The 72,089-nt window shown below is 41.1% G+C and overlaps 1 protein-coding gene across 2 annotated transcripts; it reads right to left on the bottom strand.

Moving 5' to 3' along the window:
* Positions 1-22,791: 22,791 nt before the first annotated feature.
* On the bottom strand, positions 22,792-54,281 carry BMS1 (BMS1 ribosome biogenesis factor). 2 transcript variants are annotated; one of them, XM_007420747.4, is made up of 23 exons: positions 54,189-54,281; positions 51,077-51,309; positions 49,932-50,122; positions 49,140-49,219; positions 48,107-48,295; positions 47,602-47,744; positions 45,176-45,297; positions 42,220-42,416; positions 41,659-41,798; positions 40,422-41,197; positions 39,866-39,967; positions 37,331-37,485; positions 35,991-36,072; positions 35,652-35,728; positions 35,112-35,294; positions 33,928-34,116; positions 33,396-33,576; positions 32,422-32,480; positions 31,930-32,052; positions 27,652-27,799; positions 25,707-25,882; positions 24,709-24,870; positions 22,792-23,794 (listed from the first exon to the last, which is right to left on the bottom strand). In XM_007420747.4, the coding sequence occupies exons 2-23, from the start codon at positions 51,250-51,252 to the stop codon at positions 23,567-23,569; spliced, it is 3,879 nt and encodes a 1,292-aa protein (XP_007420809.2). In that variant the 5' UTR covers positions 51,253-51,309; positions 54,189-54,281; the 3' UTR covers positions 22,792-23,566. The 2 variants fall into 2 exon arrangements, with proteins under 2 accessions (XP_007420809.2, XP_025023057.2); XM_025167289.2 differs by having other exon boundaries at positions 35,652-35,725.
* Positions 54,282-72,089: the final 17,808 nt, after the last annotated feature.

Raw genomic sequence — 72,089 nt, 5'->3', positions numbered from 1 at the left:
ACGATGAGCACAGCATTGCAGTTGAAGCCCTGCCTAGCAAGTCAGTGAAATAAAGTCTGTGAAGAATATGTGATCTGAGAGGCAGTAAACAAATCTACAGTTGTGCATATTTGTTTATATTTAAAATTTCTATCCCATCCTTCTTTTCATAGGCGGCGGAACCATTTTTTAAAAAAGCATAAATGTTTAAAATACAAACACAATTAAAATGGCTGTCATTTAGCTAAAATTGAAAACACGTTGGGAGAGATGCAGTACATACTGTAAATATCACATATAATTGATATGAGGTCTAATGCTATTTGAGACTGCATTTTACTGTTTGGGATGTTAGAATAATTTTAATAGAATTCTTAATACCCATCCAAATATAGTTACTTATTAGTTAGGCTGCTTATTACATCCTTACATGAATATTTTGTTGTCATGTATAATACAGATCTACCTGCTTAACTTGCATTGTTCTCAGAAATATGTTAACATCTGTTTAAAATTCGCCCTCTCCAAGCAGTAAAGTCCAGGAATTATAATCTCTTTTAGAATATTAAATTGGGATGCAACACTTTGGGAAAGATTTTCAGATGCTTGGATGCGGCTATCACTACAAAGATCAAAATTGTGCAGGCAACAGGGTTTTCCACGTGACGCTTTATGGAAGCAAAAGCTGGACTCTGAAGAAGCAGGATAGAAAGAATATTGACACTTCTGGAGTTGGAGAAGACTGCTAAGAATACCACAGATAGTCAAGAAAATGAACGAATGGATCATCAAACAAATCAACTCGGTTCTCACTCAAACGACAAATGATCAGACTCAAATTATCATATTTTGGACACATTGCACAAAGACCAAGCTCTTTAGAGAAGTCTATAACTCCAGGAAATGTGGAAGGAGAGAGAAAATGAGAATGATCAGCAGCAAGGGGGAGGGACTCAATTACAACAGTGCAGCACTGGAAGACCTGAAGGACCAGGTTGAGGACAGATTGTCCTGGAGATTCTCTATGTAGTCACTAAGAGTCGACACTGACTTGATGGCATGTAATCTGTCGAACAACACACTAGAGAAATTATTCTCAACTTTTGTATCCTACTTTCCACCAATAACTTTATCAAAGAACCTGGACTCCAATGAAGTAGGAAAAAAAATGTCCAGCTTTTCACAAGGAGAACATTTATAGGTTTATGTACTTTCTATTGTTATATTCATATTGAACTAATTTGGTGTAGTGTTAAAGTGCTGGACTAGACACTGGAAGACCTTGAATTCTATTCCTCTTTTAGGCAGGGAAGCTGGCTAGAAACTTTGGACCAGCTACTCTCTCTCTCAGCCCAACCCACCACATGTTGTTGTCATGGAAAATAGGAGGAGGGAGCATAATGTCCATGTCAGCCTTCCCAGGTAGACCAGACAGGAAACATGACCAGATGAGCTAATTCTACTTTATTGTAAGGCTACATTAACAGAATCTTACAAGTCTGAAAGTACAAGTCTCCTGCCATCTCCTTTACAGCCTGAGAAATTAAGGGAGGTCCTTTCTCCACCCATTATGCAGCTGTGGGCTGTGCTCTCTCTTATCTGACCATTTCCCAGGCACCATCTCTTCAACCCATTTCCCAGGGTCTTTCTCACACACCATTACACTCCACCACCTTGAGTGGGATGAAATAAAGGCAGAATATAAAACAAATAAACAAATAATAGATATTTATCACTTACAGTAAGCTTCAAGGACACACAGAACTGCAAGAAAATAAGTCTTCCATTCATACATTGACACTGAATTTGAACTAAAAGAAGCTCTTGCCAGTGGGGCTAGCAGAGGGAGATGAAAAAGAATGGCAAACTACCTATGGCTGATAGTGGTAATAAATTGAAATTGAATAGAATTGGGTGGGAAACAGAACAAAATTCTTGCTAGTTGTAATGTTCAGTTTCCAAAAGAGAACAATGGAAAGAGAAACAACGTGAAGCTGGCCCTGCTGGGTCCTGGATTGCCAACATCTGGATGACTACTAGAAGGCAAGAAGCAGCTGGATTTCTGTGTCTCTTTGCTGCCCTCTAGTGGCAGCCCAGACCTGGCAACCCTACACAAGGCATCCAGGATAGCAAAATCCACTCTTTCACTGACTGTTCATTGATTTCCTCCTGAGTGTTGAAAAGAAGGATGGCTTATTTCCGAGCGTAATTTAGGTTTGGAGCATAGGTCTCTCCAGCGGAATGGCATGAAGTTGATAGCATTCAATTACGTTCGGAGTTAATGTTGCCTGACAGCACTGCCTCACGGTGAAAACAGCATGAAATCAAAGGAACAATTGCTTGGTCATATTTTATATTTGATGGCATAGCATGTAATGCCTTCTGTTTTCTTCGAGGAATAGGTTCCTTGGAATCCCCACCAAGGAAGGATGAAAGGATGAAGCTGAGTCTGCCCACAAGGCTGACCAAGGAGACTTTCCTTCCCAAGAAATCATGGCGGAAAACCAAATTATTTGGCACACAGGGCAGAAAAAAAAAATTCACATCTTTCTCCCTCTCCTTGGTAAGAAACTCATAGGAAAGAGGCATTTTTATAACTGCTCATTTGCTATCTCTTGTAACACTGCAAATTACTGGCCTGAGGCATTCTCTGATTTCATAAAATGTTAAAGCTACAGATTGAATGGATTTGTATCCAACACACTTAAAATGGGTTCAATCCTAGTTCTTCTCCTGAAAAATTTGGCTAGTTGTGTGCAAATCTAGCCACTCTGTTACTAGCTTTGAAATAAGCGTTAACCGCCAGCGCCTTGGCTATTCTCCATGAAAAAGTCTCATTCATTTTGTCCTTCACTTCAGAAAACAAAGTGTTTAGCAATGGCCTTCCCTTAAGCTAAAAGTGAAGAACAACAAAGATTTGGGTAGAATTCTTCCCTTCTTTAGATAGCCCCGTACAGATAAAGAGTTATTCCATCTTCTTCTTTCGGCATGATTTACTAAAGCGTGACTTAATCCTGCTTTAAGCCTAGCTGTTAGAAGGCTAGTCTGTTGCATTAGGATTACAAAACAGGACACAATGCGAAAACTTAGCACAGGCCACTTTCTATTCAGTAGATCCTGGGACAGGCACGCTACCATCCCCCAGATTCCAACTCACAGGAGTCCTACTAGCTGAGAAAGGATCGCATCTTTCCAGCAACAATGCACTACATTTTGAGATCCTTCTGATGAATGAAGAATTGACTTTATAAAACAAACAAGAAAATGCTCATCTTTTGTTTTGTAATACTGAAGGAGGACATTTCCTCATGCACTTGGCACAAAGGAAGCACCTTTTGAAAACAGTTTCATACTGTTTGAGAAACTGTCCTGTGGAATGGATTTCTGGAACAATGTTGGTCATAACAATGAAAAGTAAGTTCCTAAAGAGCCTTCTATTTAGTAGCAACTTGCATACAACCTTAATTGTAAAAAAAATGCTTATTCAACATAGTTCCTGCTGGTGTGGAATATGGGCAGAATTTCTATTATTTCTTTTTCTAATGCACAGCTTCCGCCAAACGACTTGGTCAATAGAAATAGGCCACAACACATTGTCCAGAATTGCAACGATCATGAAATGATAGAAATTAATTTAGGCTCAAATCTATGACATAGTTGAAACCAACGTCCTTGTTCCTCAGTCACACAAACCTTTACTGTGGTGGGAGATAATCTGTAAAGGACAGGTAAGGACATCCTCTAGCCAAGAGCAATTTTTGGTGACTTCACACAAACGTCCATGTAGTTTTCCTGGCAACAACGCTTGCATGTAAACATTCCCAAGATTTCGACATTTTTGGCCATTTATTTTAGGGAGCCTTGGTGCAAATGGTAGGAGCAACAGAGGGTCTGATTTCCATCAGTGCCATGTTGCCAACCCCTCCCTGAGGCACTCTTATCAATCTGTATAAACGGCATGTCCTCTTTTAATTCTGAAGACCATTCACTTTTATGCTCTGTTTAACTCTGAAATTTTTAGGTTGGTAGCACACAAGCTGCCTCTTGCTGCAGCCTGAACAACAACCTGCAGGAGGTTATAAGCCAGAAGAAACGAAACAGCTTTAAAATGGCCAGAAAACCACAGAGCGAGACAGGTCTCCAACTTGATTGTTTATTCGCAGGGGGACTGATTCATATTCAATGGAGCTAAACAGCATGTTTTCCACAGCAGGCCCCATGACTCATTCTTCTCTTTCAAAAGGTTTTTCCCCAACGTTTCACATCACATGTTTTTTACAGCCTCAGAAGTCTATACTAGAGTCATCCATGACCAGAGTGGCCTGTAGTTCAGTAAATAAATAAAAGTAAAATAAAAATTCTAAACGATATGTATGACTCCCTCCCTGACTTCATTCCCCACTGCAGAGTTTTGCAATTTCTGAAACCTCTTTAAATGGAGGAATGGGCAAACTGTTGTTCATGTCTCTTTTTGTCCTTTAGAAGCTCTTTCTGAAAAATGTGAGCTATCTCTCTGGCCCAGCAAGGAAGAGTGCCTTAATGAGTTGATTTTAACTGGGTTTGAAAAGGACAGGAAAAGGAAATGCAGTCAATTGAGACAATATGATTTGCCCAGTTTCTTCAGGCAGTGAACCTAAACCTAGTTCTTAATCTTCTCAGATCAGCACTTCTCTTCACAGAACTTGCTGCCTGTAAGTTTTCCTATTCATTATTAGGCACCCAAGGGTCATCATTCCTCTTCTTTAAAAAATGTGGGGCCAAGATAAGAATCCATATTCAGAGGTTCCCACATAGCAAAGCCACCTCACACAACATACGAAGTCTATGCACTGGAAAGGATGCCTGCCCATTTCTCACCCCCCAAGGAGGATCCATAGACCAGAAACAATCTGAGGGCTTTTCTGCACAAGGGTTTTGCACCACTGCCTGATCTTGTAGCATCAGCTGTGCTTGGAAGCTAAGCAGATTTATTTCTGGCCAAACCACTGTTTTTTTCTAATTACAGCAATCATGGACCTTTTGTTTGCACAGTTACAACTCTGCCTCACTCTTGGCTTGCTCTATCTCCACAGGGTCTTTTCAGTGCAGCAAAGGAATGGTGGCTTAAGGATTTAGCAGCTCCCCTTCATAACAATCACACAACATATATTAACACAGATGGGATGGTGATATCAATGTTTTTGCTTTTTTGTGTGGAGTGGGGTGAGGGGATTTTTGTTATTGTGGGACTAACAGTAGCAGAAGTACAGACTGAATGACATTTTTTGTACTCACTAATTAATCTGGTGGAGAGAGCCCTAGCTGATTTGTGGGTTTTCAGTGACTCAGGATCAATAGAAGACAATTCCTTCCAAATTCTAAGCGACTGGGAAAAGGACTTTAGTGGTTCAGTAATAACCTGAGCTGGACCTTCTTTTTTTTCACTGAAAATGGGGGAATGAATGGATTGCTCACAGCATATTTTATACTACAGTAGATTGACAACTTTGTATGACATTATTCACTTCTTTTTCTTGCCTAATTAGCATCTAACTATGACTCAAGGAGCATATTCACAGAGACTTTAAAATACTGAATTAAAGAAAGATGTGTGCATCTGCCCTTGTAGATCTGAGGAAGCAGAGATGATCATTTGTCTTCTATGATTCTGTAAACTTTATGATGATCTAAGGTAACATATTACCAAGAGAGTGGAACATTTATGAACAACTTCATTGTTTTGGGAACGAAGAGACTGCCTACAAGAACACACACTACTATATTTGTAGAAGCAGGTAACAGTGCTGAAGAAAAAATGGGCTGGAACCTATAAACTTTGAAAGAGAGGTGTTTTATCTTGAGTCGCTGGCCTGTACAAGTTTTACGCATATTATTTTGGCAATTAGGGTATTATTATTGATTAAGAATGAATGGGTTGGATTTCTTTTGTTTGTAATGGCCTATGGCAAAACAAATTAAAGTGCCACACTTCAGAAGATTGCTTTGAACAGTTTTTTCATGTCTAACCTTTAACAGTTTGCCTATTTTTATGCAGGGGTAAAACCACAAAAAATATTGCTGCACTCAATATGCCAGCAAGTCTGGAAAGCGCAACAGTGGCCACGGGATTGGAAAAGGTCAGTTTACATTCCAGTTCCAAAGAAGGGCAATGCCAAAGAATGCTCAAACTATCGCACAATTGCACTCATTTCACATGCTAGCAAGGTTATGCTCAAAATCCTACAAGCTAGGCTTCAGCAATACATGAACCGAGAACTACCGGATGTACAAGCTGGGTTTCGAAGAGGCAGAGGAACTAGAGATCAAATCGCCAACATTCGCTGGATCATGGAGAAAGCACAAGAGTTCCAGAAAAATATCTACTTCTGCTTCATTGACTATGCAAAAGCCTTCGATTGTGTGGATCACAACAAACTCTGGCAAGTTCTTAAAGAGATGGGGGTACCAGACCATCTTACCTGTCTCCTGAGAAATCTGTATGCGGGCCAAGAAGCAACAGTTAGAACCGGTCATGGAACAACCGACTGGTTCAAAATAGGGAAAGGTGTACGACAAGGCTGTATACTGTCACCCTGCTTATTTAACCTATATGCAGAATACATCATGAGAAATGCCAGGCTGGAAGAATCACAAGCCGGAATTAAGATTGCAGGGAGAATCATCAACAACCTCAGATATGCGGACGATACCACCCGAATGGCAGAAAGCGAAGAAGAACTAAAGAGCCTCTTGATGAGGGTGAAAGAGGAGAGTGCGAAAGCTGGCTTGAAACTCAACATTAAAAAAACTAAGATCATGGCATCTGGACCCATCAATTCCTGGCAAATAGAAGGGGTAGAAATGGAAGCAGTAACAGACTTCATTTATTTGGGCTCCAAGATCACCGCAGACGGAGACTGCAGCCATGAAATTAAAAGACGCTTGCTCCCTGGGAGGAAAGCTATGGCAAGCCTAGACAGCATATTAAAAAGCAGAGACGTCACCTTGCCGACAAAGATCCGCATAGTCAAAGCGATGGTTTTTCCAGTAGTAATGTATGGCTGTGAGAGCTGGACCATAAAAAAGGCCGAGTGCCGAAGAATTGATGCCTTTGAACTGTGGTGCTGGAGAAGACTCTTGAGAGTCCCCTGGACTGCTAGAAGGTCAAACCAGTCAATCTTAAAGGAAATCAACCCTGATTGCTCATTGGAAGGATCGATAATGAAGCTCAAGCTCAGATATTTTGGCCACCTAATGCGAAGAGAGATCTCTTTGGAGAAGACCCTGATGCTGGGAAAGATTGAAGGCAAAAGGAGAAGAGGACGGCAGAGGATGAGATGGTTAGATAGCATCACTGAAGCAATGAGCATGAAACTGAGCAAACTCAGGGAGGCAGTGAAGGACAGGAAGGCCTGGCGCAATATGGTTCATGGGGTCACGAAGAGTTGGACACGACTTAACGACTAAACAACAACAAAACCACAAAGAGATGGCTGAGAATATTTGGTGTTAGTGACGTCACAGACGTCTCTCTCCTGTTCAAGGACTACACTCGGCCATACATCTGCCCTATATCAGTCTGATGACCAGCTGCCAAAATGTTCTCTTTTATATCCCTAAACCATACAGGACTGCCATATGAAAGGTCGTTTCTTCCTTTTTTTTCATTTTCAGCTTCACATCTACTGCAGCATAGAATCATTTTACGCAACTCTGCCAAAAGCTAAATTAACAGCTCCAAGCAATACTTTCTATTACATGGAACCGTTTATTTTCCCCGCTTCATAGGGCTTGCAGATTTCCTCTGCTCTTAAGGGGAAGGACCCTGCTTTACAAATGCCTTCGGAAAAGGTCACAGAACTTCTGCTGTGTATTTTACAAAAGATATAGGAAGCGGCTCTTTAGAATACATCCAGTGCCTCTGCAAAAGTAAACAGAGGTGGACGTAATGAGAAAGGAGATTAATAACCAGATGGCGAGAACATGCTGAACTTGGATTAACTGATCCTTCATAAATTATAGAGAAATATTTAATCTTGCCCCATAAATCCCGTTACAAATGACCAGAATTCTGTAGATGTAAGTGCTAGGAATTACCTACTTTGGCTTCCCTATTAAAATTTTAAGATGCCAAAGAAGTAATAAAGCATATGGAAACTTATGTAGCTTTACCTTTACAGTTCTAATTGGTTTTCTGTTATACATATACTATATTTATATGCATAGGAGCATACAAGATCCATAAGCAATATACATAATGCACTCAAAACAAATTCAGCACTGGTTTTTAGGACAGTTAAAAAACCTAAAATGTATTCACCTCCATTTTAAAAGGTCCAGTCTTCATGGTTTATGTAGGTGGTCACACCCAGCTGGCTTTGGATGATCTCAAAAAGTTAAGCAAGATCAGACCCCATTTGTGCTTGGATGGATCACCGCCCAAAGAATTGCAGAACTTTGGGCCAGGCCGGAAAGTAAAAAAAATGGAACTCCTGTAGAAGACAAACCATGTCTACATTATTGCCAAGGAAACTACATGGACATGGCTATGAAGTCATCAGAAGATGAGCTGAACTTCAAGAGGACTCATGTTTTCATATAGGAAATATTACAAGACCATAGATTTTCAAAAATCTTTTTTGTTTCCATATATCATTACATAAAGATGGAGATGTTGCTATCAAGTCTAAGCGTCAAGTCTTATCAAAACAGTGATCCTAGCTCATGTGCTAACTAGAAAGTGCTATTCTGGTTTATTTCTCCTGCCCCACATCAACCAACAGTTCTGTTGTTAATGGTTCTGAACAACCACTAGGTGGCAGCAAAGCCATATAGAAAACTCTAGCCCTTTGCTGCCATCTAGTGGGCTACCTGTATATTTACAGCCCAGATTTGATAGCACTATCAAATAGTACCCCAAAGAATATTAATCATTTAACAAATAAATATATTTTCCTTAAACAACGTATTACATGAGAATAAAGTTAACCTCTGCCTTAAGGGGGATATCACTCCTTTTGTCTCTGTCTGTGTCTCTCTCTCTACACACACACACAGCTTGTTTCTCTCCCAGGAATTTATATGAATCTTGGCTAATCTTTGATGGTGTCAGATATTAACAATATTTTTCATCCTGATTTAGGGCCTAATAATTTTTATGATGATTTAGGCTAACACAAGGCAATTTAACAAGTTCTTTTGTAATTGCTGCGCAGCTATATATTTCCAAACATGTTATTACAAAGGTATTAATTCATAATTTTATTCATCTCAGTCTCAAGGGGTAATTGATAGATCTAAGGAACTTATTTTGCCACCTGAGATTATTGTCACAAAATGAATCATTACAGATTCCCTTCTTTCTTAGATTTCATTTAACACCTCTGCAGTTTGTGACATTGAAAAAATGATAAAACCTGTGTCAACCTTTGAAGTGTAGCATCACTGTTAAAATTCTGTGCATTTGGTTACAAACAAATAAGATCTGCAGTGGGGAGAATTCAAATTCCATATTTCCAAAGCTATTTCCCATTTATTAAAAGTATCATGAAAGATTGAAGTGTTATTCAGTAACAACATTCTTTGGAGAAAGTTGTGAACTGTAAAACAGGCATAAACTCAAAACAACTTTGGTAGTAAAAATGAAAAATGAAGGTAAAGTGTCATTTGAATGAAGACTGACTTCTGGACACTGATCACTTATAAGTAGTTTTCTATAAATAAATAACAGCTTGCCATTGGTTTCTTCTGAGATTTCAATTTTCTAATCTAGATTTTAGCCATGGGATTGGGGGGGGGGGCAGGTGTGTCTCCCTTCCAAGGGCTAACTGTATCCAACTAGGTTTAACTTTTTGAGAAGAGCCACAATTGGCTATGTGGCTACCTGGACAGTGTAGAAGTAGATCATTCAGAATGAATAAACTTCCCTTTCTGGGATGCACAGCTAAAACAATTACTTTAGAGTGTTGTTAAACTGGTAGAACCTATTGATTTTATTTTTAAAAGAAGGCTTTGCCTTACTTCTAGGACTAAGTATGAACACATAGTTCTCTCCTTTTAGCACTGATTCTTGTTCTCCTTTTTGAAAAATACCCGGAATCCAATTTCCATCAGGCACTTAAAAATGAGTCACCCCAATACTATATTTCCATTACTATTCTCTTGATCCATGAGTTCACAGCCAGCCATTTTTTAAAACTAGGAAAACATAAATCCTAGTTACTATGATAGAACAAAGTTTACTACTGTACCTGACTCCATTTTCCCTTCTGCATTCAGGGACAAGGCAATCCAAGATAAATAACAAAGGTGTTACTAGTGTAGAAGCAGATCCTGGGTTAATTTTCTTCCTGTATGCTTGATGTTCAGATTTTCTGTCTACTATCAGTTAGTAAGCAAGCCTCCTTCTGCCCTACAGCAGTACTCCCAATTCTTAATTCCTTTAAATAGTTCTGTTAAAACAATAACCTCCCACATTTCGTATGAAGTGAGCCCTTCCTGAAGACTGTAGACAGAGCTAATCTTTCCAGAATCGCCTTTTCACAAACTACTTGGATTCCTAGGAACTCAGAATTGGATAACACAAAGAAAATGCATATAAGTAGGATCTTTAATCAGCCTATCTTGCAGCTTCAACAAAACAAACAAGCAAACAAGAAGCCTGTACGTTCTCTCTCTCTTTTAAGTATTATATGTTGGCTTTAAGAAAAAGACTTAACCCCAATTGTCTAACTTCCATGGATGAAATTCAGATCTCAGGGAAAGGAGCCAAATGCAAGGGAGAAGCTCTTTTCTAAGGTTCCATCTGCACCTCCAAGCATCCTTTTTCATTCCAAAGTTTCAGTCCTTCCTGGACTTTCAGGAACTGATGAATTTCAGTCTGTAAAGATGATATTGAATACATTACCTCATGGGTAAGAGATGGCTCCTGCATATTTCTGATTGTGGCCAATCTGAAAGTGGCTTATCTTCCAAACCAAACAGCTGAACAAATATGGGACAAAAGGGATGGTTTTAAGCAGTTAAACCACCGGCAGTCCTGTTGCTCTTTGCCACCACTTGTCGCTTTTTCGACTTGCCTGTGGGGTCCCCTTTCATCATCAGGCATGTCACTGGGCTTCGCCTCCTGTGCTAAATTATATATTGACCAGGTGTGCCACCTTCAAGGTCTGAAGTTGTGGCAAGAGCAAAATGAATTTAAGGCTGTGGACTTGCCTTACTCCACCTGCATCGCATGAGCTGACTATCAACTACATAAATAGGAGCTTCAAACCCAGCTGCGTCTCAGTTCCAGGCTGGCATTAACCCACACCGATAAGGATTAAGATGTTATTCGCAGGAGAAAGGGATTGTTTAAGCACTAAACAGAGTAAGCTACAAAACAGAGCATTTGCTAGACAAAGAGGTTCTTGAAATAGCATTGGAATCCAAAGTTTGGTTGATAGCAGAATTTTTTAACCTTCACCTTTCAACTCCCAGAATTCTCAGCAATGGTCATTCTAGCTGGGGAATTCTGGGAATTGACATCCAGACTTATGGGAGATTGGGAAACCTCGTCTAGCCTATGTATCAGTATTAAGGGAAATGCTGAGGATGAACTTATAACATGAAGTTAAATCTCCAATAATTCAGTCAAATTTGAAGGCTCTCTGGCCTTATAGACGTAATTGAAATACAACCACTCAGCAACCTTAGTCGGTTTGGGCAATGATACTTTTATTCTATTTTAAACTTTATTGTGCTGAACTAATTAGCAGAAGGAAGGTACATATTAATAGAATAATGTAACCACAGTTAATCATGATTGTAATTTCCAAAAAAGGGTCTGAAAAATGATCTCATAAACCGAACACACGCACCCTCCCAAAACTGACCATGTTGCTCAAGAGTCTTCTTCCTCTTCCTTCGTGGGGAAAATATTCAATTTCATCAACTTATTTCAGCTTCCTATAAAAAAAGGGGTGACTCATTTGGGAGCCACAAGTAATTCCTCCAGAACCTCTGACCACTGGAACTTCAGAAGCAGAGATAGCATATGGACCCCAATGAATGAATGAATGAATGAATGAATGAATGTGTAGCCCAGTGTTGTCCAAACTTGGCCACTTTAAGATGAGTGGACTTCAACTCCCCATGCTGGCTGGGGAATTCTGGGAGTTGAAGTCCACTCATCTTAAAGTGGCCAAGTTTGGACAACACTGGTGTAGCCCATGCTTTTTTGTCATTGCTGCTGTTATTAATATGATGAGGATTGCTGGGAGTTGTAGTCTGGCAACATGGGGCAGGTTAGTGGCTCCTGCCGTGTATTGGTTCAGGAAGATCTTTCCGCATGACAGCAACAATGAGGGCGCTGGTGGGATGGCACAAAAATGTTTCTAAGTGTTTTGGGGAGAATGAAGTGCTGGCTGCTTTCATTCAAATAACAGTAATGTCATTTTGATGATAGGATAATGGCTTAAATCTCCAATCACTTTTAACCCTGGGTTATCTACCTTCCCTATTGCTCACATTCTTGCCCCCCCTCCCACCTCCCCAAAAAACACTTCATGGCTAGCAATGGGGCATTTACCCAAAAGTGATGTGGTTTTCACTTTACATGGAATACCCAAACTGTTTAGAGAGAGAATGAGGGATGGAGTTGTCTGTTTGTATACACTGCTTTTTCCAAATAAAGGAGCTCTACAGAGGATGCAGAAGACCATCTTGGAATCAGAGATGTGGAGGGCTTCCAGATAACCACTACTGGGATCCTGGAATGCCATACTTACCCATCATTTATTGGAGATGGTGCCTACAGCATTCAATAGCCATCCCAGTATTTCTGTGCCCTGCTCTTGTCCCCTTCCCTGAGACTTGCCTTAAAATCGCTTCTCACTTCATAGTCCTTCTAAGAAGTTACACACAGAGAGCTTGTTCTCTCAATTCTTCTTTGATCATACTTTTCTTCCCATTCCCTTGTGTACTCATTCAGAATCTTACTTCTAAGCAACTTGTGTTTACAAGCGACACACAGAATGGAAGGGAGGAACAAACAAATAGCTAGATTACATTCTTCTCTTTCTCGGAGGAGTTATCATTAGCTCTGGGACCCATCCATACTTAGGTGCCATGGGGGAGGGACCAGAGGACGAGTAGAACAGCAAAGGATTGGTCAACATAGAGCAGTGTTTCTCAATGTCGGCAACTTTAAGGACTTCAACTCACAGAATTCCCCAGCCAACATGCTGGCTGGGCAATTCTGGGAGTTGAAGTCCACCCATCTTAAAGTGGCCAAGGTTGAGAAATACTGATACAGAGGATAGCAAGGCCCATCCCTGATTTTTCAGTTTAGTCATTTGGTCACTTATTCAACTGGATAGATAAGTTGAGTCAGTAATTCAACTGGATGGAACACGTCATAGCAGCAATAAGAGACAGGCATCCAGAAACTAATCTCTACATTTTTAACACCCTATTCTCTAGGCTTAGATAGAGGAGTGAGTCTGTTATCTGAAAGTATCAGTCAAGTCTCTGAATCACTGAAACCCTGGCAACTGATATGGCCAAACTGCCCTCTTCAGGAGAAAGCTGCTTCAGCTATTTATCTCTCACAAAATAAAGAGAACTGTGGTAAGGGAAGATACAGATATATGGAATTTTGATAAGGAAAGATACAGATTATGCATCTGAGTAATTATCGGAACATGTTAATGGATATATTTTAATTGATCACTGAATAATGGTTCTGACACTTCAGTGAGTTTAAGTGTGTGTGTGTGTTTATTAACAATTTCAAAATAGGCACCCTTTTTGAAATACGGGTGGCACTGTTAGATAACCATCCCTTTAATAAATGAAAATTATCACTTCAGTATTCTCTTCTCTTGCTGTAAGACGGGCAGCCAATAACTTCAGAACAAGCACGTGCAAGACTCTAAAACCCGCTAATTAAAATTAAAATTTAGGCAGTAATTCATTCATTTACATTCCAACAGTTTATGTTTCCATTCAGTTCTTTTGTCAGCTGGTATCTCTTGGTGGAAAACACTGCCTCTGTTTTATCTCTGTACTGACTTTAAGTCAGATGCTGGAGACATTTAATTGTTCAAATGTTATTAGTGAGAGTCACTGCTACAGTTGATCTTTTTCAGGCACCAGCCCTCTCTCCCAAGTCTCTAAATTAAATCTTTGGTGGTGGCAGAGGAGCAAATATAAATGTTGATTATGGTTATGTGTGCAAACATCCATCGCGGTGGTAGCATCTAGCTAACCTTGGCTGTTCTCCAAAAGTTAAGTGGGATGGCCATGTTAGTGCATAGATGGGAGACCATCAAAAAATACCAGGGCTGTAAGCAGACAAGGAAGTAAAAACTCCATCTGAGAAGATGGCACTGACAAACTTCTTCCATGCTGTCTCCAATAAAATGACATGGATTACATCAATAAGGTCACTACTAATTCAAAGAGGATTTTGCCTGGAGTTAGGGAATTCCACAGCTGTAGCCTCAAAATGGGGTGTATGACCAGATGAGCAAAGCCATGCCACTTTTTGCCCACATGCAATGCATACACGGCATATTAAAAAGGGAGGTCTGTGCTTTGTCACACCTAGCGTTTTGAAGCCAGTGACCGTCACTGTGGATGACCCTGCCTTGATCACCAGGTCAGCTGGTCTGGGCTAATCTTGAAAGAAACTAAGCAGAGCCACACCTGTTTAAATCTTGGGGTGGTAGACTACAAGGACATCTCAGGGCTGTAGGTTAAACTGGGAAGCTGAAAAAATTGCCCAGAAAGAGGACACAATGGGAAACCACCTTTGTATTCTGCCAAGAAAACTCCATAGGTATCTCCAAGACTTTGGAGGTAAGAATTCCACGGAATTAAAAATATGTGAAAACCAGGGTCATCCTTGTCCCATAATGAACAGGCTAGACATCCTGCTTCCTCATCTCCCAGATAGCTTTTGCTCTTTGCAAAATCAGTTTCATTTGCCTGTAAAATTTGCCTGGCTGATGCCCATTGAAGTTTTTATGGCATGCCTGTACTGCTTCCCTCCCCAGCATCTTGCAGCCTTCTACACCAACAGACCGTCAAATTAGGGCCAAGTCCTGACAGTTTTGTGACATGTCATTTTGTGCTCAAAGAAAATGGCGTGAAGCCCCCACTCTCCAGGCCCGTCTGTTACGGCTGTCAGAATTTTTTTCACATATCTCTGAAATATTTACACCCTTGCATGGGAGAAAATACATCTGCCATTCCCAAAAACAGAACAGCAGTTCATGTGGGCCATAGGCCATCTTCCTTCACAACTTTACTTGTGACTTATTGTTGCTTAATAGGAGTGAAGGTTACTTGTTTAGACTGAAGGTGGAAACAACAGGTTGGTCCAAACTGTTAAAGGATATTGGCTTGATAAATGTCCAGCCCACTTCCCTGGCACAGCATTTTGGCCTTTATGGAGCACTGAATTGATACCAGTAATGCTTACAACAATCTTAGAAGGCAGGCCTGGGCTAGAATCCTCTGACTTCAGGTCTCCATTGATACCTGTACCAGGTGCTATTTATTTAACTTTTTCTGGGTGAATTGCTAAGACCTTTGAGAGCAAGTGATCATTGGCCTGGGCCCAAGAGTCCAATTCTCTTTCTCCAAGTCTTTGGGCATGTGCAGGGAACTCAGGAGAGAGAGTTGCTTTCTCACCTGAACCTGGAATTGGGCAATGATGGCAACAGCAAGAAAGAACCTTGCCTTTCCCTGTCTGCTCGGACCTCTCCCGTCGTATATTTCCATGGCTTTTGACCCAAACATAGAGGACTTACCTGCTGCAGTAGCAAGAACAGATCCCTTTCCTGTCTTTTACACAATGTTGCAGAAAGGGAGAAGCCTGTTCTAGGGAATCAGCTGCTCCTTCAGTTCAAGCTGCATGTGATGTGGAAATTCCATAAATGGAACACTCCACATTTTCTTTTTTCCAAAAAAGCAATACTTTGGATCAGCGCCCACTACAAAAACCTTTTTCCTCCAGTCTTAGGGCTTAGCAGCATTTTCAGCATCTCACTGCAGAAGACAGAATCCTTCATTCATGGAACAAAGAGAACCAGAATATAAGGGCTACTGTAAAAGATCGATGCTCTCAAGGTTATCTTGCACTGCAGTGTTTTGTGATTACCGTGCTCTTTGTCCAATAAATAATTAATAAACAAAAAAACAAACCCTTTCTATTGCCTTGTAACTTATGATACTGTGTTTGACTAGCAGAAAAAGATGCTTGAATGTGGCAGATAAGTAAGTGCCTCCAAATACTGAAGCCAGCCACCCTCAATAGTCTGTAAAACCTGAGAAATACTGAACAGAGGCCAGGACCCAGGATAATGGCATTCACCATCACTTAAGGAAGGCAGATTCTAACTGAAAGTTAGGAAAAGCTTCCTAAAAGTAAGAGCATTTTGACAGTGGATCCAGTGACCCTGAGAGGTGACGGACTCCCCTTTGTTGGAAGTGTTCAAGCAGATTGCCAGAATGCTTTAATTTGGACTTCTGCATGAACAGACCATTGGACTTGATGACCTCAACCAAACCACCTAAATTCAGTTGTCTGAGAATCGGACTTAAATGGTTTGAAGAGCAGATGAAAGTTCCATCCTTTATCATTAATACATTATATCCTGGGTTCACATTATTCATTTTAAAACTAGGATAGGGTTCCTGCAACAAAATTCTACCAGTAATTCCAGGAAGTCCTGGCCCCCTTGAACCATCTGAGGCCTAAGCACTACTAGCTGGATACAACAGTTTGGAGAAGTTGTAGCAGCTTAACTTATTTGGGTTTTAATTTTGAACCTCTGCTCATTTTTCTCCACTGATTGCTTAATCAATGAATATTTATTCATAATTGTTGCTCTGAACCATCTTGAACATGGTTCCCATGGAAAATGGCATTAAAGACATGATGAAGTAGAAGAAAAGAGGAGGAGAATGGCCAAAATTATACATGATAATCAAATCTGAAAAGATATCTGTGTTCTCCCATGAAATCTCATGAGATCTCAGCCATTTTTAAAGTTATTATCATTGGGTGTAAATATATAACAGTGCCTGCACCCCAGAACAGTTGGAGACCCTTGTTTAAGTATCAGCCACTGGTAGAAAAGCTTGGGGGGGGGGGGTTAGTATGAGAAGTATGCCTCCAAATGGTAGCACTCTTCTCCAGTGATAGAAGAGGACTATCGCCACCCAGAGTCACCTTCATGAGACGGGCAACTGTATAAATAGATTGCATAAATAAATCAATCTCCATCTCCTGCTGGTTAGCACCAAGGTTGCATCTGCTCGGCCACAGTGAGAAGCAAAATCCAGGACTAAATTGGGCATTGATCTAATCCAGACTTAACCATAATTTCAACTGGGAAACTGTCAGCATCTTAGACCAAGCTAAATCCAAAAACTCAAGGAAAGTCCTGGAAGCTTGGCATTCAGACAAGTCGGCCATCAACAGGCAGACAGAGATAAGCAACATTTACATATTATTCAAAAGAGATAATAAAAAGGAAACAAAAAGACCAGAACACCTCCTCGCCAGCAATCAACACCCAGATAAGCAGGGATTAACACCAGGATTAACACCAGACAAACAACCAAGCAGTAAACAATACCCTAATCAAGGAATGACCAACTCAGACAAACAATTAAGCAGTAAACAACAGCCTAATCTAGGAACTACCAAGGAAAAAACAACTCCCCCACCAACACTGACAGGGCAAGTTACTGTATATAAACAGAGAGCAAACCCACTCCCTTCTAGCACTGAAGATGTTACCTAGTTGGGTAACAAAACGTCTGCAAGAAAACAACCAAGCTCAGAGAACCCCAAAGACTCCAGAGTTCAATCCTGGGCCATATATTCTCTTCTGTTAACCTAATCCAGCAAGGATGTTCTTAGGTTCTTACATTTTCATGTGCTTCTCATGCATAAGATGGGTGTGTGAACTACTATGAGTATAATGCAGATTGGAATCTGGGAAGAAACACAGGCTGAAAACCAACATCAGCCACAGAGCTTAGAGCCCGAAGCCACTCTGTCACTCAGCTCAACCCAATCTCACAGGATCGTTGTGAAGTTAACATTGGAGAGGAGACTCCCTTCTTCCCATATGAGCCAACTTGAGCTCTCAGAGACCAAGCAGATTATGTATGTAACAATAAATTAAAGAAAAATAAACTCCAGAACTTATGAACAGAAATTGTAGGAGGGCTTTGATTTCCATCATTCTCCTCACCCAGTTTAATCTGCTCCATTCACTGGAAAATCATTACTTAACTACGGTGATGAGTCTACTGCTCACCTATTTTATTCTTAAGTAATTTTTATACTTGCTAACTTCATCCAATGCAGCCAAATATTTATTTTCTTCTAAACAATATGATAGGCTGCTATGATAAACAAGATGATTTTTACAAGAACCAAGCAGGGGTTTTTTCTCTTGGAAAACTTCCAGACAGTGAAATCATAGTCAAGAAATTCCAATTCACCAGAATACAATTTGCTAGTTATTTCTGGACTACTTCAGGTCAATGTGATTGTGATCCTCTAAAGAAAAGGATCACAATCACATTGTGAAAATGTGCTAGTAGGTAAGGGTGAAACAATGGCAGAAAAGCTTTTGCAGTTCCGCTTTACATTTATGGAGAAACAGGCCTACCAAACTCAGCAGAATTTACTTCTCAGTAAACTTATATAGAAATGCATTAGGCCTTTTTCATTAACATAGTACGCCATCTTGAATGCATTGCCTAGACTTGCCTTAAGCCATAATTTGTTTAACCATAGTTCATAACCCAAAATAGTTGGGTTCATGCACATTAAGCTAAAATTAAACACTGTGTTAAGAACTAACATACTGAGTTCCAGATCATTTCCATACTTGTCAACTGTGAAATCTTGAAGGAGAAGCAATCACGATGTTCATTTTAAAATGTTGGCTGGGGAATTCTGGGAGTTGAAGTCCACATACCTTAAAGTTGCTAAGGTTGAGAAACACTATTTCATTCATCTGAAGGCCATTCCAGTTTCAGGAGTTTTGAAAACTCCCTCAGTGGCTTATAAAATGTAACAAGTGCGATCAGATTCCAGTGGGGTCACATCATCCCTCCCAAGTTTTCATGCCAAGAACACTTAAAACTAACTTTTATTTTGCCCTTGCTATTGACTTCATTTGGCAAGATGAAAGGGGCAAAAATAATTAGTTCACCCAGAAATTCTATTAGTGGAAGGGATGTTGACATTTTGATCAATACTCAAAGGGTCATAGTCTCATCTGGAAAAGAAGGATGAATCTTCTAGGATGATGAATGGCATTAATCCCAGAAGAGGATTCTACTGAACCAGCCTTTCACTACTTTGGAACTGAAGCATTCAATTTAGTCTTCTCAGGCGACGGGCTAAAATGATCACCTTTAAACCTCTTTCATCAACATATCATAGATAGTGTGGACATCTTAGAACAAAGAGTACTTCATTCGGTTGGAAGATTGTGTACACGATACCTATTCTCTTGACCCTTCATCCTTTCTTTCTTCTGCTGGACATCAGAACAGGGTACATTTGCTTCTCCAAATGTTGCTGAACTACATCCCCTAACAGGTTCTACAGGATCCTATGATTAATTAGGCTGAGAACCTATAGGGAGGCTGAGGAGCTAGGAATATTTTAAAAGACTTCATAGTTTGGAAAGCAAAAGAAAAGTTGCATATTACTTGAGCTCAGTTCCTTATGACTTCATGGACACACCAATGTAATTTTCTTGGCAACAACACGGAAATTGTGGCCATGACCCAGAACCTCCACATATTGCAATATGAGCAACAGCTGTTCCTTAGCAGGGACCAAACATACCCAAAACAGAGGCGTCTTGCCAGCAATATGAATTGGCCTGACTCAGCAGGCACGAAATAAGGAGTGTGGTACAGGGGGCTTCAAACTTTTCAGGGCATGGAATTTTGGAATCCCTGATCAAGAGACAAAGCTCTAGTGATAGAAAACTGGCTGGGTTTAGTGACTCTCATGGAGCCCCATTAAGTTCTCATAAAGTTCCAAAGAACAGTTCAAAAAACCCTGGTGTGGTGGACTAGAATAAGAATTCAGGTTGAATCCAGTTTACTTACAAAAGTATAGTATTGCTCTACATTTTTTTAAGTTCATAGATGTCCTCCTTTGTACTTCTCATGGAACATTGTTAAGAATGGAATTGTTATTATTGTAGTAATCTGTGTCTGCTAATGACTAATTGGTAACAGAATTCACGTCAGGAGAGAGCTTAACCATGTATGTTGCTGTATCTCTTATCTCTTCAAGCTGTAAACCCAGGGTCAGTTTGTAAGAACAACATTTAAGGCCTTGGCCCAACTTGCATATCAAAGCTGCTGTTTCCTTTCTTGGAATGTGTCGCTATCATCTCATATCATGACGGATGCCCCCTGCTTGTGCTTGTTTCCCTATCAGTTGTAAAGTAATTCTTTCTCCATTTACTGTCTTTAGCTACGTTGCACATATGCTCAAACTGTCTTTGACCAACTTTCTGCATAAAATCTATGTAGTCTTGGCACTTCTGTGTACAAGAGACCAGTGGCTCCCTGTATCCCATTAGTTTTGGGCTAATAAAACAATCATTTGGACCCTTTCCAGTTTGTTGGTTTCTTGGTGGGTGATTTTTGACACAAGAGTGGAAAGTAGCAATCCCTTACAAGAAGGATCTAGTCAAGGGTTTGTTCATTACCTGAGGGCATGTAAAAGCTTTGTAAACTTGCTTTTTTATTCACAACATGAACAGAAAGTAGCAGATATACCCAACTTTGGACTTTAAGTTACCTTTTTCTGACCACAGGCTGGGCTCAATCTGGAAGTGGAAAAATCTACATCCGTCTTTCGAGAGACAACATACTCTTATTTCTGCTTTGTTTTGCACCAAGTTGATTTCAGTGAAGAACAGAAGCAGCTTTGCTTCTGGGCCATGTTTTTCAAGAAGTTACTGTAAACCTTGGTTTCAGCATTTAATAATCACATAGATCTTAATGCATTATCTTTTTATAGGTTTAGGGAATATTTGACACACACTACAGAAAAGGTGATCATAGACCAATGCTTTGCTTGGAAATATGCTTACTTGCTCTTGCAAAACAAAACAACAAAAAACAAAACAGAAAAGCAAGCTGAAACAATAGAGGGTAGAGAATGAAGCAATCTGACCAGTTTGGCATCTGATCAGTGGTGTTTTGCACCACCCCTCGCAGCCTTTTGGGGAGAACACTGAAGACTTAAAAACTGTTTACCCTTGGGTTGAAATAAGGACAAAAAATGGAGTTTACCTCTTAATCTTGTATGAGGCAAGGATGAGCAAACATTTGCAGACTCAAAGCCTCTCAGAAATGGGCAGAGTTAAAATTTTCACCCATGGGGGGCTATTGGTGAGAGGACTAAAAGGCCAAAAGAGGGGTTTTAAGTCTTATAGGGCCTTAAGGAACACATTTCACTCCAAAATACTGGAATACTGGGCCATATAGAAGGTTGAGGAGCAACCACTTCTTCCACTTCTACCATGGCCTAGTCTCTTCATTTTCTCTCTTAAACACAAGCCCACAAAGGACCTTTCAGCTGAAATGACATCGACACCCATGTTTTCTGTAGCCCCTTATTTGCCAGAGCTGGGCAAAAGATGAAGAAGCCTGCTAGTCCTTAATGTAAGGAAATAATTTATATGTTATAACGGCACCTCTGATCTACCAGGGTACTTCAGAATGTCTGTTATGGGGGATAAGACAATAATACTATTCCATCTACCACTGGTGTATCATATTCAGGATTACATTATTACTCATTATGATTTAGAAATATCCTTGTGTAATACAACATTCTCTGAATTTAAATAGGGGTCCTTTGGCATTACACTGCCATGAACTGACACTTCACATTTTGCAACTAGGACAAGGGACTCAAAAAGCAGCTCTGCAACTTCTATCTGCCAGCTCAAGAGCGTTGCATCCACTTTAAAGAGTGGATCCTTTAAGGCAGCCACAACTTCAAAAACTTTTTAGATAAACTTTATCTACTCATTACAGCGGATGAGTTGATCTGCATTAACGAGTGGATTCTGCTAAACGAATAGCAGAAAAATGATAGGATTATGTGAGGTGTGAAACACTTTTCCCAAATTTTCTTTGAAGCACAGACAGTCCTATTATCTATTAGGGCAAGATATACCCATCCATCATCTGGAGGCCAGGGCGATTTGCACAGAGGAAGCAGTGATATCAAGCATCTACAATAACTATTTTACAGATTACATGAATGACAAAAATACAGGATGCACTTTTACCTCCAGAGGATGAGGATCTTTCACAACTTAAGAGGGACATTATATTTCTCCAATTATCACATAAACATTACATCACTCAGCTTGCACTACCTTAAATTGCTCTTTAGCTTTAATTATAGCAAATCAAATCATGCTTCTTTATTTCTGCTCTCTACTAATTCAGGAGTCCATGAGTTTTGCCATGGACAGACAGAATAGAGCCTAATGGCAGAGTTGATTTCAACTTTAGTGCCAGAAAAAAATCAGTCGCCAACAGTTACCTATCAGCTGATTCCTGTATTCAGTCTCTCATCTCCATCCTGACACTGATTCTGAATGGATCTCATTGTTGAGACATCTGGCCTTGCTTTTTGATTCTGCAGCTTTTCTTCCCCATTCCCTGATTTTGCAATAAGTAACCTGATGAACACTCCTAGGGAACTCAAAAACTTACACACTTTTGTGCCATTTTGGCTGGATCCCTAGAGATGCAATACCCTGCTGGAGATGTTGGGTTTTGGTTCAAGGGGCAACATGTCATAATAAGGACTGTCTAACTTCGGCATATGAGACGTAGTCTAAAACTACTCTGTAACATTTGCGAGGTTCGGATTAGACATTTAAAAAAAAAAAATCTACATGCAGTAGTCGCTGTTTTCTCCACCCCACACTCTGCTGTTGAACTTACATTTTAATTTGTCAACAGATTCAACTTTCAATGAATTGAGTTTTTCAAGCAACGGTATTAAGATCACACTGTGCGCTAAGCATTTCATATTCAACAGAAACAAGTAAAACCGCTTGGGACTGAACACAAAATCATAAATTAGTCACATTCAGAACTAAAATGTAAAATATATTTATGATTCTTTCAATATAACACTAGATAAACATTACAAAAGACAATTTACATTGGACATCTATTTTCAAATACAATCACTTGCCTTTCCAAGGCACAGTCATGAAAGTCCAAAGCCAAGTTGGAGTATTTTTAGATCTTGTTCATTCGTCACTCAAGAATAAAGTGTCTCAATTCCTGCTTGACAGGTGTTAGAAAGGCATTGGCAGATATGAGCAAAACTCTCTGTGCTGGTAGCAGAACGTTCCAGACATCTCTGGAGGCTCCGTTCCTCCTCCGGACTAGGCCAACCTAGCAACAATGGCAGTGATCCACCAGTTTTCCAGAATGTAATCCTCCAAACCATAACTGGTTTCGTGTCTTAGAAGCATTTCTTTGGAAACTACCAACTCATTTGGAGGTAGGTTCTGCACATGGCTACTTGTTACTCTTTTTCAGCAGATCCCTTCAGGCTTGACTTTTGCCTCTTCTTCTCCCTTTGTCCAATAATACGAAAAAGTTTCTTCCTTGCTTCCTTTTGCCTCTTCAGCTTTGCTTCTTCCTCTTTCTGTTTCTCTTTCAGATGCTCTTTAACCTGCTGGCGATGTTTCACTTTGTCCTTCTGCAACTTATAGTTGTGTACCGTGCCCAAAGCGGAGAGAAGTGCTGCAACCTTAACACAAGAAGGAAGTGTGTGACTGGAAGCTGACCAACCCAATCCCAAGTTTTAATCACAACCCAAAAGGAACGCAGGACACAATACTATTACACACTGGGGCTTAAATTGCAGCAGTTATCAGCTCCATACGCACTGCTTATTGGTCTTAGCATCTGGCCAGCATTAGCAAGAGGCTTCCTATGGCACCACTTTAAAGGTCTCAGAAAGGTTGGCTCAATTTCTTTTATTGTACCCACCTCCACCAAGGTAATTGCTATGATTAACTCAGGTGTTAAATACTCTTTTTCTTGATCCTTGGAGCAGGAAACTATTAAAAGGTAACACGATCAATGCCTGTTGGCAGCTGGTAAGTCTATAACTACCTATCATTCTGTTCAATAAAAATCATTTAATCTAACACTGGAAATCTACTCAAAGCAATAAATCTGTCACTTTATTTGCTACCTGTAGACGTTGATAAGAGTTAATCAGAGCTGGCAGGGCAACCATGTTGTATTGCATGGATTTTTAAAAAAAGCATTACAACTAGAGCAGAGTTTACAAGTCGAGCAGAATACAACTTAAGCGTTTATGCTTTTCCATAACAGTTGCAATTTCAAATCTAGGAAAAGTGAGGAAGCTTCTAAGAAATCATCCAATAAAGACTAAGAGGTTATGTAAGTACATAACACAGGCATTCTTCCAATCATATTTAGTGGAATTGGAACAAGGATACTGAATCAAAATGAACCTGTTTAGGATCAAATCCACATCCAAATGAAGTTCATGGCAAATCTTCAATTGATTTCACTGGGAAGGCATCTTGCACGTTCAAGAGAAACCCATATTATAAACTGTGATGCTTACAGCTACTCTGGATGACAATTATGGGAGGTGGAGAGCTGCTATGAAGCCCACAAAGATCTTACCTTTCTTTCATGCGGTTCCCTGATAACAGCTGGTCTCCACTTATCCTTTGTAACTTTCTTTTTTCTTTCTTGGAACTTGGGCTTGTTCTTAAATGGCAAGGCCTTCTGAAGAGCTTTTGGAATATGCAGCTTATTGAAATGTTTTTTCTCCCGCACTATGAGCTAAGGAGGGGGAAAAGGAAAGGAATGGTCATCATCTTCTTCAGGAGCATGCCAAAGCTTTCACTCTGAATCATTTCGAGCACATTTGGTGGAATGTCCTACTCTGACCAAAAAGTCACCCACCTTGTTTGTTTCAAGTTTCAAATGCTTCCAGGAATGATGTAAATGGAATATTTCACATTTGAAATGCAAAATTTCACACAAAAAACAGTTTAGAACATAGCAGTTTGCATTCCCCTGTTTCTTTGTTATGTCCTACTTTCAGTGGACCTTCAATTTGCATTATAACAGATCACTGCAAAACCATACAAATACCAATTTCTTTATTTAATCCACCAGTGGGCAATCTGCAGCCTACATACAATCTCCAAAATAATTTCTATGGCCTCTACCCAACTCAAATCATACCGCCAAAAATCAGTAGCAAACTCCCAGAAAGCCAGAAAACAAAATAACTGTTATTTAAGTCTTGGAATAGGCTTAAAACTTTAAAGCAAACTGCTAACAGCCCCTGTAACAACAGCAACAGCAAAAGACCTGGGAAAATTCTGCCCCTTCCTCTTTATTATTATGCCATCCAGCACCCTTCCCAGTATGTGTGTGAGTTGTGTGTGTGTATTTCCTTATTTCCTTCAATAAAAGGGGGGGGAAATCCCAAATCCCTCAGCGAATGGTTGCCCACAACTAAATTAGACCTCCCAACTCCTAGTCTTCCTACGCACATGGGAGGAACCTCCCCGAGTCTCGGAAGCAGGCAGAATCTAAACCACTGCATTAGAAAATAAGTAAGTAACATCTCCCCTGCAAACACAAACACATCACACAGACAATCCTACCTTATAAAGGGAATCCTTGTTTTGCTTCAGTCTGATACCCTTCTCATGTCTTAACTGCCCCGTTGTCTTCATTCCTACCCAGGACGTTTTTTCACCCAGAGGCTTCAGTAAAGAGGTTACTGGATTATAGAAGGCAGGGGCAGATACGGGATACCATGTTCGCATGAATACAATATCTGAAGAGGGAGAAATTGGTTGGGAAATGGTTCTAAATGGTTGCCCACAGTTTGGAGATCACTGGATTTTATAGCTGTGATCGATGGATACCACCTTTCTACCTGGGCCTTGTTTCTTCTTGGAAATTAGCTGCACTGGATTTTAAATTTGATTTAAAACTGTACTGAGCTAAATAATGCCTCCACATTGCTGATTTAGGTATGAATGTTTCAATGAGCATTGATTCTTAGCTTCCTGTGGATCAGCCCCCTGACAGGCTTCCACTCCCAAAAGAAAGCATCAAAACATTTTAAACAGAATAATCTAAGAAGGGAAGCTGTGCATGACTGGAAAACGACCCATCTCTTAAACTATATATCTATATATCTTAAAGTACACAGACTGTAAGACAAAGGGCTGGAGAACATCAGCACTCCTAACTTTTTCTTCCAGTAAGGTGAATGAAATGTTAAGGCCCTGAAACAGTGGGCCTAAAAGGGCAAGGCCTGCCATTTTGAATGCTCCTTTTTCTAATTCTCAGTCACTTTCTCTTTTTTTAAACATCACACCAGGAAGAAGGATCATTATTGTTGTTAATAATGTTCTACTTGAATAGTTTTTTTTAAACATGGCTTGCATTCCAGAGGCACATTTCATTCCACCCATTATTCTGCACGTACAGAACAAGACTCAGTTACCGTGCAAAATAGCAACAGCAGGTTCAACACAGTTATGTACAAAGGTGAACCTCTCCACTTTATCCTTGAAAGAAAAAGCAGGCTTTATTCTTCAATGTAGTTACCATAAGTTTCCACAAGAGGGCAGTTGCAGCCAGAGAAGAGGTAAGTTTCTTTCTAATTGAGTTCAACCTTTTTTTTATTAGATTTTCTTTTTATCCCGCCTTTATGATTTTTTATAAATAACTCGAGGTGGTGAAACTTCTGGTGACTTTATGTGGTTTTCTTAGCAACAGTATGGAAGTGGCTTACCACTGCTTTCTTCAGGAGGTGGTCTCAGTTTCCTGAATTTGATTACAGTTATGTGATCTCATGGTGGTCTCTTAACCGCTAAGGTGATCCCTATTCTTTTTGAGATCAGTCAAGGTCAGCTGCGTGCTACAAAACCAACTCTACTTTAACAAAAAAAGAGATGCGTGGCACTTTTAAAAGTAATGCATTTGATTATATTATCCACTTTTGTGAATCAAGCCCATTTTGTCAGGTGAAAGAAGAAAATTACTGGTCAAATCCTCTGTCTCTGGACTCCTTTCATTCCTCCCCAGCCTCTCCACAATCTCTTACAATTATTTTGAGATGTATTTTTAAATACATTCAGTTAGAAAGATGGGAGAAAGAATGGGGAGAAATAAAAGGTGGAACAGTGAAAACAGACAAAACAAAAGGTTCGAAAAAGCTTATAAAAACTAACGATAATAATAAAATGCAATCTTAAGATGCCATGAATCCGACGGTCAATCTCTTTCCCTCTCTCCCTCTCTGCTACAGATGACGAATTCAGCTCCCTCTCTGGGGATCTGCATGAAATTGGGTGAGCTTCACAGCCGTGCAGTCTCACAGTGATTATGGATGCATAATCAGAGCCATTGACCCTGTCTCTTCCCAATCTATAAGCAATTCCCCAAAGGAACATTTGCCAGAAGCATCATCGGAGGCGTTCCAACCCCAGAACTGATCTTCCTGGCCTTGAAGTGGGCTTCCCCAAATAACCCTTGACAAAAGGCCACCCTCCCAAGTCAGTTTAAGACGTGCCACTTGAAAACGCAGCTTACCACTCATCAGCAGCTTGTCTTCAAAGGTTGCCCGGAAGGCCCCCTCTGGGGTTCGAAGGGCCTTCTTGATCTGTCCCCGGATGCCGCTCACCGTACGAATGGCTGCGCCTTCAAACTTGGCCACTTCCAGCACCGAGTTAAACATGCCCTGCACGGCACGGAACAAAGACGCTGCCCTGAAGAGAACTTTTCCATTGATGGTGCACCACGATTAACAACAAAGGAATCAACATTTCTTGTAGTTCACCTCCCTTATAAGCAGCACGCTTTTTTTAACAGAGGAGCCTTTGAGAGAGCCAGCTCTGCCATAAATGAAGGCAGGCATGCCCTTAATAAATCACAGCTTTCCTAAAGTATGCCCGAATCTATTTTATTTATTTATTTATTTATTTATTTTAACTTCGTTGCATTAAGTACCACACCAAGAGAAATTGAACTTGAACTCATCCCCAGAGCCTTCTGGAGCCTTCTGGAGTGGGCAGCCATAATAAATTTAAATAACTAAATAAATCTGAACAAGTTTCTGGTGCCCACCCAAGTGGGAGCACCACCCAGAGCTCATCCAGGTAACCAGGGTCACTGCTGGCCAACATCCAACAGACCATGGCAATGACAAATGGGCCTCCATGAATTCAACATTATCCGTGACAGATTTATGGCAAAGCAGCCTATTTCTGTGTCCACAGTGCTGCTAAGTGCAGAAACATTCCATCCTGGGGTACATGAGTTAGAGGTTAATTTATTTCTCCTTAACTGGATGGGTGCAGAGAAGGAAGTTCCAAGAAAAGGCAATTAGAGCTGAAGGTTGAAGGCAGAAAGGGAGACAGGAACAGGGACTGCTTTCTGTCAACCAAGAACAGGGACTATGATTAAGTAGTTACACTGCACGGTAATTTGGGTTGTTCTCTGGGTCCAAATTTGTTTCTAGGAACGTTCTCCAATTGTTAATTTGGCCAAATGTCAACATTTCATGGGCAATTAAAACAGTATTTCTGTTAGGGCGGTGCAGTGATTTGGAGCACATGGGGTAGCACTGTCTGCAACTCCTTTAAAGCCTCTTTTCCTTGGATCATGCAGCCGCTAGGTAAGCACCTCTGAATCACTGCACGTCCTAACAGCCCACTGTGCTCTGAAGCCACTTGAAACTGAAGCCCTTGAAACTTAAAAATGTAGTCCAGCCCTATTTTAAATTAACTGCCTTTACAGGTAGTCCTTGTTTAACGACAGCAATTGGGACCAGCAACTCTGTCTAGAGTCAGGTTCACTAAGCAACACATCGCTAAGCGACAAGGTCGTAAAGCGCAATGTCACATGACTGCGCCAACTTATGACAGCGGTTGCAGCAGTTCTGGTTGCGGTTGTTAAGCGCAGTGTCACATGATCGCCATTTGTGACCTCCTGCCGGCTTCCCCGTTGACTTTGCTTGTTAGAAGCCATCAGTGAAGGTCGCAAATGGTGACCATGTGACTATGGGACACTGCAACTATTGTAATTGCGAGCCAGTTGCCAGCACCCAAATTGTGATCACGTGACCGTGGGGACACTGCAACAGCCACAACTATGAGGACTGGTCATTAGTCTCCTTTTAATTTCAAATGGTCACCGAATGAATGGTCGTTAAGCAAGGACTACCTGTATTGTTGAAGAGTTAAAATACAAAAACACATTTCAAATAGTGTCTTTTATTGGATTATGGCTGGAATACGCAATCCATGTTTACAGAGAGAAAATTCTCTGCAGCTAAAAATCAGACTGACATTGTAAAAAAGACTCCTACATCAAAGAAGCTTATTTCTCAATATTCTACATTTAGATTTTTGAACCTGACTCTAGGATTGGCCTCTTAAGAAATGAGCGTGCAGCTTATAAATCATAGGGGGTTCCTGTTTTACTGCAGAACATTTCATATGGCACATACTTAAATAAAAGTGTGGGTGAAAATGATACTAGGATGAACAATTACAAAACTGGTTCTACAAGAAATAAAAAGTTATAATTACAGGAGTCTGCAGTTGTGGAATACTATGACAAAAATGCTACCTTGGGTCATTACATTTACACCTAACAGGAAGGCATATGGAATCACTCAGTTTAAATGTTTCAATGTAACAGAAAAAAAGCACTTCTGATTTCATTTAATAATGGGAAATATTTCATAACACAATGCTCTGTTGTGCAAGGACATACAGCCAACCTGGCCAAAAGACAGAGAGAATAATTGTTGGGAAAGTTTCAAAACCGTCTTTTTCACTCTGTATCAGGCGCTTCTTGGTTTTGTACAGAACTGACCAAGGCCTGCAAACATTCTAAGTTTGGCTCTTAAGTGCAGAACTGCCACTGAAATTTGTTCAGCCACTTCCTTATATTTTCTGCTGTCATCCTTCAAATGTTTTCCTCCCCTTTCCCAGATTCATAAATTAGTTCACTTAAAAAAAAACAAATAAATGGTCCACTGCATTGTTGAAGGCTTTCACGGCCGGCATACGATGTCTGGTATGGGTCTTCCGGGCTGTGTGGCCGTGTTCTTGAAGTTCTGTTTCCTAACGTTTCGCCAGCACTGTGACCGGCATCTTCAGAGTGCAGAGTGCTTCACCCTGGGCACAGAGAGAACTGCTCCTGTCTGTGCTCCTGCACTCTGAAGATGCCAGTCACAGTGCTGGCGAAACGTTAGGAAACAAAACTTCAAGAACACGGCCACACAGCCCAGAAGACCCACACCAGCCATCAAATGGTCCACTATTTTTTTTATTATTGCTTTTCCTTGGACTGCCAACTGATTGCATGTCATCATCACTGTTGTCAACTCTTAGCAACCACACAGATAGGTTTTCTGCATGGCGATCTGTCTCTAACCTGGTCTTCCAACTGCCAAAGGATAATTTTAATGATTTTTTTTAAAAAAAGATAAAAAGATAATGAAAGATAATAGACAAATGCATCAAATAATATTGTGGCAGTCTAAATTCCCCAAAGGGAAATGGAGTTCGGTTATACCTTGGCCTGGAGTTTTCTGATGGGTTCTGAGAGAACCACACTTCTGATAGCCAAAGCAATCTGGATCTATTTGCTTCCCCACTGGAGCACAAACCTGGTCTGGTTCTTCCTATCTGAGCTGACTCTACACAGGCAAACATAAATTCAAGTCATTTGCTGACCTCATTTACAACAAAATTGTTTTATGTGCAACCCTGTGCCCTTGCCAAATTAAGAAGGGCCACTTTTCCTGATATCTAAGGAATTATCATACCTTTCTCACCATTACTATTTAGCATTATCCTAAGGCTTTCCACAGGATTCCACAGAATTCTTCCTCTTAGATGTTAAAAAACCCTTCTAACTTCTAGGGTTGGTATTCCAGAATCTGGCAGAACTCTAGAATCTAAAGAAATCTTTAAAAGAAGGGACTTCTCAGAAGACACCTAAGACTAGATTGTAGGAATCACAGCAGGTTCCTTCAAACTTTCAAAGCCCTTTAGAGATACGGTATACTGCCAATATTTCATCTGTAACTACAATGGTACCTCGGGTTACGAACGCCTCTACTAACGAACCGGATCCGCGGCCATTTTCCCTGCTGCCACGCGGTCGCGGCTTCCTGTGGGTGAGGTTGCGGTAGCAAGGAGATGTTCGGTGAGGCTTGTGGTGTGTTTTGTGGTGTTTTGCGAAGGTTTTTGGTGTGCGTGTTAGCATGGCTCCAAAGAAAATGCAGAGCAGGCTTGGCGGGAGTAAGGCTCTGAAGAGAAAATTGCCTCGGGTTGCGACCAAATTCGGGCGGAGGGCGGAACGGATTAACGGGATTTACATTGAACCCTATGGGGAAATTTGCCTCGGGTTGCGACCAAATTCGGAGGGTGGAACGGATTAACCGGATTTACATTGAACCCTATGGGAAACTTTACCTCGACTTGAGACCAACTTGAGTTGCAACCAGAGTCACGGAACGGATTAAGTTCGTATCCCGAGGTACCACTGAATAGAAAACAAGGATATGCAAAGCCTACTGTTCTGGAGCACTCTGGGATGTTCTGTTTCTCCTTCATATGGTTTTTGGGGGGGTTTTGGGAGGGGGGGGATCGATCATTCTGGGAACAGAGCATTGTGGGAAACTGCAATCCAGAGAAGAAATAGAACCCAGCAGGAATATCCTGACCATTTTGTTCGCGGATGGCAGGTCCTTGCATGTATCTACCAGAAACATTTTTCTAAAATAGCCAATCTGCAGATTTTAAGACACATGACTACAAACACCAAATTGCAAAATATTGTTCAAACCCATACCTTAATAAAAGCTGTATTCTTGAAAATTTTGAAAGGAAAACCAACCAACTTTAATTTCTTCACAATTCTTAAAGACTTATCCAAGTCAAGCACAACTCCAGTAGCAGCTATCCGAAAATCAGCCTGAAATAAAACAATGAACATCCATTTATGATGTATAAAGTTCTTTTTATGGGAAGAGCACTTGTCTCAATTTCTGACTGGTTCAGGGCAAAGTCCATAGCCTCTGATTTAGTTTACCTTTCCTGTGTGGTCCAAAGAAACTTTGAGAGAAAAAATAGCTTTAAAGGCATAAGAAATCAGTTTGTACCAGAGTTTAGCAAAACAACCTCAACTCCTCAATCTCCTCAATTGAGAATCTCCTCCATGAATCTTTTATTAGAACTTCAACTGCCAAGTGGATCTACATTCGTGCTATTCGGTTTCAACAGCCCACTTTGCAAATAAAGCTATCACTGCAGGGTGACTGGAAACTGCCCATAACATACTTACCATTGTAGTACTCACAGACTGGACTGCCAAACATCCTGTCCCTTGTGGAGTGATGGGGCCTATAAAGTAACGTTGAATGAAATCATCAATAAATAACTTAACAGTGTGTCTTCCCTTAAGATATGATAAGTGTGTCTTCCCTTAAGATATGATAAAAATAAATCTTAAACATTAAGAACACCTACAGAATTCAATGAAGTCTCTTCTAAGATGAGCTCAAATCCTAGCAACTTTTCCTTGTAATTTTCTTGGCAACAGGCTAGATGACGTTTGCTACTGCCTTTTTCCAGAATGATTTTTGATTTTTCAATCTAGCCTAGAGACCTGGAAGTTCTGAGGGGCCTCCCCTCCAAGTCCGAATCACTGACCTCACTTAGCCTTTTAAGATCACCTAGCCAAGTATGGAGGAAGACCACATTTCAAAAAGATAAGATAAATGGTCCAATTTATCAACCACCAAAGAATGAACACATAATCAAGATTTACAAACTCTTAACAGTGTAGTAAGTCAAAGCATCATTTTTCTCCAAGCTTTTTTTTTTTTTATTTTGGTGGAATGGCTGTGATTGTCTGCCTTTCATGTAGCTCATTAGGGTGTGCTACAGATATTTCATTTGTCAGTCAATACTCACTTTGAAAGTATGTCTTTAATGCTAGTGACATCTCTTATTTTGGGGGGCCATCTGCTTGTTATTCTCATCTAAATATGTATCAGCAAACTGTCTAAACCAATGTTCTTATATCTTATGTCACTAGGGTGATGTCTTAAGAATGAGCCATCTTGTGTCTTTTGCAGAGAGGTAGCAGACTTTAGAACTTCCTAGCCCTACCAACATTGAAAGCATCACAATGTTTGACAAAGTCCCTTTTTAAACTAACCATAACAATAAATTATTATTACTGCTACTATAATAAAACAGCTTGCCAAGTGATTCCTACTGTCTCCTCCAAAGCCTGAAAGTTGTGGCTCTTACCCCAGAAAGTTCCTCCACAGTGCATGTGTTGTGGTGTATACTTAAGCAGCCTGTGACGACCGTTGTGGTCTTCTACGTAATACATAGGTATCGTCTGGAACCGCCTCCAGCCTAGAGACAGAATCAGAGGGTCGCGGGTTTTGAGGATTTTCTTGTACCAGCGATGCTTCTTCAACCGCATCTGAAGAAAACCAAGGAACAGCTTCATCTCAAAAGCCATTTCAACCATTCCTACCTCACCTTTGTTGAGTACAAAGTTTTCAATTGCATAATAAAGTATGGAAGACACAGCTGGCCCTGATTCAGATTAATGTGTGGTGTGTGACTGAGCTTTCAAACTAAGTCCCTAGGAAACAGACACAACTCTTGGCAATAACTTAACAGTAACCAATTTCCTTCTTGCAGAGAAGGTCAAGAGGAAACAAAAATACACATACGGGAATAAAAAAATATCTACCCACAGAGAGAGCTACATTGAGAGCATATGAGAACCTCTATCATGGTTAAAAAGCATGAAAGAACATAATGATACCTGCACGTAGCCCACATTTCCTTCAGTGTTTCCCAGGCCACCCAGGACAATTGGATAATGTGGATCAAAATGCAGCACCAGTTCACACGGGACGTTCTCAAGTTCTATCCGGATATACATGCCCGGTCGAAACCCCTCGTACTGAATTCTGGTTTCATCATCTTGATCTTCAAACTCAAGCCTGTTAAGCTGCAAGACAAAAATAAGAAGATATGCAATACTTAAATCTCTTTCAACCCTGAGGTCCGTTAAGACAATTCTGCAGCTAACCTGGAGTCCATACAGAGCCAATTCTGCTGAATAGCTCAGTTACAAATTTAGAAGCTGCACCTCCACAATATGCTAAGTCTGGTTTATGGCTCACCTTGTTTAGGGTGTGTGTGTGTGTGTGTGTGTGTGTGTGTGTGTGTGTGTTACTGTACTGTTTGGTTACCTTATGATCCAATGTTTCATGACAATCCAGACAACATTAAATCAGTATATACACGTTATGTCAATCACATTTTCCTTATCCTATGCAACCTGGAGAATGACCATGCAGAATATGGTCATAGCACATCCTTGCTCTTTTCACTGAGGAATTATGGAAAAAGCAGTGTCAGTCCTTCAAGATAGTCCAGGTCAAGAAACAGATTCCACAATAAATACTGGAACTCTGCTTAACTGATACATGTTAGAATAACTCCATCCATCCATCCATCCACCCACCCACCCACCCACCCACCTACCTACCCACCTACCTACGTGTCCCTTCAAGTCAGTGTTGACTTCTGGTGACTGCCTGGACTAGTCCCGGCAGTTTTCTCAGAAGTGGTTTGCCCTTGGCTTCTTCCTGCAACTGAGACTGGTCCAAGGTCAGCTTAAGGCAGGACTAGAACTCATAATCTCCCACTTTCGAACCTGGTGCCTTAACCACTAAACCAAACTGGCTCTCATGTAATATCACTTTACACTATAGTAAACCTGACAGCATTTTCCCCTTCCTCCTTGTTATATCAAAGACAGTCAAGATAGGGCAACAGTAAGTTTCTTTCTCATGCTATCTTGTCTTCTTGGACTTCATTCATGTTTTGCTAATGGATTTGGATTCCTTTTCCACAGTTAACTCTGCAAGATCTGAACGAGAAACTTTGCTGGCTCGTTCTCTTTGCTACGGAACCACTCGATCAAGCAAATGTTTATACCTGAGCCTGCTTCTGCAGCTCCTCTTTCAGATCATCGAAGTAGGTGGCATTTCCATCATATTCAGCATCAAACATCTCTTTCAATTTACGTTTCTTAGCGATACGCTTCTTCTGTTCCTCTTCCTCCTCAGCCACTTTGCTGTTTTTTCCCTCATTATCCTCTTCTTCTTCTTCATTTTCTGCCTAATGGGAAAGGGAAAAAAAACATTTAAGTCATTCAAGGCTTTAATTTTTCTTTTTTCAAAGAAACCTGCAGCACACAAGATTTAAAAAAAAAAAAAATCCTTGACAGGAGCCACTTTTTTACACCAAGCAATGCCTCTGAGCATGATTACAAGTTGGAATAATGCACAGGGTGAAAACCTCTATCACATCATGCAGGGTTTTCTGGCGGGCACAGCTCCACTGACTTCAAGTTCAGTATTTAGATCTGAATCTTTTACACATTTCAGAACTTGTGCTTTCCTCAGGAAAAGAGACTTAATTATCACACAACATCCACCAGTTAAGTCAGACATTGGTAATCACACAGTCTCAAACCTCATCTCCTTGATTAGTTGATCTGCCTTTATACACGGTTCCCGTCTCGAGGTCTTCAAAATCACCATATATTTCTTCTTAAAAAAAGCAGAAATCAGAAGCGTCATTCATCTTTCTAAGCTCCATCTTTCTGTTAGTCATCTGCCCATCTTACTGCCAACACTCTGGGTCATGCATGCATTACTCAAAATTACTAACTATGCACCCATCCAGCCCTACCTCAGATCTTCACTAGTGCCCGCCATACTGATAGCAAGGCCGAGGAAGAATATTAAGAAACAACATTTTTTCCAGGTACCCTCTAAGAGAATAACCAGTGAAAGATGCTCTCTGATTTACCATCTTCCTTCAACAGTTTTCCTGCATCTTTGTCAGCTTCCCAGTTTCCGGTCACAAAGCAGTCTCGGATGCTGTCCATTACCTGCAGAACAAAGATGTCTGTTTTACACTACAAAGACAGATTCACAGACCCCAAAATTGTTTTTTCCAGATTAGTCACCATGACTGGAGGGAAACTCACTAAACATGTTTAAATACTTTCAATCACGAGCTGTTTGACGAATATAGCCAGTCTGCACCTTTACTTTGGAAGGAAGCTAAAATAAAATGGTCAAGCACTGAATCATCATTTGTAGTCAGTCTAAAAAATTGTTTCATGGCTTATTTTTTTTCGTTCATTGACTCCCTCATTGCCTGTCCAAACACATTTATGGACAATGGTCCTTTCTCTTTTCTTCTCAAGTAACTGCCAATCATCTTCCTTGCTACCTCCACCCACTTCCCTCCCCTTTCTCTATTATGACCCAGGCCCATTTCTACCCTTTCTAACCAACAGTGCCTTGACTTTGGAGCCTAATCAATTTCTACCTGGTCTTCTCCTTCTCCCATTTTTTTTTCTCAACACGGAGGATGAAGCTTGAACAGCATTTTCAACAAAGTGGGATTGGCTAAAATCATACTTTAAATCATTAGTCGGGAAGAGCCGATCTAATGGTTCAAATCACAATTTATTCAGCAGTCAAGAAGATGGGATCAACCTCGTTTCTAGCAAAAGTGCCTCCCAGGTATTACATATCAATACATTTTCTCAGAGGGGTGGGTTATTTGAGAAGCTGCATATTATATAAAGTAATTATTCAGCCAGGTGTTTTTTTTCCCAGATCAAAAGGGGAATGATAATTCTGCTATCAAGTAAGTAACTACTTACTGATGAAGTTACTGGGAACTGAACTGTGTTCACTTCAATTATTGCAGTTGCTGGGAGAACATTTTTGCCACATGTACCACCATCTTCTAAACTGAACTATAATCTTGTTTCTCTATTTAACGATTTTTTCTAATCTTTGCATCTTTAGAGACAAATGAGTTACCAAATCTGCAAATTTATATCTCAACAGTACGCTAGCAAGTGGAATACAATGGTTAGTCACGTCTGAGCTATCTTCATTTTTTCAAACCTATTAAGAAATGTTTTAAATTCTGACTTAAATATTAAAAATGTTATTTTTTTCAAGTGCTCTCATTTCCAGTGCATCTGCATCAGGAGATGCTTATTTTAATTATTCCTCTACATTCTTTCTTCAACACTGCAGATTTTGTGAGACTCACAAACCATGACATTAGCACCACAACCTCCAGTTGTAAGAACACAGCACCCAACCAATGTCAAGAAGCCGCACCTCATCCAAGTCCCAGTCCTGCGGGGCTTCCACAGGAAATTTGGAGCAATCGAGAGCGTCAATCTTTCCTTTTGATTCTTTGTCAGGACGGCTGACGCGAAACAACCCTCCGAGTTCTTCATTTCTTTCTTCTTCTTTTTCATCATCCTCAGCCACTGAGTAAGAATCAATGCAGCGTTTTAGCTACAGTTATGTTTTCACCAAAGCGCTACGTTAAAGGTTCCAGAGATGGTGCATCTGCAGTTACGTAATAAAAGCACGCACAGGGGCTTAGCCCTTCTTCTGTAAGCAACCTGCATCCCCTCTCCTTCGGTCTGTGATTTGAACTGTAGCATTAATGTCACGGCAAATCAAAGAAAGCTCTTTCACTGCTCAGAGGCCTTGAGGCAAAAGTAGTGAACAACCCATGAACCTTCTAGAACTGTCAGACCGCATTATCTAGACAAACTTAGCCGATTGTGCAAAGCTACGCAAGCCTGGATCTGGCTAGTTCTTGGTTAGAGGACCACCAAGCCTGTAAACCAGACTGGGAAATTGAAAAAGAATCTGGAGGAGCCGCAGCTTGGCAATGCCGAGAAAACACACATCCTTGGCCATGAGGTCAGCAAGAGTGAGCCTGCCTCCAAAGACACTTTGCCCTTAGCTTTGAAAATGCCTGACAACACAAGTTGCATCTGAACTTATACAACCTTCTTCTTTTCTAAGCACAGCCTCAACATTCTGCTTGCATCATAATCTACACAGGACATTACCATCCTGGATCTCTTGGTCTACTATGCTTATTCATTTCACTAAAATAAACACGATCTTCTATCTCATTTAGTCATCATTTGCCAAGCTTTTACATTTCTCATAATTTATTCTTTGTTGCAGGAATTCTCCAGCATTAGTAATCACCACAATGGGTACATTGGAACACTGACAGATTACTGAATTTGGCTTTAGTTCTCATGGTCTGGCTTTTGGCTTGGCTAAACATGGAGAACATTTTCCTTAGCTAAATGCTGGGAAACAAATAAACAGGGTGCTGAGGACAAGCTGATTTATTGTGTGCAGGTTTGTTTGTTTGTTTGTTTGTAACTAGAATCCTGAAATCCACAAACCTGAGCCAAATGCAAAAATTATCTGCCTAGAATTAAAGAATCCCAAACACTAAAATCTGATGCATCTTAGCTTCATTTCAACACAGCAACCAGGGGAGACAGGGGTTCGTTATTATTAGAGCAACAAAATCCTTACAGATTTGGAATTCTCAGTGGGCAAGATGTTTCTCCCAGAATCTCAAGGCAATCTTTCTAATTCCCCACTGCCGAATAAAGCAAGAATGGGAGCCACCTCAGTGCAAGAACTGAGAAGACATTTAATTCCACTTGACTCCTGTCCTCGTAGCTGCAGTCTCCATCATAAGGGCCCTAGATGATAGACAGCATCCAACGAGAAGGTCTAGATTGCTGGAAGAGAGGCTACTTCTGCTTGTCTGGGCACAGGAACAGCTCCAAAATGATGGCATCTCAAGAAGGGATGGAGTCATGGAGAGGGAACAATGTGTTTTTTTAAAAAAACTAAAGAAAGGGATTGCCCAGCTAAGTCCAAGACACTGTTAAACTTTCTTGAGGAAGTGATAATCAACCCCAGCCAGTGAAAAAGTGAGTAACTGCAAGCCAGTTACAAACATCTCCACTGTGGATAAGGTACTGGAGTTAGTGGGTGCTCACCAATATTCCTGAATGAATTTGAATGTACAGGTTTTCTAGATACGTTCCAGTCAGATTCTATAGGATGACCTATGCCAAAAGACAGACAGAGGAATGGAAACTAACTGATCCTCTGAGACCTTTCCAAGGTAGCTGTCAAAATAAGTTACACTAGAACTGCATGCACTGCAATGGGTCCACTCCTGATATTACAGGTGGCATTGGATAATTCTTCTTTTTCCTGATAATTCAGCATGTTGCGGGTCTTTCGATAAGAGTTTTTAAAATCTATTTCACAGTTGTTTCTAGGAACACTGATGCTATGCCTCATTTAATTGTTTCCTTTGTTGTTTTGCTGCAGCAAATTTAGTTTTTGTTTGCACTTCTGTGGTAGGGAGTTAAGGGTCGGGGCTTACCCTTTTAAACCCAGTAAACCTCCCAAAAGACACTCCCTAAGTGGGTGGCATGTAAGTGTTGAAAATAAATAACTACCGCAAATCTCGAAGTGCTCTACCGCCAGTTCCAGATTTACCCTCTTCCCCCTCCCTGCATTTCAGCCTAGAATGCAGGTCCCTAAGAATCCCACCAAGCCAACACAGTGAACTCAAGAGCCATTCTCCTGGTTATTAATTGCAATTAAGAATCCAAATAGACAAGTTTTTACATGCAGGGGAAATGTTGAGTTTTCTCTTGCTTGCTTTCATTGTACTGATGATGGACTGATGACAATTTTACTAAACGTTTAGCTCTGACATTTGCCTAAGGTCCTCCCTCCCTCCCTCCCTCTCATAGCCCAGTCTCTGCTGCACTCTCTAATACCGACAGCTCAATGTATTTTTACCTGGCCCATAAACGAGTTTCCGGAAGTTGGGAGCAGACTGTTGCTGCCTCAAAAAGGCTTCAGCTGCCTTCTGGGCAAGGTCTTCCTTCCATTTCAGAGCCCCTGAAAGGGGGAGGAAAAAAATTGTTCCTTTAGCTGAATCAGATTAAACAGTCAATGATTTTCCCATTTCTTTTAATGACACTTACATGAATATGTCACCTAGGAATAATAACTTCATTGCTGAATGTTTATTTGAGCATGTTTTCTTAATCTGAGCTACAGAGCAAATATGTATCTCTACTCAGAAGTCTCACTGTGTTCACCAGGCTAATGCTCAAGTAACTGTGCATAGGATCTCAACCTTACTTTCCTTGACAAGTAAAGAAAAAGGCAAAGTAACTATGGAAAAATATAAAATAGCCACCAACAGTAGTGCAACTGAAGAATGTTTTTCATAAAACATTTGACCTGGTGGTCAAAAGTGATAAAATGCTTGGATAACACCGTCAAAAGGAAACGAGTAACTGCAGTAAAACGTAATGACAAGCATTTCAAGAGATTCATGTGTACATACCAACTGTTGCTGAAGAAAAATCAAATGCTTCTTCATATCCATCTTCCTCTTTCAACAGATCTTCAACATCATCTTCGTTTTTCATAAACGCTGAGTCTTGTATCTTCCTGCCCGTTCTTTGCAGCTGGGTCTCTTCCTTATCCGACCCTTCGAGGTCAGTATCATCCGCTGATCCGCCTTCCTCTTCCAAGGATGAAGGTCCATCTAAATCTGATCCTGGTGCCCCTTCAGCAGTCCTGTTCCCAGCATCTGTGGAGCAGGCTGCGTTTTTAGCTACCTTTCTTCTGTTTCTCATCTCTTGGTCTCTTTCACAGTATACAGGTCTACTAAACTGAGCTACATTTCTGGCAGTAGGTTCAGAACGGATTGTCTCCTCTTCCTCTTCACTTTCTTGTCCACTTTCATCAGCCTCTTCAAGGTCATTTTCTTCTTCTTCTTCCTCCTCTGAACTCTTCTCAAGATCATCATCGCTGTCAGCAAACACTGGCAATTCTGTTAGCACTGCATGTTCAATTTCTTTTTTACTCTGCTTGGAAGATCTCAAAACCAGATTCTGGTGTAGAAAATTATTGTCATCTTCTCCTTCCTCATTATTGCCACTCTGCCCCATGTCCTCCTCCATAGACATTTCCTCCTCCTCTTCCTCCTCCTCCTCCTCCTCCTCCTCCTCCTCCTCCTCCTCTTCACTTTTGTCTTCATTTTCAAACACTGCTTTCCGACGCGTCCTCCCAGTTAGCGGGTCTGTTTTCTTTTCTTCTTTAGGCATTGCAAGAATCCTTATCAAATATAAACATTTAAAATCTATTAAGCATCAAGTAAAGCTTCATGAACCCTTCAGGAACAAAGACAGGATAAAGCACTTGACAATATTTTAATTGACCCTAGATAAATAATCCAATCCTACCACCTGAGAGCAACCTTTACATTGGTGGGGCAGGTTGGTGGATCTTTTCTACCCAAACAGAATAGCCAGCAGGGATATGCAAAGTACCCTGTTCCCAGAAAGGAATATTTAGTGAATCCCTAACCTCCAATACTGTTTCAGGTACAAACATCAACAGTGGATATGCAACTTGGTTATTGGTATTAAAGCTCCATGGAGTCAGACCATCAGGAAACTCCTCTGGCTATATTCCTTTCAGACCCATTATGGAAACAGAACGTCACTGAAATGTTCTCTGAACTGTTCCTTTCCATAATCAGCAACTGCCTTCTTGGCTGTGAATCTATTGCTTACCTTTCATTTTCAACATCCTCCGTCTCTAAAGGTTTGGAATCCATAAAGAGAGAGACTTTGCTAGAAGCCATCTTGGCATCGATGGTGGAATGTGCAGAGATGAGGCTCTGGACTAGTTCATGATTTGGCCTTTCTTCCTCCTGATAAATCAACAGCATTTCAGTAATTATTTTCTAACTTCTGTTTGATTAAGTTATTTGCCACAGCACTATTTTAGCAGCCTGTCAATAATCACTGAATGTTTCAGTGAATGTAAAAGGTTCGACAGAGGAACAAAAGTAAATTTAATTCTCACTTTATTTAATCTTCCCAAAGACCAATCAAACTTTTAAGGAAGAAAATAAAGCCCCTTTTCAACAACCTGACAATGTCAGATATTAGGCAAAAGCTACAGAGACCAATCCAAATTTCAGAATCCTTGCTATTACTACTTTGGTTCAAAAAACAGGTGACTGGTTAGAGCCAATTTTTCCAACACAAGATGAGGATGACAGCAATTAAGCAATTGCTTAATTAAGCAATTAATGAGCATAATATTAAGCCCAGAGCCTTAAACCGTACCTCTCTGTCTTGATGGGAGTGGCTTCCCCCAAGATCAATATACACGGCATCTTTGTCATACACCAAGCCCCCAACCCCTGAGAGTGGGGCATAAATCAGTTTCTCCTTCTCATTTAAGCATCGTTTCTTTTGATGCTCAGGAAGAGCACAAGGATCTGGCAGGAAACTGACATCGCTTACAGTGAAATCCCCGACACCTGATGGGGAAGAGATCCAAGAGAATCGCATATGCATCAAAATGGCAAGGACAGAGATTACGTCAGCAAAATCTTAAAGGGATTCAAAGATAAAATGTCTTACAATACTTAAGACTGACCACTAAGGCAAAGAAATCTATCAAATACTTATTGCTGATAAAAATTAGTTTAATTCTAATAGTTGGTTTCCTGCTACCAACATTCCTGAATCTGTTTCACAATTTAAATAATCTGTTGATATAGATATGCAGATACACACACACACACATATATATACATGCACACACACACAAACACACTTGTAGAACTGTTACCATTGTAATTTGCTTTACATTTTATATATGAATAGCTGTGAGAGCTGGATGGAGTTCTAAAAATGTAAAACAAATTATTTTGTTTGTCTGTATGTTTAAATAATTTGCATGGCCGCCCATCTCATAAGAGTGACTCTGTTACAATGGTGAAATTTCTACAAGCATAAAACAAAACTGCTTCCCTCAATGACTTCAAGGGAATAAAAAAGCTTAAACTGTAAAAAGAAATTTAGGCGTTTTGTACAACCAACTTCCTGGTCCACCAACAAAGCAGATGAAGCGATAGACTGTCTAAGAGTCTGAATGCAAATAAGAACCTGGATGCCTTAGGCAAGCCATTTGCAGATAACCCCACAGTAAAACCTTAATATTTGTCTTCTAGGGCTATACCCACATCAAAAATAATACAGAAGGACTTTGGACCTCAACTGAGCATTGACCATCTCGATCTGGGACTTGCTGGCTGGAGAATTCTGGGAGCTGAAGTCCACATGCCTTAAAGTCGCTGAGGTTGAGAAACAGGGGTTTATGCAACTCTTAAAAGTGACATCTTTTTTTTTTTTTTTCAGACTTGTATGGAAGGCTGAAAATAGTTGGGCTGCTTTAATGATCTGCAGAGAGGGGTTATGATGACATGTGATACTCAAAGCCCTTCCTCCAAATCATTTTCAAACTTTCCTATTATCTACCTTACTAGGAACCCAACAAGCTGCTTTTCAAAGCTAAGATCTTTTAAGGAGGCTTTCACGGCCGGAATACAATGGCTGGTGTGGGTCTTCCGGGCTGTGTGGCCATGTTCTGGAGGTTTTGTTTCCTAACGTTTCGCCAGCATCTGTGACCGGCATCTTCAGAGAGCAGGACCACAAACAGGAGCAGTTCTCTCTGTGCCCAGGATGATGTGACCCTTTTGTGGGTATTTATAGAGATCTGAAGGGGGGGGATTGGGTGTGGGGTGTGTGTGTGGGGTGTGGGGGGGTGTGGGGTGTGGGTTAACGAGTGGCTGCTTGTCAGAATATGTGTGTATCTTCCTGGGGATTAGGCAGGGTTTTTTCTTCTATTGAGTTGTTAACAGGTGGCTGCTGGGGGTGATTAGTATGTTCATTGTATGAACTGTTCACACGTCCTGGTGGTTGAGCTGAGTTCGTTGACCTTTTGCAGGCTGTATTTTTCAGGACTGGTAGCCAGGTTTTGTTGATTTTCAGACTCTCCTCTTTTTTATTGAAGCTGTGCTGGTGTTTGTGAATCTCAATGGCTTCCCGGTATAGCCTGGTATAGTGGCTGTTGGTGTTGTCCAGTATCTCTGTGTTTTCAAATAGGATTTTGTGTCCAGTGTGCTTGAGAGCATGTTCAGCTACTGCAGATTTTTCTGGTTGCTGTAGTCTGCAGTGTCTTTCATGTTCTTTTATCCTGGTCTGGATGCTTCGTTTTGTGGTCCCGATGTATACTTCCCCGCAGCTGCATGGTATGCGGTATACTCCTGCGGCGGTGAGGGGATCCCTTTTGTCTTTTGCTGATTTTAGCACTTCTTGTATTTTTCTGGTGGGTCTGAAGATTGTTTGGAAATTGTGTTTTTCCATCAGTTTTCCCACGCGGTCTGTGACCCCTTTGATGTAGGGCAGAAATACTTTGTTGGTGGGTGGCTGTTTTTCTTCTTCAGTCGCATGTTGTTTTCTTGGTTTGATGGCTCTTTTTATTTCATTCTTGGAGTAGCCATTCGCTTGTAGGACCCAATTAAGGTGGTTAAGTTCAGAGTTTAGGAATTGGGTTTCGCAGATCCGATTGGCCCGATCCATCAGGGTTTTGATAATGCCTCTTTTCTGACGTGGGTGGTGGTTGGAGTTTTTGTGTAGGTACCGGTCTGTGTGAGTGGGTTTTCTGTAAACTTTGTGTCCTGATTTGAGGTCTGGTTTGCGTATGACCAACGTGTCTAGAAATGGAAGTTCACCATGGAAAAAGAAATGGACGGTAATAATAGTAATGGACATACTAATCACCCCCAGCACCCACCTGTTACCAACTCAATAGAAGAAAAAACCCTGCCTAATCCCCAGGAAGATACACACATATTCTGACACCAAAACAAGCAGCCACTCGTTAACCCAAACCCCACCCCCCCCCACACACACACACCCCACACACACCCCCAATCCCCCCCCTTCAGATCTCTATAAATACCCACAAAAGGGTCACATCATCCTGGGCACAGAGAGAACTGCTCCTGTCTGTGCTCCTGCTCTCTGAAGATGCCGGTCACAGATGCTGGTGAAACATTAGGAAACAAAACTTCCAGAACACGGCCACACAGCCCGGAAGACCCATACCAGCCACCTTTTAAGGACTTTCCATATTCTCCCCAGGCAGGGAAGAAGATACTCTTAGAAGACTCTTAAATCATTCTTTGACAACAAAATATAGCAGCATGCAAAAATCTTCAATTCTACTCACCTGGCATGTGTATTTGGCTTTTGTTTTTCAAATGGGCTCCTCTTAGATAACCATAAAGTGAAACCTTCCGGTCACACTTTGGATTAACCCTAATAACCTCTGGATTTGTCAAATCTTCCATCCTGCAGAATGTAAGAATGTTAGAGTTAGAATGTTCAGAGAGGTGGTGGAAAACATTTTATGTATGCTAATCTGATACTACAAGTACCGTGCCTCCACCTAACCACCTGAAACTTTTAATAGTTTGTTTTAGAATCTATCGTTATCCTTGTTGTGAAAAGCTCATATACATTTTACTCAGACTCATATACATTTGCCCAAATCCTCTCAAGTTGCTAGACCCTAGTATGGGAATCATTTTTAACTCATCTTCATGCTATTAGCAAACATTGCCATTGTGCATTTTGAGTTTCTGTTTCAGAAAGTTTGAAACATATTTTGGGAAACAGCATACCATTTTACATAACTGAACAATACAACTAGAAATGCACATTACTTCCTGGAACATTTCACTTCCAAATTGTTTTCTGAAAATCAGGCGTAACAAATGAGGCCAACAGAACTTTGAGCTCTTTCAAAAATTTCCAGTTAAAGCAAAGATGAAAATGGGCTGTTCTCTTTCATAAGCTCTTACGCAGTTATTTCAAAATATTTCCCCCCATATATATTGTCATCTAATTTACACTTGCACTGGTCTCTTGATTTCTTTGTGTGGAATAAAAATGTACAGCCCAGTTCAATTTTTAAAGCAAGTTTAGGTGCTATGAACTCATACATGGGTGGGGCTCTTTCTGGCCAATTTATTTTGTGGCATAATTATGTAATCAATGTTTAAAAGTACAAGTACACCCATGATCCTGAATTTAGATTATATAACAACAATTATCAAATTAGGGGACACTGAAGACCCAGGAGAGAAGATAAAGATCATTTTTGAAAAATTAATCTACCATGCTGCGTACCTTCATTACATTATGTTCAAGAAGATAAAGTCCCAAGGATCATCAGATCCCTTAAAATGTCCTCGTCTAAACTCTGTAGCTAAGCAGAGTTAAGCCTAGTTCATACTTGGATGGAACCTCACAAGAAAATCCCAGAACCCTTAAAAAATCTTTCCAGAAGACAGCCGTGACCAATTAGTTCCGCATTCGTGCCTAGAAACCTACAAGGACTCAAGCTCAACTTGAGGGAGATTTTATCAGTCAAGTGGCAACACTTAGCCAACCTTGGTTCATCTCAAAAAGGGTCAGACTGAGTTCAGGAGATCATTACAAACTCCCAGAGAAAGGCAATGTCAACCCCTTCTGCAGGACACCAAGAAGGATGCTCAACCTAAAAGCACCTTTACCTTTTCAAATCAACCGAATCAAATTTCATGTTTCTCCTCGCCAATGTGTTACTTCTTGTAGCCTCCAATATTCCATTCAACAGCCAAAACAAACAAACAAGCAAACCCCAAATTGTACATCCCTATTTTAAAACACTTGGTTGACCAGGAATTTTATGTCATATGTTTTGTTTTTAAAAAATACAACAGACCTGAAGAACAAAAAAATCCATCAGCCTAAGTGAGTTGAAAGCAGCTGTACATGATTCTATTCCCAAGCCACCATCTCTCATGGACGTGGACAGACCACATGAGCACGATGGAATCTCCTGCCTCTTGCAGTCTCTGCAGGACCTTGCTAACTGCAAATATTATCTACTCACTTTTTATAAGGTAAACTGACTTTATCGGCATGCAGCTTGGGAGGATTTCTACTCTGGTCAGGATATAAACAATTTCACAACTAAGTACATTAACAGAAAATCAGCTATCTAAATTGGCAGAAATTGTGTAAAGTTTGTCATTAGGAGAATCTTCATTTACTGTTTTAGGCTCCTCATTTTTACTTATTTTTGGTTCTTTCTCCACTGTAGTATGCAAACTGATGATATTCTGGAGTTAATATGTATTAAATTTTACAGCAATCATATTGTGGCTTCCTCTCACTAACATTCACAGCAACTCCGCTTACATATTATATTATAAAACCTTTTTACAGGCAGTTCCTACTACATCTTCAAAATCTTCCCCAATGTGACAGGTACAGTGAACCACATTAGTTACTATGTTAACAAGATCCACATTTGAAATCCAAATTAAAACAATTAAATGGTATTGGTTCAAAATATTTTTAAAGAGAAAGAAGTCGAAACAACACCAAACATTATGGAGTATTGAGTGCATAGAGGTCTGCAGGGGGTCAAAAAATTGAAGGTGGGGGCCACAACCATTCGATCAAAGCCCGACCCTCCTTTTTACATGTTATGTGTGTAAATGCTCAGGGGCGGGATTTCAATTGCAGGGTTGTTGCTCTGCCATCTTGACTTTTTTGACCACCTCCCTGCAGACACATCTGACTGAGGGAGATAAAAGAAATTACCTGTCAACCAAAACATAGGGATGAGTTGTCTGCCAAGTAAGGGGACGGAATTTCATCACAGAGATAAACCGCCCCAGGTTGTGGATTTCCTGTTTTTGATATTCTCCATGCACCATCCCGGACAGATAGAACAATTTGGCACCCTAAATTTAAAAATTAAATATATTCATAGAACACATGTATTTTAATGTAACTGAAACAATATACTACAGTTAACTGCTTTTCTATCAAGAATGGGTTTTTTTCCCTGAATACAGTGTTAGTTTAATTACCTGCTACAACTCGGTTGCATAGCATGAAAATTTGTTACTAAATACAACTAAATGAATAGCAGGTAGATGACCAAAACAGTTAAAATAGCATTCAGTGCTGAATTCCAAACCTTGTTCTCTTTTATGGTAATCTGCAATTTTAAATGGAATTATGCAGTTACAACACCTCTTCGTTCTCTTTCGTTTTTGAAACATTTCCCAGTTGCTTATGCAAAGTTACCGCAATATCATACCTGATACACTTCCGTCCAGAATCGATGCTTTAATCTCTTTTTGGTCTTCTTGAGCTGTTTGTTATTTTTGAAGCTATCCAAGTGCGTAAGAACACCCATGATTTTGGGAAAACCATGTACCTGACAAATGTTCAGAAATTCAAACGTTTCCATTTCGAATCCAAAACTGGCATCAATAAGCATCAAAGCCTGAGAGAAAAATTGGGGGGAAAAAAACCTTGAAAAAAACTATTGTACTCTGCTTTTTTTTTCCTTCTTACTAAAACTTGCATAAAGACCTGTTGGCCAAAGCCACAATACCTGGTAAAGGTCAACTTTCATGGGCCTATCTGTTGAATGCATTGGTATAAAATAAAATTAGATTTCCTTTTCTTTTCTCTTCTTTCTTATCCCCTATCTTCAATTCCCTTTGCTTGCCTCACACAATTTTTCTGCACTTTGCATAACGTTGCTTATACCCAAAAGGATCAGCATAATAGATCTGTTCATAGAAGGAGGCCTGGGGGTGAAATGGGTTTTCATTGTATCTCCTTTCCCAAAGGGAAGAGTCACTTAAATAATGATCTGGCCTTAATTGATAGGACTTTTCTAATTATTAAAACAAAACAAATCATTGTGTTCCAGGTTTCACCATATATCCCACTACTAATGGAATCATGCTACTAAGAAGGTTATGGCAAATAAATTGTTCCAACTGGAAGAATCTGGAATGGAAAAAGAAGAAGAATGTCCAACATATGGATGGGGTTAGATGCCACTATTACGGACCAATAACCATATTGAATTGAAGGGTGTCTTCTTCACAGAGCAAAAAGTTCAAATGCAAACCCAAGGCTATTCTCAATGTATTTTACAACAGAGTAACTGCACCTTCTGAGAGTAAGTATGCCTAAAATCACATATAGCTTCATTAGAGTCCAGTTCCAGGGCAACTGAAAGTTAATATACTAACGTAAAAGATGTTATGCTTCTTCAATCTAGCTTTTATTTCGAGGAAACCTACCTGTGTCTCATTATATATTATCACACTTACCAGATCAGCAACTTTGGCAAGATCAATCATTACATTAATATCACATCCACATTCAATTATGGTTAGCCGACGTTTTTTACCTGTCCACCAAAGGCAAGAAACAGAACAAGGAAAATTATAATACTTCGTTAAAAATAAAAAAAAGATTGCAATCTATCTTAAATAGACAGATTATATGCAGGACAACTTTTTTTTTTTATCAGTCAAGTGATGCTTTCCTTGGCGAATGGGTTTCTGGTTCAAATCAGTTATATTAGCTGTGGCTTACAAGAAAAGTAATCTGACTCACCAAATGCCTGCCCCACTTGAGAAAGTTGATTTCTGATCGTAAACCAATTATAACCACAGCTCTACCTCCTCCGGATAAAGTACTCTAATTGAATAAGCTACAAAGCAGAGGGTAGTCTAGTTACCTACTATATCTTAGTGATTTGAACTGTGGTTAACCCCAGAGATGAGCAAAGAGTTTTGAAGTCAAAGCATTCTAACTTCCAAGTTTCCCATCCCAATCTTAACAGAAGAGTTCTGGCTTTGGAATAAAGTTTCCAAATGTGAAGCAGGTAGAAATAGTCTATTCCAAAGCCAGCCCACTTCCAGTAAAGGTAGAACACCTATGCTAACTTGGCAGCCCTTCCAGTGAAGTTGGAATAGGATGTTTTTAGGCCAGATTTTGACCCGAAAACAATCTGTAGGCCTCTACTTAGCACTAATGTTCTTTCAGAGTAGAGCTAAATTGTCAATGTCTAAACTGAGGGCAGTTATCAAAGCAAAGTACAGAGATGGATTTTTTACCTGATACAATGGTTACAGGGCCTCGGATTTCAACTAATTTCTGCCTTGTGAAATTCTTAATGAGGCATTTTATCAAGGTGCTTTTCCCAACTTTTGGAGGGCCAACCACCACCACCACCACCGGAGGTGGTTCCAAGGGAGTGCGATCAACCACTGGAATATGATGTTTTTTTGTTTTCAAATCTTGGGTCCTGTTTTAAGAATAAGGATTATGTTTGAGTTAAAATATAACCAAAATCATACAATTATGACTACATTCATATGTAACAATAGGCCCTGATTTATTACTAGAACCAAGAGAAGTTTCCAAACGTTTTCACATGCAAACCCCGCCCATCCACTCCATGCAAAGAATATACTACATACTCTAATCTGGAAGTCAGAATTTAACAATGGCTGATTCATTTTACAATGTTTTAATACTGATAATTAGATTTCATTAATTTGTGGACTTCTTTGGGAGAAACTGAAATGCAGCATATGATCAAAAACATAGACTTACAAGAGGCAACTTATTTTTATTTAAAGTATTTTTGCCCCTTTTTTTACCCCCAAAATAACCCAGAGTGGCCTACATGACATCAAAAATAATACTCTGGGGAAAAAACTGGGGCTCTCATTCTTACATTACAAAGTCTCAGAAATAACCTGCCATTCAGATGAACCTTACTCTGCAGGAACAGAGAATACAGAAATGCAGAGACAAATACAGAAAAGAAACACCTTAACTGGATTTGTTTAGCTCAATGATTAGTGTATCCTTAAGTCCCATCCTTTAGCAGGCCAGAACAGAACTTCATTCCATCTACTGAGTTTGGGGTCCAGTCACATTCCCCAAAATTATATGACGCATCCTTGGGGTCCTGCACACTGCTCCGGGGATCGGTGGGGACGCATCTCAAGCTTGGACCCAAAGCATCCTCCCCCGCAAAAGGTCTTCATCTACACAATTTAATCTCTCTCATGGGAGTATTGTGCTGTAAAGCATGGCAGATTATAAATATAACCAAACATAGGCTTTGTCTTGTGGATATACTAAACAGACCTTATCTGCTATAACCCAATTTGCCATCCCCACCATAGAACACTATTTGAAGCCAGTAACAGCAGTATTGTTAGCAGAACAAATCTAGTTGTAAAGAGACCTGTGGAATGTTCTGGCCATGCGGACTGCGGACTGGACCGCAAAAGCTTTGGGGTTTCTCTTCCGGGCATCCTCTTCATCTTCAATTCCCAAGTCTTTCAAATGACGCTTCTTTTTCTTGCCAGCCTTGGGCCCACCGTGTTTCTTGTGATGTTGTTTTTTGCTGCTCTCCTCCATCTTTCCCCCAGTGCACAGCAACCGCGTGAGGCAAAAGACTTGCTTTTCACCAAGGTACTGATATAAAGAAAAGGGAAAAAAAAGTATATGTGATATATGCCATCATGCAAGCAATAGGCACATCACTTATACATAACAGACACGGCTTACAGAAGTCCTGATCTCTTCTGCATCTGTAGAAATAATCTTCGTTCTGTAAATTTTATAAATCAACAGAAGCCTCTGCAGCAATTTAAAAATCAAAGCAGCCAAGAGTTTTATTCAAACAGTTTCCAAAGTAACTTCCCCAATCATGCAATTTTACAATAGCAGTGTAAACTTTGGACACCTCCTGTGCAAACTCAGAAAGAAATGAGGCACGCAAAATAGCTGCTTTTACCTCACCTTTTACAGCATCCTTTCCCAACTCAGCATCCTCCACAATCCCAGCCTGTATGTTGGGTGAGAGGAGGGAAACTGCACTTCCACACTTAGGTTAGGAAGTTACTTGAGGACATGCAAAGGGCCATGTTTTTCTGCTGTACATCAAATTACTTTTATACCTACGTATATATAAGGTGTGACAAAAAAAGGGCCACGTTTTTCTGCTACATATCACACACACACACACACACACAAACATGGCCCTATAAACCAATATTTTTTCCCCCAAAGAAAACATTACTGTACTTAGAAATGTTCAAGGTCATGTGTCAAAGGAGTAAGGTGGTGTTCAGAAGAAAATGTGTCAACAGTTTATTACTGATTAGCCATTAGGCCATATCAGAATACAGAATATAAAACAAAACATTAATAAGACCTTATATTAAAAATAGAAGAAAAGAAATAAATTAAAGAAGAAAAAAAGATGCAAATCATATTTCTGTATCACCCCTACAATTTACTCTAATCAGATCCACATATGCAGATCTCAACTGTACTGTTTTGTTCAAATAAAGGGCCATGTGATATTTAATTTTTGAATTCTGAACACACAGAAAATATGTTGTTTTAATATAAGGATCCCAATAGGACATTCATCTAATGTGCAGTCCAAAATACTGATCCTTCTCTTTCTTATACAATTGACTTTTAAATAATATACATGTTATGTCTTCTACCTCTGGAGCTCCGCAAATACAAGTACATTCATTATAAGGGACTGGGTTAAATCTTCCATATTTAACCATTCTGTCCAACTGCTCAAACCTTGCTCAAGTAAATACCACCTTAAGATATTTGGGCACTTCTTTGTTTAAATACTTGGCAATTTGGAAGATACATTTGTAAAGGCTCATCCATTTCAGTGTGCCAACCTTACTAAGAGTAGCTATATCTTTCTGTGCTTCTATATCCAAGATTCTTTGTGCTGCAATCTTTTTAGCTTGTTCTCCAGAAACAATTGGACATGAGGCAGGGAGGCCACAGCTCCTGATATAATTTGTTCATTATACTAAGAGATTTTGTCTGCTCTAACAGACAGAGTTTTGGGAGTCTGTCAGTTGCTATAGCATTGATTTAGCCCCAATAATTATAAGCCCTGATTTTAGACAAAGAAAAGATTGTATGAATTCTCAATTCGGCTCTAACTGCAGCAGCTGAAGTCCTTTTATCCACACCCAGAATACTTCCTAGATGCTGTGATTGTGTTTGTTGTAATAGTGATATGTATTTTAAGCCCCAAACTTCAGCACCATATAAGAGGATAGGTGTAACCTTGACCTTGTATACTTTGATAATTGGGGCTAAGGAGCCTGGATAGCTATGATTTATTAATTTGAGCAGTGAGTTCATACGTGCCCTTGCTCTAAGTGAGATCCTTTGCTGATGAGGAAGCCAAGATCCGGTCTCAGAGAAGACTACCCCTAGGTAAGGGAAGATATTAACTTGCTCTATTGTCTCACCATCTAATAGCCATCTATGGTTATGATATTGTTTTCCAAAGACCATAATTTTTGACTTTGATTTATTGATGATTAGAGAATTATTATGACAGTAGGAGCCAAGCCTTCTTAACACCCTATGCAACTGTTATGCGAATACTATAGTAAAATCATATTGTCAGTGTATAGTAAGGTGTTATAATGCATGTTTAACGCCTTGGGCGTATACACTTCAGGACCCTTCATTAATCCTGGTAAGGTGTTAATGTATAGACTAAATAACAATGGTGCAAGTATGCACCCTTGTCTTACCCCTTTGTAAATATCAATCCTTCTTGTCATGGCTCCATTTATCCCAAACCGCACTCTCAAACAACATAAAGGGCTTTGATCAACGCCAGTAGTCTGGGTCCCATTTTGAGGACAGTCAATTTCCTCCCTCATATTTCTCTCTTTACTGTGTCAAATGCTGCACGGAGGTCTATAAAGGCAGCCCCGGTTGTTTCCCCATACTGGCCTATTTTGTAATTAGATGCTTCAAGACAAAGCAAGGGCAAGAAAACCGCAACCAACCGGAACATTTAAGGTACTTTGTATAATAAATTGTGTATGGGGCCTGATTTCTGGTACACCCCGGACAGAGATATAAAACCATAAATGAAGGATACTTTATGAAATTGTAAATTAAATGATAAATAGATGAAAACATGTTATTCACGTTAAAATGATAGACAGATAGATAGATAGATAGATAGATAGATAGATAGATAGATAGATAGATAGACAGAAGCGTGTTGTTCATGTCATCCCCTTTCGGCACGGCCCATCTTGCTTTTTCCAAAATGCCTGATTTTGGTCCCAGATCAGGGTAAGAGAATGTCTTTTAAATATGACAGGCATTTCAAAAGCTCTCTCAAAGCTGGCGCGGCCCAGACTAAGGCCAGCCCACCAAAGCACGAAGCCCGCCCTGTCGAAACACCACGTCCCCCCACCAGGACTACATCCCCCCCTTCTCCCCGGCATCCACAGCCCAACCCGCATTCACACAACGCGGTCGACACGAGTCAGCCTTACCCTCAGCTCGCTCCGGGCAGGCTCGGCTGCTCAGCTCCCTTCAGCGCTCCCCGCGTGGCGCCGCGACCGGAAGCGCCCGCCTCCCGGTCCGCTTCCTCCACGCGTCCCCCCGGAAACTGCGCTTCGCGGCTTTTCGTTCCGCGCGTGGGGGAAGATCATCTCGGTGACACCGGGGGAACCATAGCAACCGGCGGAACGCGAACCCAACCCCGCTGCTCGCGACTGGGTTGCGCCCTGCAGCCCCCTAGCGGTTTGATGCGGTATTACAGCCAGCTCAGATCTTGGTATAAGTATTTTTCAAGCTGGGCCACTTTAAGAGGGGTGGACTTCAACTCCCAGAATTCCCCAGCCAGCCATGCTGGCTGGGGAATTCTGGGAGTTGAAGTCCACCCCTCTTAAAGTAGCCCAGCTTGAAAAACACTGGTATGAGAGAAAAGCAATCTGTGCAGACTCCTGAGGCATTCACCTGAAAGGAGAGGTCCAATCCAGATGTGGAAGCTTTTGAATCCCCCCTTCCCCACAGAGACCCAAAAGGAGGTAAAGCGGGTGCAAGCTTTCCAGCTGTGCAGGGCTGTGGCGTCCTGGGATCCCCAAAAGGAAGGAGCAAGGAGGAACATGGACTTGGCACCACCACGAGGAGCCATTGCAATTTTATGCCCCTGGAACGGGAAACTAATTCTGCCATCTGTGCAGTTTTCTTGGGTGGATAAAAATGCCAAATCTAGTCTAAACATCTGGCCAACTGTGTGACCATCAGTAATAATGATTTATTGAACGTGCATGCCACCCAACTCCCAACAACTCAGGGTGGCCCATAAAAGCCAAAGAAATTACAACAAAATCAGTCAGATATTTTTTTCTTTTATTTTGCTGATTTTTATTATCTTTAGAACAAAAACGTGGCACAGGAAAGGAAAGGGAACTACTTCCTTTTCAGAAAGATTTATCTTAGTGAAGCACAACTAACAAAAAATCACATCAGTTTCATACAGGGGAAAACCTTTTAATGTAGGTAAAAACTACATACATTAGAGTGATTAAAGAAAACAGAGGAGAAAAACAAACTAAGAAATAAGATCCATGTACATAATATCCATAAAAGGTCAGTACAATCTTTAAACTCCTTAGTAAATCTAGGCCATACAGAAAAATATTGTTCCATCTTCTCATTTTCAGAATATAAAAATATTTCAAAAATTAATTACATATCTCAACATCAGAGGAATAAATTGCTTTCCTACATAAAATCATTCTCTTGGCCAAGTTCCAGACTTGGTAAAGCCAGAGTTCTCCATAATATACTAAATTCCATATTTTAGGAATTTAACATATTTACATCTTTTAAATTCCTATAGGATTTGCTAAGAGAAACTCAATAGCAGCCATATTAGAAATTTTTTAATACAGACACACCTACTGTATATACATTTAAGATATAGCTACAGATACATCCATCTGTTTGCCTGGGCTGAGAAAAGAACCAGGACTGAGTTGGGAGTCCATTAGCTAGACTGGGAAATACATAATAAAATGCATAAATTTTAAAATACATGAATTTTAAACATTTTTCATGGAACCATTTCGTTGCAGATCCTTGTTTATGCTGCAATGATTAATAGGAATGAAAGCCCCCTGCCCCCTGCTGCAATCCTGTATTATCTCCATTTTGCAAATTCGCAGAGGAGGCGGATCTCAAACAATAGCTTATCTACAGCCATTGTATGTTACAGTCCAAACGTATTCATCTTTATTTAGAAGGCAGCTCTGGGATGCTTAATTGTGCTCACTCTGACAGAAGGATGCACAGTTGCAACATCGATGAGTTTTTAGAGGATGTAGGATTTCACAAGCATTTATCTGATTCATAGCCGAGTTTAAAAATGAACTTTGAAACAAAAAGAGGCATTGTGGCCTAACGATTGCTGTAAGATGCCATGCCACGTTTTCAGGCTTCAAAGTAAATAGAACAAGACAATAGAGTTTAAAATGTATGGTTTTCTTGTTTCTTTAAAAAAATGCTAGCTATTTGTCTTTGCTCAATCCAGAAATTATTTCTTCCCTTTACATAGATAATATACCCATCACACTGTTCCCTTGGGTGAGAGCAATCTTAGGCAAAGTTACCATAAAGGGATAGTAAGCCACAGAAATTTAAGGCATGAGAGGAGGAGGAGGAGGAAATATTGGTAAATCTAGTTTATGGAAACATGGTTTGCTGTCCCTCTCTGTAGCATGCTCCCATCACTGCCTTTAAACTTCTCTGAGGACTTCACCCACCCCACCCTACAATGACTTTCTTGGGGTCCCCCTTTCTTATTTTGCTCCTCTTCCATTCTCTATGACCAAGCCACTTTAATGTACTTATTTCTTCCGATTACTCACTTTTCTGTTCAATCCATATTCGCTGAGCACCCATTCACTCCTGATCTCTCTCTCCGTTTTCCTGCATACTCCCTTAAGTACCCTATTCCCACGGTCTTCAACTTGACTTTGATGTTGGGCCTGACACATCAATTCTCACTTTCTTATAACCAATTAGGCAGAGGATTAGTCTTCTTACAGGCATTGTAGGAAGAGAGGCAACTTGGTTTAGGATAGCAAAAACTCAGAAGGCATCTGGTAGCACTTTTTCCAACTAACAAATAAGCTGCAAACCTGTATGCCTTTTTATAAAATGTTTCAGTCAGAAAAGATGCTACCAGTATTCCTCTGATGTTTTGCTCTTTATACATTGTCAGTTTTGCTTCTTTCAACCAACCATTCAATTCTTTGCAAAGGGTCACATTCTAGCAACTGCTTTTTTCCACCAACGTTTGCATGTCTTAACATTTCCCCATCTTCTAACAAATATTCTACCAGGGTCCAACCAGGGATGCAAGACTCTTCCATGAAAAGGAGGGAGGGAGGGAAGATGAAGCTGTCTTGCTCATAACTCATAAGCCATTCTTAATTCTACAGGCTGAAATGTTCTGCCACATAGAGAAAACAGTCTATGAATCGAGGAGATTTCAGCTGCGAAAATATGAGGTGTGGTTATGTACGTGTGAAGGAAGAATTGACCCTTGTTAACTACCCTGCCCTAGAGAGGGATGTTTTAGCATCTTTCATGTTATTTAAAACAAAAACACCTGTGAGATAGATGCAGATCCCTCAGACGCAGCCTGGCATTTGCATCCAGGTACAAAAGAGGCAAATTGCATAATTTGTTCATTTGCACAAGAATGTCACTGTGCCTTGCCTCTTTCCCTTCCAGCTCATTTAAAGCCCCCTTATTCCTGCTACAGCATTTGGGCTTGTTTCAGGATGCACACTTTCACTGAATCCTTTGCACCTAAGATGCCCTTGTGGGCCAATCATTATCATACCTCAGTTTCTACACAGAGCTATACAATTAAAATATTTAGCCTCAACATGTATCCTTTTGCTTACGTTACTGCCTTTCCATCCATTCTGGAGATCCCTTAGAATCTCTTTACAGATCCTTTTGCTTCGTTTTTCCACCATCTATCATTGGATGTTTTGCAATGCCCATTCCCTAATTTCAGGATTTTCAATGAGATAAAAATCTTCACACTCAGAAGAGTTCCTTGCAGGATCTCACTTTTCAGTTCTTTCTGTTCCATTTTCTTTTGCCCATTATCATCCATAAAAAGGCCTGTCTTCTGAAGGATAATGAGCCAAAGATAAGTGAAGTAGCTGCTGTTAATTCATTATCAATACAAATTTGGGGAAAATAAAGCATTTTATCACCAGATAAGAAAGAGCTAAAAAGTCTACTATGCAGTATGAGAAAGATAAAAGGAGCCACTAAGACAATGGTGTCTGGCATATGAGAAGGCCTGTTTGTTTTGTAATGGTTGCAAGGGTAAGGTAGGTTAGCCTTCCCATCCTGGCACCAGAACTGCCCCAGTGGTTATAACCTGAACACTGTGCCCAGCCTCCTTTGCAGAGGCCCAATGACTATCACTCCCCATTTTGACTGAGGGTTGGCACTGTTGGCCTTTATTTCATCTTTTGACCAGTCATTGGGGGGCGGGGGGGGACTCTGTCGTGATCAGATCAGTTGCAGCCTGCCATGGACTAAGCATGGGAAGGGTTCATTTCCACCCTACCTCTTTCAGACCCACTGCACACAACTTCCTGTAGCCACCTCTAAGGGGAAGTGCTGAAAAGGAAAGCAAAACGCAGAGGCCCTGTTCACAGAGCATGCTAAATTTGGCTAAAATCTGGCGGGGCAGTTGGTTAAAGTCCTGTGGGTGTCCAGCTATTGTCTTGGGGTAGAGCTTTACGTTAAATTCTGTTCTGATGCATTTCTGGATGGTATGTTGCGAGAGCACAGGCATCTTCTTAGTGTATATAGGATTAAGAGTCTTGTGTCAAGGGTTGAATCCTGAGACTAACTTTTTAGCATGCTTTCATCTCCTGCTAATGACTGGATTTTTGTTTTAGCCTGAAAAGCTAACCTCACCCTTGCCTTTAATTAAGCCAATGATGGAACTCAGTTGGCTTTTAAATGACCTGCATCTAATCCAGTCCTCTGTTCAAAGCCAATATTCTAGATATTACAAAGATTTAACATTTGCATAGGTAACCAGACACTCAGACATCCAACTCCCCAATCCATTTCCCATTCATTAAGAGTTTCTTCTATAGAAAGGTACCAAGAAAACCTATTTGTGGCCCAAATCAGGGAAAGACATTTTGATTTCAGCTCTGCAAAGGTCTTAGTTGGACTGTTTCCCATGTCAGTTATGATCTATGGCCACTCAAACAGAAGGCCCAGAGGGACTGTGCAACAGGAGGAGAAGGAGAAGTAAAATTATGGCTCCTGGGATGGATGGATGATCCAGGCAAGCATTTCTAATTGTAGCAGATCTGGAAGAAATGCCTTGGTGGATCTTTCTTTTGCACATAGACTCCTTCTCTGCCTGGGTCTTAATTCAAGGGCACTCACTCCAGCCATGAAGACAGCTTATCTTTTGAGATGGAAGAGACAAACAGTCTTTGGCATTTAATTGGCTCTGAATGATTCAGCCATCTACACTCAGACATCATTTCTATCCTAAGTAGAACATGATAGGAATAATAAACATAGGCAACCCGGTTTGAGAAGAAACTTGCAAATTGCTGCTGAGAAGCAGTTCCTGATACACATTCGGTTCTTTTAAAATATATGTCCCCTTCACAACATTAAGAGTTCAATAAATGAGTACAATAAGAAAAACTTCCTGGGTATAAAATATATTTGAAGCAGCTAATAAAACTTACAGTTCAGTGTAATTTCTCACTCTAATTTTCAGTTAGAAACCCCAGTTTTCTCCTGGGAGACAATGATACTGAAGTGGTCAATTTAGTCTCAGATTCTTCCTCATCAAAAGCCTGATTAGAGCCAGATTAGTTAGTTCGCTGCTTGAAGACCAAAGGCAGATGTTATAAACGTTTTTAAGCCATTCTGCCTCAACAAATCTGCAGCCCCTGGGACATTCCCCGTATCAATGAACAGAGAATTTTAAACATTCATTTACAGCTCCCTTGCAATCTTTTTGCAAGCCTTCTGGAATCCCCATTTGTCTGCCTTGGAGGGTTAACCTAGTCTTCAGACAGAGTCCCAATCCCAAACTCAGATACTCAGAGACTGATCCCCACAGACCAGTTATTCCCAGTTTTCCCAGTTTCCTTCTTCGTGGCAGTATGAACCAGCTTGGGGCATCTGTACTTCGTTCGCCGCTCCCGAAGGCTGGTACAGAGGTCCTATGACGTCCGGCGCTCTATGGAGCTCTGCGGCTCGATCATGTGGGGGGGAACAGAAATGGTTTCCCAACTGTGGATTTTGAGAAGGCTGCTGTTGATATGGGTCATAGGAGTGGATCTGTAGGGGATTCTGTGGGAGATGGCGTTGCTGGTTAGGTTGGGGAAAGGTGGGGAGAAGTCCAGAGCCAGATGGTGCACTGGCCTCCCAATCCATGTTGCTCTGCAGGACTGGGATAGAGGGTCCAACGGGGAGGCTGTTTTGAGAAGGGAAGGAAGCCTCTTGGCTCCCTCCCAAAGGCTGAACTTGCTGGTGTTCCAGGAGTCTCCAATTTCTCCTCTGCAGCCTTGAGTCCTCCCAAGCAGGCTGCACTGGAACAGGTGGGAAACCCACGCTGCCAGTTGCCTGACTTGGGCCCACAGAGACAGCACAGTCCTCCTGCCTGCCGCTTTTCCTGTGGTTGGCAGGCTTGGGTTGCCTGGCCCTCCGGTTCTGAAACCAGACCTGAAGAAGAAGGTTTGAGAGAAAGACATGCTCTACTATTACAAAGCTGAGATATGATGGGGTTAAAAAAAAACAGTTAAGGACAACAAGAAATCAAAGGTTGGCATCCAACAGAAGAGAATTTCTGTAGCTCAGGGTTGAACAGTGGAGTTTTTGGTGCTCTCTGAGCTCAGTTATTTGCTTGCAGACATTTCATTACCCAAGTAGGTGACCTCAGTGTGAGGGAGGCAGCAAACCCCACCCTCACTCGCACTGATGTTACCTAGTTGTTGTTGTTGTTATTATTTATTATTATTATTATTTATTAAATTTCTCCCCCACCCATCTCCCCCCAATGGGAGACTCTGGGCAACTTATAAAAAACATGAAAACCATAAATATATATAAAATACATAATACATCTAAAATTTAAAAACAGTACTAAAAAAGGAAAATCCAAGAGGATGGAAAATCGGGCTGAGGACCGCCGGCCACTATGGGGCTAGCCATCTCCCTGCTTGAAGTATTCCCTCCCCGCCCCAGGCCAAGTGGCAGAGCCAGGTCTTCAAGGCCCTCCAGAAGGCCAGGAGTGAGGGGTCCAATCGCACCTCCGGGGGCAGGATGTTCCAAAGAGCGGGAGCCACTGCAGAGAAGGGCCGCCTTCTGGACCCCGCTAATTGGAGTTCTTTCACTGAGGGGGTCCGAAGCATGCCCTCTCTGTGCGATTGGGTGGGACGGGTTGAAGTCGTAGGGGAGAGGGAGTCCCTTAGGTAACCTGGCCCCATGCCATGCAGGGCCCCATGCCATGCAGCAAACGAAGTACAGATGTCCCAAGCTGGTTCATACGGTAATGAAGAGGGAAACTGGGAAAACTGGGAGTAGGGCTTTAAAGGTGATAACTAACACCTTGAATTGGACCCGGAAGCAAACTGGGACCCAATGCAGCTCGCGGAGCAACGGCGTTACATGTTGGGTAACGAAGGGTCTGCAGGCAAACAGCCAAGCTCAGAGAGCACCAAAAACTCCACAGAGATTAACATCTCAAGACAACTCATAACTAGAAGACCTACTCCTTGCTTATATACATGATTAACAAATTCTGCATGCTTTTTTACACTTCCTGACGTTCTTAGACTAGGATGGCATACAAATTTTATTAAATAGTGAACAAACACATGGGGGGGGGGAGACATTTTCTCCATTACTGTTGAGATCCAACTAAGGACTTAAAACACTTTACTGTACAGGTGTTCCAGCCAAAAAAAAAAAATCCCAATAAACCCAAACCAGCACCTAAAACTTAATGTTCATTTGCTCTGCACCTCGGAAAGCTTCCCTCTGTTATCCCCATGAAAACACACCTCTACACATTTCATCCTGTTACAAGCCAAGCCAGCTGATTTAGGTAAGAAACCCAGGAGATTCAGTAGCTGTGCAGCCTAACCTATTCATCTTAATTATTGGTCTTATGTAGCAAGTATACTTAGATTTAACCTTAGGAAAAATTGTTTTTAAACTCTTAAATAGTACAGTGACTTCAGAGACATCCGTATAATTCTCTTGAAACAACATGGACGTGGTTTCTTCTAAAATATTTATTTTATTTTACTTTTCAGTCTAGTCTATAGCTCTTGGCATTTGTGGAAGTCAGGCAGGAGCTCTTAATTGGCCAGAGCAGTAGGACCCCCTAGTTTCTAATTGTAGGAAGCAGGACAAGGCAACGGAGCTGTAAAAAAATGCCAAATTGCATTACAGCTTAGCAAATTCAAGCTAGCCAAACTGTGCCCTTTAAAGTTGTGCTCTTATTTGGAAGTTAAATGCACCTAGATTGGCTGGGAACAAGGGACAGTAGAATATTAAGCCCAAATTAATGTGTATTTTGAAATACACATTAAGCCAGGTCTGCAAAAAAAAATGTGGTTTGAAAAACAACACAAGCAATTTCCTAAAGCCAAAGATTTGTAGCGAAGCAGCCAGCTGAAAAGCTAAACATGGGAACTCCACGATAACTGGCATCCTAATTTCTAGGAAGAACATTCTTGGAGGAAGATGCTGGGAACTACATCATCCAGCTAGAAAGAACTTAAGAACAGTCAGAACAAGCAAGTCACTCACACCACAGGACGAGTTTTCCTTTTACAGGAAAATCTAGCAGGCACATCCTCCCAAACACACATGCACAGAGAAACGTATCCCCTAATGTATAAATTATTCCTAGAGACAGAAAAAAGGAAGATCTTGCCCACTGGGACAATTAATCCACTGGGACAACCCATCTAAGTAATCTTTGTAATATTTTCCCCGTTCTTCTTCTGACATTTTAACGGAAAGCTGAAGCACTTTTTCCCTCCCAGATAGTACAGAGAAGTGAGCATCCTCAAATGCAAAAATTACTCCCAAATCCCCAGCAGATGCTTAAGGTATCCTGAAGAAATTCAGGCTATGGATCTCTGCTGGAGCATCTGAGTAAAGACCTTTATTTCGATAGTAACGGAAAGCATTCTGGAACATCCAGTTTAGAAAAGCAAAAGTCCCTCGGGCTGCAGATAGGCCCCTTTCTGCTTCTTCCTAGGAGAACGTAAGGAAAATGCACCAGGTAGCTATTGACCAAGACGAGGGAGGGGCGGGGGGGGGCTTCAGTGGTTACAGACCCGCTTTTCAAACGCAGATGCACGGCTCTGTCCCTCTTTTCCAGCCCAAGGCACCAACCTCAGAGGTTGGCCCCGAGTCCTCCTCTTCCCTGCCAGAGGAACCTGAGACCCACAGAAATCTCTCCCAGTCCTGCCGACTCCCCTCTCTCGCGCTGCTAGAGCCCTTTCCCGACGTTTGCGTGAAACTCAGGCCCTTCCAGTCACTCCGCGCGCGCCAGCCAGAGCGCGAGCCGGCTCGGGAGTGCGAGGCCGGCGGAGGGGCGACGCGGCTCTGCTCGCGCAGGGCGCTTCGCCCCTCGGCCTCGCGGAGTTGAAGAGAGGAGAGCGGCTGGCTGGCTGGCTGGCTGGCTGGGTGGCTGGGTGAGTGGGTGGGTGGGTTGGCGGGCCGGCTAGAGTTGCCGCTTGTGGAAACGCGCCTGCAGGGCTCTTTGGCGGAGCCCTGGTTCTCTGCGCCCGCCCCGCCGCCCGTCCCCCGGTTGGCGGCCCGCGCGGTGCCAGCCGTCCTTACATGTATGCGGGGCTCCGGGATGCCGATCTGGCGCGCCAAGCGCTCGCGGGCCTCGTAACCCGGGTAGGGGTGCGCCTCGAAAGCCTTGGTGAGGTGCTCCACTTGCTCTTTGCTATAGATGGTCCGCTTCCGCCGCTCTCCTCGCGCGGTTCCAACTTTGGGCCATTTTTCTAAAGGGAGAAACGAGAGGCCAGACTGAAGCTTGGCCTGGAGGGAGACGGGCAGGGTTCGCGCCTCCGGCGTTCACACAACGCCATCGCCTGGGTTTCGGGATGACCCCGTTTTGTGAACCCCGCGCGGGCCGAGTTTTCATAACCTGAAAAAACACCCACCGACAAGAAAATTGCCCCCAGTCAACACGCGTCGCAAGCCGTGCCACTTGGAGGTTTTAACCAAGCGGATTAGGCGTGCTGTATGAGTTTAGTGGGAGCAAGCTGGCTAGAGCCCGTAACAGGCCTGATTGTAGAGGCAGGAGTTCCGTTCACACGACGCCCATTACCCGTGTGCTGGAATAGCCCATTTCCGAATTTCCCAGAACGCACGAAAGTCTCCCCTTGGCGCCCCCCAACAAATTAGCCCTGACTGAGCCTGGGGTGCCGTGCGAAAGCGCGGGGGCTCCGCGGGGACGTCCCCGGCTCGAACTCAACCCACGCACATTTCGCCTCCGCGCATCCCATTCGTTTGACTCGGAGGTAGCGTCTGAATTGGCGAGCACGGGATCGCAGCCTCTGAATCGCCCCAAATCCAGAGAAGCCCTTTCCTGACATTTTCTCCCCACCAGCCGTCCTATAAAACCGGGACGGAACGAATTCGATTGTTTCCCCGTCTTCCCTTGTTTTCTGGTTAAAAAACTACATCTGCCTTCCAGCGCTTTTAAACCTCCCGGTCAATTAAATACCTACGGAGCAACAGCTTTTCTCATTCCCCCAGACTGGAGCGATAATTGCAGCTTTTAAAAACCGATGCACGTTTAAGAAGGAAGACAGGAAAAAGCGGACAGAAGCCGGTCAAGGTGCGATCCCCGGTGGAAAAGCGGCCTATAAAACGTTTGCCTCCGCGTCGGGCGAGATCACCGTCGGCAAACCCTTTGCCCTCTAAAGAAAAAGGGGGGGGAGGAGGGGGAGGAGGGGGGGGAGGGGAGGGGGAGGAGGGGAGGGGGAGAAAAAAGACAAAGCAGAAAGAAATTGGCCGCTCAACGGCGATTCCTTACTTGAGTTGGTGCGGTTCATTTTGGGTTAGGAAGCGAAATCGGTCTTAGAAGAAACACCATGGATTTTTTTTCCCTGGATCGAAGGGATCTCCAAGAGGTCAAAGGCGCCTACAACTACTTTTGGATGACGCTTTTATACTCCCCTCCCCGGGTTCAATCTCTGATCCACCCCTCCCCTTGGGGGGGTTTTATCCACCAATAGGCATTGGGTGGGGGGAGGTCAGGATCTGCTTTTTTACAATGACCATTGCTGTTTTTCCCCTGTCCTGATTTACCCAATGGAAAAAAGAAGCAGCCCAAAGCAACAGAACTGAACCCAGAAGTAGTTTGGGACCTTAAGAGCATCTAATGGGCCTTCCATTGTCTCCAATGAAGGTTGTAAGGTTGTTTGTGTGCTTATTTGTGTTACTGTAACAATATGCATATTTATTTATTTGTTGGGGAAGGGGAGATTTTCATGGCCACCCATGAAGTGCCAGAATGTTTCAAGGTGGAATGGGGGTTGGGATTTCCTAGATCTTCCCATCTCCTAATCTAAACCCAGTTTAGAAACTGGGGGAAGAAAGCAGACCATCTACACCAAGGAGCAAGTGGCACACCTCCATTGTCTCTGCTCTTAATTTGGTTGCAAAGGACAACTTTGTCTGGCCTTTTATGCATGATGGAAAGGCCATGAAGGCTGGCTGTAATTTGGAGTTCAGCAATTTTAAAACTCAAACTGAAAGTCTCCCTAGGGTTCAGGGTTTGAGCCTCTCTTGATGGGAGGCACCTCTTGGCCAGAAGTTGAAGATTCAAAGACTGACCTCAGTCATTCACTGAAGGTCTCTTTAGTTCTTTGACTGTAACGGCTAGGCTGGCTGGGGAAGATGGGATCTGTACTTAGTACCACCCTTTTATCAGCTCCAGAAAATAGGTCACACTGTAAGCCAATGCTTTGTATTGGGGTTAGGTAGCTTGCTAAACCACATTTATTTTGACCATGGTTTCTTCTACCAGCCCTAATTTTCTCATAACACAAAAGGAAAACTGCCAAATATTAAGTTTTAGCAGGATGGGTGAACCAAGTCAGTGAATCATAAGTGTCTGTTGAGCCAAGCTCAGGAGGCATAAAGCAGTAAAGCCAAAACATAATAAACCCCATAAGTGCAACCAAAAAATGCACAATTGGGTGTCCCACCATATAACATCTCTCATAACCTGAGATCCGGTGTGCCCCCTCCCTCATGGCCTTCAGGAAAGGGATTAAATCCTGGCTCTGCCAGAAGGCCTGGGGGCCAGAGGGGGGCCCACACCTGTGGAGATGGCTGGTGGGGTGATGGGTTTGTCCCCCCCCCCAGCATCTTGCAGGTTTTTAGGGCTAAAAATTATAGGAGGTTTTAGGGCATTTTTAATATATGTTTTTTAATTATTTATAGATTTTATCCATGGTTGGAGGGACGTGTGTTTTTTTCTTTTTTATTATTGTGAGCCGCCCAGAGTCACCCGTTATTATCATACAAGTTTGATAATAAATAAATAAAATAAATAAATATATCATACCTCCATGATGGGCTCACAAACATCCTGATCTTCAAGACCTTCCTAAAGGCCAGTAAGTTTAGGGTTAGTCAAATCTCAGCAGGTTGGCACTGTCTCCTTGGCCAAGATCTCCACCTAATTTCTCCCTGAGTTGGGGGGTTGCCTTCAGTCTGATTGTATGATCCCCCAACACACACACACCTTTGTTTCCTGACTCTAGTTGGCATTTTTGGCTCAGAATTGTACATTTTGTTGCTTTGCACCAGAAGGGAAAGGAGAGAAAACAGACCCGTGCCTGTTTTTCTCCTATTTTCCAGGTAGCTTGTTCATTTTCCACCTTGGATGCTCTGGCCTTGAAACAGGTAAGGCTCTGCAATCCCAGGCAATCTCGCTTCTTAATCAACGTAGCCGACATACATGGCATTTGTTTGTGAATAAACATGACTAAGGTTCCATCCCTCACTTTCCTGGCAAGTTCCTTTTTTTAAACCGAAATCAGAGTTTATCTAAGCATGACCTTGTCTTGGGAAACTTCACTTGCTGAAACTCTGCTTTTCCAAATAAAGCAAAAAGAGGGTAGTAAAGTCTTTAATTGGATACCCTGCACCCACAAAAGCTTCTGGCATAGCACGTTTACTGTCTTTAAAGGGTCACAAAGTTTGCATTTAATGGGCTGTAAAACGTCTGGTGCAAATTAACATAACAATACACAGATTAACTCCAGCAGGCTTTAAACCCTAAGTTTTGACCTAACATTTTTGAATGAATTAGACTTTATTTCAGGGCAAAAAGACTGATAATTGCAAGTTACTAGGAAGAGAAAAAGGTGAAATTCTTCCTCCAGGTTCTGCATGATCCAACTGGGTTTAGATTAGGAGCTGTATTTTTTTTTCAGATCCATTTACTGGAGAAACATGAAGTTAGAACCAGTTTAAATTCTGAACACAGGAATCTGTTCTGAGCATCCTCAACTGATTCCCACCTTACCAGAAGAACATTTCTGAAGATCTCAAAAGGCTGCACACCTTTCTGTGTCATTCGGGTTGGCCTTTAAAGAGTTACATGGATTTATTTTATTTCTCTTCTCCTCCATGGGTTGACTGCTTTTCATCTCAGCAGTGCAGTTGGCCTTCCTGGCTCAGGGAAGAAATGAGAAGCACGTGATGGAAAATAAGTCTTGCATTGGCATTGTCTTGACTTTTCAACTGCGGTGCAACGCTTTCTTGAAAGCTGTCTGCGCTCAGCCAAATCGCGCTGCATCAAGTTTGGACTTCTCATGCTTGTTACTCTATTCCCAGCTAGCGTGTAGGAAATAAAACCTTTGAAAAGGATTCTGATTGGGGAGGGGGAGAGAGAGAGAAAGAACCCTATACAAATTGGTTAAAAGGCTGGTTGAGGTTCTTACTGCTGGATTCTTTCTGAAATAAAAGGATATCAACATGCGGTAAATCTCCAAAAAGTTGTCAGATAGGAAGAAAGATGAACCAAGATTCCAGGATCTTCTCCAACCCCAGGGAGAAAGGTTGTTATTAAAGTAATAAGCTACCATTTGGACATTGTTACCTTCAAGGTCTGTTCTCTGATTTTGGCCAATACGATTTTGGATAGATGTTTAACCCACACAGTATCCTAATTTTGCACCCATTTCCATGCAGGTTGGCTGCAAATATCACCATTTCAAGGTAGGGAAGGCAGCAGGCTGGGGAAAAGTGTTCCTGTGGATTGGAAAGGAGGGGATTGGAGTCATCTGTCTCCTTTCCAACCCAGATGAACAACTTTCCCCAAATTGCTACCTTCCCTATCTTGAAATGGTGGTATTTGCAGCCAACTGGTCTGCGAAGATTTTTATTTTTTTTTGTATATAATTTTTATTAAAACGTTTAAACAAAAAGATAAAAACTAACACAAAGTAATGTAAAGGAAGGAAGGAAAAAGAAAGAAAGAAATCAAAGAAAAAGCAAAAAGTGCAAGGAAAGAAAAAAAAGTTAAGAAAAAAAGATATAAAGAAGCGGTTTCCGATCTTCTTCACAGCAGTTATAAGTACAAATATATCTTAACCTCTCTAATGGTACATCATATTACTCTTCTTTCTATAATCTATCCTGTCTAATCATCAAAACCATAAATCACAAGTTCATTTTTTTTTCATTCTTGCACAAAAAGTCCTTAAGAGGCTTCCAGTCACCAATAAACATAGTGTCTTTTCTCTAATCAAAGAAGTCAATTTGTTTATTTCATCAAAATCCGTCAACTTCACCAACCATTCCTCCATAGTAGGTAGTGTTGAATCTTTCCATATGTGCATATATTAATCTTGCCGCAGTAATCATATGTTGAAATAACTTTCCATGGCTTTTTAAAAACTCTTTATCCATTAATCCTAAAAGGAAAAGTTCTGGCTTCAATTGAATATTGATCACTTCTAATAAAATGATTTTTAAAGTCCATATTAATTTTAACTTTAACTATACCATAAATATCCATGCCATCTAAATCTCAGGTTGTGATCTTCTAACAGTAAAAGCCTCTTGTTTTTCACCAGCATCCATTCTTTCATCCAGACCAAAAGCAAACAGTGAAATACAATTTCAAATCCAGTAAACCTAATTCTCCTCTTTCCTTTGCATCTTATAACACCTTATATTTAACTCATGGTTTTCAGTTTAGCTATGTCTTTTTGCCATTGTTTGTTTAAATTTTTGCCAACATTTAAATGTCAAAACAGGTATTGTCTGAAACAAAAACATCATTCTTGGCAAAACATTCATTTTAATCACAGAAATTCTCCCCAATGGTGACAAGTTTAATTTCTCCCATCTTAACAAGGAAGACTGTAAAAGTACCAGCTGGAGTTGCTGCCCAGATGGTTGCAAAGTCAGGAGCTGTCTCCTTTAACTCTGTAAGGTTCCTGTCAATGCATGCTTTTAAATGAAGGGGACAATCCTGCCTTCCCTCCCAACTCAGCAACCTGGATGGAAAGTCAGTGGTTTGAAATCCTCATCCTCTGCTAAGGAGCATCCTGCATTATAGCGTGTCATTCAGTTGTTAGGCATGGCTGGACTGTTGCCAAACAAGTCCCCCTGCCTGGAAGTCTCTCTGCTATGTCTTAACCAACATTTGATCGCAATAAAATCTCTGCTTGAAAACACAAGACAGTGGAGAGAAAGCAATGCATACTCTAAGCACAGAGAAAGAGGGCATCACCCAAAACCAGCTGCTTAGTTCAAGAAATCCAGAGAAGAGATCCAGTTGTGAACTAGAGGTACCCCCTTGGACAGGGGGAGAAAAAAGATTCCTGGACTCTCTCCAAAACAGAGCTAGCAGCCATCAATCAGGAATTCATTACAACAAGCTAAAATTGGAACTATTGTTGTTCTGTAAAGTAACAGTGATGAAATATATTACTGTGGCTTAAATTCCACTTGGCTCGTACACAGAAAAAGGTCATAATTAAACATATTTTTAATGGCAGTCAATCCTTGGTGATAATTACTCCACAAATTCATCTCAGCAGATAGAAACGACTTCAAATACTGGACTCTCTATTATTTTTCTCAATGTTAGCTGACATCACAGATGATTTAAGTTGACTTCTAACCCTACATTACTGAATTCAAACTGCAATCTACTGGGATCCCTAATTAAAAATAAGCATGTCCTGTGGAAACAGAGATGCATATAACATCAAAAGGAGCAAGGACTGTAAAAGACATTGCTTTGGAGTCTTCCAACTACAGAAATACAACTATATCTTGTAGTATGCATCAGACCCCCAGATAAATAGAAATTTGAACCAAGAGTATTCAAAACAGATTTTTGGTGCTTGTTTGCTTGTTTGCTTGTTTGCTTGTTTGCTTGTTTGCTTGTTTGCTTCTTTCTTTCTTTCTTTCTTTCTTTCTTTCTTTCTTTCTTTCTTTCTTTCTTTCTTTCTTTTTTGTAGTGAGGATTTCCATTAATGTGACCATCTTCATATCCATTCATCTCAATTTAAAGGGAAGGAAACAATTGACAAGGAAAGATAGGGGGGGCGAAACATTCATTGCTTCCACTATGCAGATGAAAACAGGAGAGAATATGCCTTAGCATGCCAAGTTCAGAGAAGTTGATGCCTGCCTGCCTGCCTGCCTGCCTGCCTGCCTGCCTGCCTGCCTGCCTGCCTGCCTGCCTCCTGTCCTGTCCTGTCCTGTCCTGTCCTGTCCTGCCCTTCCCCTTCCTTCCTTTGAGCATAAGCAGTCTGGAATCAACACCATATACATTCATACAAAATACCCAACTCCTATATATTGGAAAACTCCTAGAAATGTAGGCAAGTCCTGCTGAATCAAAGTGGGCTGCCATTTCATACTGTGCAGATTGTATTGCCCTGCTGTTGCACGTGCAGGCAATGTTATCTTGTGGAAGCTAGAATCCTTAGCAGTTTGGAACCCTGTTATTTCCTCACACCATGTATTAAGACCAGGAACCGGAGAGCGTCCACTTGTAAATTCACTAAGGCTGGTGGGCATTAGATCTTTATATCTGTGGACTTTCCTAAGCTTGGATTCCTTGGTCTTCTCCAAATGAATTCAAGTGAGCATTATAACTTTCCCTCGTTAGTGATTTAAGTGAAATAGGAACTATTTTCATAGTCTCCCTTGTGGGTTCTCAGTTTGAGAGAGTGTAGTCTTAAAAAGGAACTACAATACTACAGAAGACAGGAAATGTTCCAGGAATTATGCTTCCAGGAATTGTTTGGTTGATAGGTAAATTACCTGGATGCCAGAAAAAGATATTCTATGTTTCCATACAGGTCAGAAAATGAATGCCATAGAGTTAAATGGACTTATTCTGTGTCTACAATTGCTAGTGGTGTAGTGGTGAAGGCATCAGGCTAGCAACTGGAGACCATGAGTTCTAGTTCCACTTTAGGCACAGAGCCAGCTGGGTGACCTTGGGCCGGTCACTCTCTCTCAGCCCTGGGAAGGAGGCAACGGCAGACCACTTCTGAAAAAATCTTCCAAGAAAACTGCAGGGACTGGAGTTTTCTTAGTAAATTCACTAAGGCTGGTGGTCCAGAAATCAGAATTGATGATGGACCATAATAGCAACCATCTCTGCGTGGAGAACTAACAGATTATCATCTCTAATTATTCTTATTTACAAAGGAAAAATAGCAAAGGAGATGTGCAACTTTTATGAGAATGGAAATAAAATCCTAATTGATTTTCCTAAGACTTGTGTGCTTAAAAATAAAAACCAGCCTTTCAAACTTCAGTCATAGTTGGCCATAGGACCCCCAAACTCCAAGCAAGGTTATTTAAGAAAAACAGAAAAAGGTTGTGTCTTCCAGGAGCACAGAATTAAGCTAAGTTCCTCAACATCTGCATAGTAAGAACCCTGATTTTAAATAACAATATCCAGATGACAAGGGGCACAGAAGTCGCTGGAAAGTGAAAGCCCTAAAATGGTTGGTCTTAGAGGACAAAATAGCCACAGTTTAAAGCATCTTTTTATCTCCTCACAAATAACTTAATGGCTCTTTACGATTTAATTGTAGGTCTTTTAGTTGGGAAATGCTTTTGAAATCAGTGGGAATCTTGTTATTTTAAAGTTAGAAAAGAAGATTTTGGAGAGATTTTCAAGGTCATCTTTCAAGTATAAAGTATTTCAAGCCTTGGGGTTCCTAAATATAATCAACATTTTTATAAGCTTCTATATGTCTACCTTTAAACTATGAGAAATATTTTATAGGTCCTGGTAAATACTTAATGATTAATGTATTAACTTACTGTAGGAGTGGCAG

The sequence above is a fragment of the Python bivittatus genome, unplaced genomic scaffold, assembly GCF_059951505.1.
Source record: "Python bivittatus isolate LINGU-HERP-01145 unplaced genomic scaffold, Pbiv_v1 ctg000050_np1212, whole genome shotgun sequence".
In the NCBI taxonomy this organism is placed as follows: Eukaryota; Metazoa; Chordata; class Lepidosauria; order Squamata; family Pythonidae; genus Python; species Python bivittatus.
This window is presented reverse-complemented; position numbering and strand designations above follow the sequence as displayed.

Bases quoted from the DNA above. Each gene is read 5' to 3' on its own strand.
- BMS1 (XM_007420747.4), bottom strand. From the start codon at position 51,252: ATGGAGGAGAGCAGCAAAAAACAACATCACAAGAAACACGGTGGGCCC. The intron at 41,198-41,658 runs GTAAGCAATAGA...ATATTTGATAAG, and splicing joins GAGGATGTTGAAAATGAAAG to GATTCTTGCAATGCCTAAAG. The intron at 37,486-39,865 runs GTAAAAATACAT...ATTCTTACTCAG, and splicing joins GAAACTCGTTTATGGGCCAG to TGGCTGAGGATGATGAAAAA.